The sequence below is a fragment of the Athene noctua genome, chromosome 5 (assembly GCF_965140245.1).
Source record: "Athene noctua chromosome 5, bAthNoc1.hap1.1, whole genome shotgun sequence".
Lineage (NCBI taxonomy): Eukaryota > Metazoa > Chordata > Aves > Strigiformes > Strigidae > Athene > Athene noctua.
Window position 1 is genome coordinate 39482995 of NC_134041.1, and position 72089 is coordinate 39555083.

At 40.9% G+C, this 72089-nt stretch overlaps 1 pseudogene; it reads left to right on the forward strand.

The window, feature by feature from the left end:
- Window positions 1-8910: 8910 nt before the first annotated feature.
- On the forward strand, window positions 8911-28946 carry LOC141961150 (uncharacterized; annotated as a pseudogene).
- Window positions 28947-72089: the final 43143 nt, after the last annotated feature.

The following is a 72089-nucleotide window of genomic DNA, read 5'->3' on the forward strand; positions in this document are numbered from 1 at the left end:
AAGAATTTATCTGGCATAGGCCCAGAAGTTCAAGGGTAGGCTTAGGGTTAGGTTTTAGGTTTAGGGTTAGGGTTAGTGAGGGTTAGGCTTATGGGTTAGGGTTAATCATTTGGGTTAGGGCTAGTCATTAGGTGTAGTGGTTAGTGTTAGGGGATAGGGTTATTGAGGGTTAGGGGTTAGGATTAGAGGATTAGGGTTAGGGTATTAGGATTAGGGTTAGGGTTACGGTTTACAGAATCACAGAATCACAGAATCATTTAGGTTTCAAGTTTCATCTGATGATTTCAAGACCTTGATCACCTAGTCCAACCATTAACCTAACACTGACATTTCCCAATTACACCATATCCCTCAGTGCTATGTCAACCCGACTCTTAAACACCTCCAGGCATGGGGACTCCACCACCTCCCTGGGCAGCCCATTTCAATGCCTAACAATCCCTTCTGTATACCGAGTCTAAATCTTCCCTGGCACAACTTGAGGCCATTACCTCTTGTCCTATTGCTTTTTACTTGGTTAAAGAGGCTCATCCCCAGCTCTCTGCAACCTCCTATCAGGTAGCTATAGAGGGCGATGAGGTCTACCCTCAGCCTCCTCTTCTCCAGACTAAACAACCCCAGTTCCCTCAGCCGCTCCTCGTGTGACATGTGCTCCAGACCCTGCACCAGCTTCTTTGCCCTTCTCCAGACTCGAGTCATTCAATGTCCTTTTTGTAGTGAGGGGCCCAAAACTGAACACAGTCATTGAGGTACAGCCTCACCAGTGCCAAGATCCCTTCCCTGTCCCTGCTGGCCACACTAATCCTGACACAAGCCAGGATGCCATTGGCCTTCTTGGCCACCTGGGCACACTGCTGGCTCCTGTTCAGCCGGCTGTCAATCAACAACCCCAGGTCCCTCTCTGACTGGCAGCTCTCCAGCCACTCCTCCCCAAGCCTGTAGCGCTGCTGGGGGTTGTTGTGGCCCAAGGGCAGCCCCCGGCATTTGGCCTTACTGAAACTCCTCCAGTTGGCCTCAGCCCATGGCTCCAGCCTGTCCCGGTCTTTCTGCAGAGCCTCCCTACCCTCGAGCAGATCAACACTCCCACCCAACTTGGTGTCATCTGCAAACTGACTGAGGGTGCACTCGATCCCCTCGCCTAGATCATCAATAAAGATGTTAAACAGGAGTGGCCCCAAAACCAAGCCCTGGGGGACACCACTCGTGACCGGCTGCCAACTGGATTTAACTCCGTTCACCACCACTCTCTGGGCCCAGCCATCCGACAGTTTTTTACCCAGTGAAGCATGTGCCCTCGAGCAGCCATTTTTACCAGGAGAATGCTGTGGGAAACGGTGTCAAAGGCCTTGCTAAAGTCAAGGCAAACAACATCCACAGCCCTTCCCTCATCCAATAAGCAGGTCGCTCTGTCACTGAAGGAGATCAGGTTTGTTAAGCAGGACCTGCCTTTCATAAACCCATGCTGACTGGGCCGGAGCATCTGGTTGTCCCGCATGTGTTGTGTGATGGTGCTCAGGATGAGCTGCTCCATCAGCTTCCTGGGCACCAAAGTCAAGCTGACAGGCCTGTAATTTCCCAGATCATTCTTCCGACCCTTCTTATAGATGGGCGTCACATTGGCCAATTTCCAATCTGTCAGGACCTCCCCGGTCAGCCAGGACTGCTCGTAAATGATGGAAAGTGGCCTGGCGAGCACCCCAGCCAGCTCCTTCAGCACCCTCGGGTGTATCCCATCTGGTCCCATAGACTTGTGTATGTCTGTGTGATGCAGCAGGTCACTGACTGTCTCCTGGATTGCAGGGGGGTCATTCTCCCCGTCTCTGTATTCTGGCTGTGGAGGCTGGATTTCATCAATACAACTAACCTTGTTATTAAAGACTGAGACAAAGGCGGCATTAAGCACCTCAGCCTTCTCCTCATCACTTGTTACCGTATTTCCTCCTGCATCTAGCAGGGGATGGAGGCTCTCCCTGGACTTTCTTTTGCTACTGACATACTTATAGAAACTTTTCTTGTTATCCTTGATTGCAGAGGCCAAATTAATTTCCAGTTGGGCTTTTGCCCTTCTGATTTCCACCCTGCATAGCCTCACAGCCTCTCTGTAATCACTGTGTGTGGTTAGCCCCTTCTTCCAAAGGCTGTAAACTCTCCTTTTCTCCCTGAGTTGCAGCCAAAGCTCCCTGTTCAGCCAGGGTGGTCTTCTCTGGCATCGGCTTCTCTTAGAGCACCTGGGGACTGCCTGCTCCTGTGCCATTAACACTTCCTTCCTGAAGACTGCCCAGCCTTCCTGGGCCCCTATACCCTTCAGGAGAGTCTCCCAGGGGATCCTTTCAAGCAGGTGCCTAAACAAGACAAAGCCAGGCCTTCTGGAGTCCAGGATGTCAGTCCTGCTTAGCTCTCTCCTGACCTCTCTAAGAATAAAGAACTCTATTATTTCATGATCGCTGTGCTCTAGTTGGCCTCCAACCATCACATCATCCACCAGCCCCTCTCTGTTCACAAAGAGGAGATCCAGAAGGGCACCTTCTCTGGTCAGTTCACTCACCAGTTGTGTCAGGAAGTTATCTGGGTTAGAGGTTAGGGTTATGGTTTAGGGTTAGGGTTAGTGAGGGTTAGGGTTAGGGTTAGGGTTAGTGAGGGTTAGGCTTAGGGGTTAGGGTTAGAGGTTGGGGTTAGGGTTAGGGGATTAGGGTTAAGGTTAGTGAGGGTTATGATTAGGGTTAGGGCTATTAGGGTTAGGGCCATTAGGGTTAGGGTTAGGGTATTAGGTTTAGTGTTAGGGTAAGGGTGTTAGGGTTAGGGTAAGCGTTAGGGGCTAGGGCTGTTAGGGTTAGGGGTTAGGGTTAGTCATTAGGGTTACTGTTAGGGTTAGTCACTAGGCTTAGAGCCATTAGGGTTATAGTTTAGGTGTTAGGGTTTAAGGTTGAGGGTTAGGGCTAGGGGTTAGGGTTGGGTTTTAGGGTTAGGGGTTAGGGCTAGAATTAGTCATTAGGGTTAGGGTTACAATATTGGCATTAGGGGTAGGGTCGTTAGGGTTAAGGCCATTAGTGTTAGGGATAGGGGTTAGGCTTATGGTTTAGGGTTTAGGTTGGGTTAGCTTTAGGGTTTACGGGTTAGGGTATTAGGTATAGGGTTAGAGTAGTAGGGTTAGGGCATTAGGGTTAGTGTTAGTGCATTGGGGTTATGGCCATTAGGGTTCGGGCCATTAGGGTTAGGGTTAGTGTTTAGGGTTAGGTGTTAGGGTTAGGGGTTATGGTTAGTGTTTAGGGTTAGGGTTGTGGTCAGGTCTAGGGTTAGTGTTAGTGCATTAGGGTTATGGCCATTAGGGTTAGTGCTTAGGGTTAGTGGTTAGGGTTAGGGGTTAGAGTTAGAGTTAGTAGTTAGGGTTAGAATTAGGTGTTAATGGTTAGGGTTAGGGGTTAGGGTTTGGGCTAGTGGTTAGTGTTAGGGTTATGGTTAGGGCTAGTGGCTAGCATTAGTTGTTAAGGTTAGGACATTTATTGGTTAGGGTTAGTGGTTAGGGTTAGTGTTAGGGGTTAGTGTTAGTTTTGGGGTTAGGATTAGTGGTTAGGGTTGGGGTTAGGGTTAGTTGTAAGGGTTAGGGGTTAGGGGTTAGTGGTTAGCTTTAGGTGTTAGGGTTAGGCCTGGTGCTTAGGGTTAGGGGTTAAGTCAGGGTTAGGGTTATGGTTAGGGTTATGTTTAGGTTTAGTGGTTAGGGGTTAGTGTTAGTGGTTAAGTTTAGGTTTTAGTGTTAGTGGTTAGGATTGTGTTAGAGGTTAGGTTAGCGTTAGTGGTTATGGTTAGGGTTAGGCGTTAGGATTATTGGTTAGGGTTAGCATTAGTGGTTAGGGTTGGGGTTGGGGTTAGTGGTTAGGGTTAAGGGTTAGAGTTAGTTATTAGGTTTAGGGTTTAGGGTTAGTGGTTAGGTGTAGGGGTGTGGTAGTTTGACCTTGGCTAAATGCCAGGTACCCACCAAGTTGCTCTATTACTTCCCCGCCTTCCCCCTTTTCTCTCAACAGGGTAAAGAAGGGAAAGAAAACCCAAAACAACCAACTTTTGTGGGCACAACAAAAACAGTTTTAATATAAACAAAGTGAAGCAAAAGTTCACATTTGGAAGCAAAAATGAAAACAGATTTATTCTCTACTTCCCATAAAGAGGCAATGTGTGGTCTTCTCAGGAAGCAGGGCTCCAATACGCGTAGTGGTTGCCTCGGAGGACCAAGGGTGACCCCACCCCCTTCCTCCTTTCTCCCAGCTTTATACTGAGCAGACGTCATGTGGTCTGGAATAACCCTTTGGTCTGTTTGGGTCAGCTGTCCTGGCTGGGTCCCCTCCCAAGATCTTGCCCACCCCATCCCACTGCGGGAAATGTCAGAAAGAGCCTTGGTGCTGTGTAAGCACTGCTCAGCAGTAGCCACAACACCAGGGTGCTATCAACACCCTGCCAGCTCCCAGCATAAAACACAGCACCGTGAGGGCTGCTATAGGGGAAAACCAATTCCAGTTCAGCCAGACCCAGTACAAGAGGTTAGAGGTTAGGGTTAGCATTAGAGTTAGGGGTTAGTGTTAGGGTTGGTGTTAGTGGTTAGGGTTGGTGTTAGTGGTTAGGGTTAGGGGTCAGGGCTCATGGTTAGAGTTAGGTGTTAGGGTTGTGGTTAGTGTTAGTGAATAGGGTTAGGGTTAGTATTAGTGGTCAGGGTTAGGTTTAAGGGTTAGGGGTTGGGGTTAGTGATTAGGGTTAGTGGTTAGGGTTAGGGCTGGTGGTTAGGGTTAGTGTTAGTGGTTAGAGTTAGTGGTTAGGGGTTAAGGTTGGGGTTAGAGTTAGTGGTTAGGGTTAGGGATAGGGATTAGGAGTAGGGTTAGTGGTTAGGGTTATATTTAAGGGTTAGGGTTTGGGGTTAGGGTTAGTGGTTAGGATTGTGGTTAGGGTTAGGGGTTAGTGTTGGGGTTAGTGTCAGGGTTAGTGGTTATGGTTAGGGGTTAGGATTATTAGTTAGGGTTAGGGTTAGTGGTTAGTGTTGTGGTTAGGGTTAGGGTTAAGGGTTAGAGTTAGTGTTTAGTGTTATGGATTAGGGTTTGTGTTTAAGGTTAGGTGTTAGGGATTAGGGTTAGTGACAGGGTTAGCGTTAGGGTTAGTGAGAGTTCAGGTTAGGGCTAGGGTTAGGGTTAGTCATTAGGGTTAGGGTTAGTGGTTAGGAGTTAGAGTTAGGTGTTAGGTTTAGGGATTAGGGTTAAGGGTTAGAGTTGGGGTTAGTGGTTATGGGTTAGGGTTTGGGGTTAGTGGTTACAGTTTAGGGTTAGGGGTTAGGGTTAGGATTTAGGGGTTTGGGTTAGTGGTTAGGGTTATGGTTATGGTTAGTAATTAGGGTGAGTGGTTAAGGTTAGTGGTTAGGTCATTAGGGTTAGGGGTGAGGGTTAATGTTAGGGTTCGTTAGGGTTTGGGTTAGGGCTACTGTTAGGGTTAGTCTTTAGGGTTAGGGTTAGTCATTAGGGTTAGGTGTTATTGTTAGGTTTAGTGGTTAGGGATGTTTAGGGTTAGGGTTAGTAAAGGTTAGGTTTACGGTTAGGGTATTAGGGTGAGGTTTATGATATTAGGGTTAGGGGTTAGGATTAGGGTTAGTGATTGCTAGGGTTAGTGAGGTTTAGTGTTAGTGAGGTTTAGGGTTGGGGTTAGGTTATTAGGTTTAGGGTATTAGGGTTAGGTTTAGGGTTAGGAGTAGGGGTTAGGTGTAGTTTTAGGTGTTAGGGCCATTAGGGTTAGAGGTGAGGGTTAGGGGTGAGGGTTAGGGTTATACAGCTTCTGAATCTGAACCACTCATCTGTATTGACAACTTCTAACAAGATTTAATTTATAAAATTGGAATCCCTCCTAAGTAGTCTCACAAGCATTTTTTTTCTAAAATCAACCCTCAAACAAGGAGGCTATGATATAAATTGGTAGAAGTATTCTAAAAGTTAGACCATCAAATATTTCCAAACCTTTGAGAAAAATGTTATTAAAACCTCACTGTTTAATTTTTTTTTAAGAAAACCTTTATTTATTTATCATTCTTGTTCAGGTTAGAGGGTCAGCTCTGACATCTTCTCTGAACTGCATTTTCTATTTCTACTTCAGCTTTCATTGTATCACAAGAGGCCAGATTCAGTCCAGATGTTATCATGCAAAAATTGACCAGCTCCTCCTTTGAATAAATTATACCTGCTTCCTATAGGACTGAATTTAGTTCCCTGAGGTCTCACCAGCTAAAAAAAGGATGATACCCTGTGTCCATCACAGCCAGACAGAACCGTCCTACTGCAGAGACACTGAGGAACATTGGATTTCCTGCAGTGGGAACAATCTCCCCTGGATCTCCATGTGGTTAGCAGCATGCCATTAGAGCCACTTAGGATAACAAGCCCTGTATAAACAGATTATCTAACAGAAAATTTTTGCCAAAATTGCTTTGTGTTCTACAATGCACAGTTCTAATGTTGTTTCAGTAATGCATAAAGTGAATAAAAGTCTAAAAGAAACAAATCTAAAAGATTTGAATAAACATTTATTATGAAAAATAGTATTTCAGTATGTAACTCATCAGCCTTTATAACTGGGAGAGTAAGCATTTTATAGGTCTGGTATTTGACAGTAAGGGAAGTACTAACCATAACGTAAATAAGGATTTTGTACAGCAGGAATTCCTATGAATTTTCCAGCAGAAAGAAGGAAATTACAGGTTTCCAAATGGTGCACTTGAACTGAACCAACCCTTGCAACTTGCATTGTTGTAAATGAACTCAATTGCTAAAAGAGATGCACTCCAGCTTTTATTAATACAATTACCTAAGTCAGTTGTACTGCACCTGCAAAATACCTCAGTGGAAAATACAGATCTATCCACATTTGCTAAAATGCAACCCACTTTCCACAAGGCAGTGGAGAGATGCTCTCTCCTGGCAGACTGTGGGTCTTGCCTTGACCCTACCACCACTCTCACACCAGATCCCATGCCCTTGACGGAGCAAGTGGCAGTGCCACTTCCCTGTTGGCCAAACTTCACCTGTCCCTCTGCTAACCCTATCTGCTCCAGTGCAGCTATTTGTGGGGTTGCAAAAGGCTGCAAAACTAACAAAATAAACTAGTTTGAAGATAAGCAGATCAAGAAGGCAATGAGCTGCAGACTGTCAGCAGGAAAAGTGGCTGGGAAGCAGGAGAGTGGGATTTTTCCTTTTTCACCTGAGAAAATGTAAGCAAATCAATGTCTTCGTGCACTCTAAGTTTACCCAAGCCCAGCTCAATAGATATGGGTTAAAGAGCACTCATATTATTGACACCCCAAAGAAGAAATCTATCTACAGCTCTACTAAAAAGCACATAAGCTGAGTGGACCTTCTGTTCAAAGAACAGCATGTCTAAAGTAAAGACTTAAAGTCCTGAAAGCCAGAAAATTAAAAAATAACAGTTAAAAACATTATCTCAGAATTAAGATTCTGAGTTAGATAGAAGTATATTTAGAATTGTGGCTGTCTTAAATAAATAATTTAAAATACTAGTACCTTAAATATATATAGTAATGTTGATTACAGACCGTAAAGTAATATTATTAAAAGTTTTTTGAAAAAATTCAGATACTCAAACAAGTGCAGACAGAGTTGGGGGGGAAATCAAATTTTGACCAGTATTTTTCAAATTTGCGTCCGCTTTGGAAAATTATTTTGATTCAAAATGGGAAAGATGTCAAATTTCTGCTGCAATAGTTTCAAAATTAAAAATGAAAGCGTTGTTTCAAGGCCAAATTTACTTCAGTTTAAACACTTTAAATAGTGTATTCAGGTTCTGATTAAATATTTGAAATAAATATCCTATTAGTTTTCATTACACTTTGCATTTTAAATGCTTTCATGTCAATGTAAAAACTGTTGTATTAAAAAGTTTTACTGGCTGTAAGGAACTTTTTGGACTTTTAGTATGTCTCAACATCGCTGTCTTCAGGACCGACGACCACTTCCTGACTCAGCATGAAGGAGTACATCTTGAAGGAGACACATAGTCCCCGACGAAAACGACATCCGCCCGAGACGAGAACACCAGTAGTCTCAGCAGTCACCCATCGAGCTGCGCCTATGCGTGAGCCGGGTGGAGGGGAAACTGCGGCGAGACAGATCAGCCCCTCGCCAGCACGACCACCATGGACACCCGGGCATGTGCGCACGGAGGACCACGGAGTGGCACCTACAACAACGAGCCCCGTGGAAATGGGTGGACAAACTGTGGGGACGGGGACTATAAAAAGGACAGACTGTGTACTCCTTTGATGAGGGGAACCAACTCGGAGCCAGGAATGTGGAGCATCATCGGACCGACAGAACATCGCCAGATCCCTGGTCGTGGTGGTAGTAATTAGTTGCACCTCTACCGTGTTCTTGCTTAGGGATTCTGACCTTTTCCTTTCTTTTCCTCTCTGTCTTATCGCTCTTATTAGTTGTTATAGAAAATAAAGTTTATACGGTTATGCAGCATCTGACCTCGTTTGTGTCTTAATCTCGCTCTCGGGATTGTTTAAGAACCCTCCCCATTATTGAATCGGGACATTTTTTAAATTGGCGTCACAGACAGGATCCCTTGAGATGAGAGTGCTGTGTTACCTTGTTGTCTTGGATGCAAACCTCTCAGGGTGAAAAAGTTCTCTGTGTTTTATATTAAGTTGTGATCTCCTGAGAGCGAACAGAGAGAGCGTGGACAGTGATGTTGCATTTGTGTTTGGGTTAAGTTGTGATCTCTTGAGAGTGAACAGGTGAAAGTTATTTATCAAGTTGTGGCCCTCTCAGGATGAAAAACCCTTTGCATTGCTTTTGTGTGAGATTCACATTTGGTCTCCTGGGAGAGAATAGGGGAAATCTGACATTAAGGTTTGACCCTCTCAGGACGATGTCCCCTTTGTATCAGAAAAAGGGAAAAGGAATGGTCTGTGATGATGTGCCCTCAGAGGCTGAAGGAATAGATCTATGATATGATCTTTTGGAGGGACACAGATCCCGTCCCTCCATTCAGGGGCAAGACTGGGCGAAAAACCACTGGTTCCAACCACAGAGTGTGGTGGATCGGATAAGGGTATTGCAGAAGGAAGATAAGGTTAGAAAGGGGAAAGGAAAAACTATAATTTGTGCAGTGCTAGGAGTGAGTCTGGCAGCTGCAATGGAAGAGAAAATGGAGAAGTCTAGTCAAACTGACACTTTGATAGACTCGCTGCAGACGGTCATACAGACCCTGCAGAACCAATTGAGAGATACTAAAGGGTTGTTAGAGGAGGAAAGGGATCAAAATAGAATATTGAAAGATGAATTGAGAGAATACATTTTGGCAGAGACAGATACCCATGCCGAGGCAGAAGTGAAACTTCTGGAGAAAGGGATACGTCAAACCTATCCCCAAGGAGATTTGCAGAAGGCAAAAGAAACTTTAGAAAGTCACCCCCACATGTATCCATTGGTTAAAACAGAGTATCTATATGAGGACAATAGTGATAACAGTCCTCAGGTTATCACCAAGGAAGTCCCATTTACATCAACTGAATTGGCAAAACTGAAAAAAGATTTTTCAAGGACTGCAAAAGAAACAGAGACAGAGTACGTGTGGAGAGTGTCTCTGTCAGGAGGGGATAGAATTTTATTGTCTGAGAAAGAAGCAGAAGGATATTGGGGTCCGGGTGTGTTTCTAACCACTGGCGACTGCCGAGCCCCATGGTCTTTGACTCAGAGAGTTGCATACTGGGCTGGAGGGCTGAACCCCTTAGAGAGGGGAGATCCCCTTGCCATAACAGGTACGGTGGATCAACTAGTGGAAAGTGTACAGAAGGCAGCCTGTCTGCAGAGGATGTATGATCGGGAGCTCAAGCCCAACCAAGGCTCCCCGATGATGATGCCTGTGGACCCGGAGAGGATGACTCCCCTGATACAAGGACTCCCTGACTCCCTGAAACCCATTGCTATTCAATTGCAAGGGAAGATTCAAAACACTCCTAATGGAGAAAGAATAATGGCCGCTCTGGAGGGGATAGTGACCCCTGACCATCAACAGCCAGGGAAGAAAGTATGGACATGGGGAGATGTAGCCCAGGAACTGATTAATTTTGGGAGAAAATATGGTCCTGTTGGTGGACCGTCCCAAAGAACTGAAACCAGGGTTGTGCAGGCTGCAGAGCAAATTAGTGGGGGACAGTCATCAATGAAGAAGGGACAAGGCTTCCGATCACCCCGATTTCAGAATCCTGGGAGAGAGAGGTCCCTAACTTGATTGGGATTGTGGCAACTAGGGCTTCAGAAAGGCATTCCTCGGAAATTGATGGATGGACTCACGACGCAAAAATTAGAGCAACTTGTGGAGAAATGGCCCGAACAAAAGGTCACTTCCAAACCAACCCCTAATGCTCCACCCTTAATAGACCTTGGGGAGGAGCCGACTGGAGAAGAGAAGCTGACGGGAAACTAGACCCTCCGCTCCCCAAAGGTGAGGGGGGATGAGGAGGATGGATGTTTGTAAGACAACTCACCTGCAACACAAAAGGAGACTTACTGATTACTGTTGCTGTAGGACCAAAGAAAAGACTGGTAACATTTTTAATTGATACTGGGGCACAAATTACATTGCTAATGTGGACTGAAGCAGAACAATGTGGAATTGCAATTCCATCCAAAAATCTAATTGTCCTAAATGCCCTGGGAAAAACACAGTCAGTACCTATGACTTCAGTAAAATTATGGTTACCAGGAGAGGAAAACCCAGACAACACTATGGTAGCCATAGGATCTTTCCAAACAAATCTCTTAGGCATAGATGTTTTGAAGGGCAGACAATGGAGGGACACCCAGGGGAACTCTTGGTCCTTTGGTGTCTCCCAGATCAGGCAATTGACCAAAAGATCAGACACAGAGGTGCATTTATTGCAAGCAGCACCTGCCCTGCCTCCCTCTAAAGTGATCAAAGCAGTTTTGTCAGGAACTCCACCCCCTGACGGAGTAGCCCAGAGAGCCTCCGTGCAAAAACGGTATGCACAAATCGAACATTATTGTGAAGTCTTTTCTGTAACTGAAGGAGCCACAAATGTGTTAAATATACAGGATGAGGTAGAACCAAGTAGGGAAACACCCGAGCTTTTGCCTGTAATACAAGTAGTTCCTCCATTTTCTGAACAATTGCAAAATGTCTGGTTTACTGATGCCTCATCAAAGCGAGAGGGAAAAATTTGGAAATACCGAGCTGAGGCACTTCGGAAAGACACCAAAGAACAGATCATTACCGAAGGAGAAGGTAGTGCACAAGTATGAGAATTAATTGCTGTGTGGAGTGTTTTCCAACACGAGGCTCAGTCTGCTTCTTCTGTCTATATCTATACTGACATGCTGTGTTTAAAGGTTGCGCTGAATGGATTCCGTTCTGGGAACAAAATGGATGGGAGGTCAACAGAATACCCGTATGGCAAAAGGAAAAGTGGCAGGAAATCCTTACCATTGCCAGACAAGGGAAATTTGCAGTAGCTTGGGTAGCATCTCATCAGCAAGATAATACCCCTGTGAGCCGATGGAATGCCGAGGTGGATGAACTAGCTCGGCTGGCTCCCCTACAAAGCACCCAGATAGCAGAAAATTGGGAACGCCGGTTAGAATGGCTACATGTAAAAAGGAAACATTCAGGAATTAAAGACCTGTATTGTGAGGCACAAGCCCAAGGGTGGCCAGTTACCAGGGAAGAGTGTAAAACTTGTGTATCTTCTTGTGAACAATGCCGCGTCCGTCTGGACAGACATCCACTGGGAAGTGACCCCCTGCACTTAAGAGAGGGAAAAGGCCTATGGGAGGCCTGGCAGATCGATTACATCGGTCCCTTTCGAAAATCAGAAGGAAAATACTATATACTGGTAGGCGTAGAGATAGTGTCTGGGCTAGTGCAAGCTAAAGCATGTGCTAAAGCAATGGGAGAAAACGCAGTAAAAGCTCTGAAAGAATGGTTTCAAATCTTCCCCAAACCACAGTTGATCCAATCAGATAATGGTTCACATTTCACAGCCAAAGTGGTCCAAGAGTGGGCAGCTCAGGAGGGAATTTTGTGGGTGTTTCATCCTCTGTATTACCCACAAGCGAATGGAATTGTGGAAAGAACAAATGGTCTACTAAAACGCTTCCTCAAACTGCGTAAGCCAGGATGGGCTGAGCGAGTGTGGGATGCAGTGACCAGCGTCAACAGTCGCTGGGGAGTGAATGGATGCCCAAAGATCACAGCATTCTGTCCTAAACCTCCAGCAATCATGCCAGCCCCACATGGTCCCGACCATGCCAGCAATCCATCTCATTTCCCAGGACAACCTGTCTTGGTTGAACTCCCCACAGTGGGCAAAGTGCCACTGGTGTTGGACACACCTCTTAATAAATACACCTGGAAAGCAAAAGATGCCTGTGGGAAAACTCACAAGATTCACACTAGATGGATTGTTCCTTCTTTCTAACCTGAGAAGCGAATTTGTTCTTTTGTTTCACTTTCAGGAGGAAGCAAGCGACGCAGACGCACCCACAGAAGTGAAGCAGATGCAGATTTTAGTGTAATTTTGTTAGGATGTATATGCTATTTTTTATTATAGTATTCTGTGCATTTACCCATGGGAGTGAAAGGAAACCAATTCCCCCATCTCCCCTCAGCCCATACGACCCCTTTGAGGAAAATCAGTTTGTTTTGTTAGCAAAAACTGTAAACCAAACATTTAATCTAAGTCACTGCTGGGTTTGTGGAGGACCTCTAGGATTGTCAAGCTGGCCATGGGTCTCTACACCCCTTACTCCAGCACAAATTGTAAATAACTATAGTGAAACTAGCAACACCACCTGGGATGATAGTGGAACATGGCCAATTCAATTTCCTAATATGGGTAAATTTTGTTTAAATCGCACCCAGAAGGGAGGGGTCAATGTGGGAGAAAGTAAGTGTCAATGGACACTCACACATAAATTGGTGAACAAAAATAGAGGTGTTTATATATGGATGTGGCTTAATGAAAATGGGTGTAACAAAGGATTTCAGGGGTTTTGGTCAAACAAAAATGAAACTGCATATGCTAAATTACAGAAATATTATTTTTATCATCAAGTTTGTGAGTAGAAAAATTACACTGGTGCCTGGTATTGTACTGCTCAAACAAATGGCTACCTTAATGAGTTCTTTATCCCCTTGGGGGACAAAAACACAACTTACTTTCAAATTCCAAAAACTGCAGCTGGACCATTTGCCAACGGTGCCAAAGCCCAAAAAGGCCATTATTGGATTTGTGGACATACTGCCTACAAACAACTAACAGCAAACTGGTCAGAGATTTGTTATATAGGGATTATTCGCCCTCTGTTTTTCCTTCTTCCAGAGGCGGATGGTCCTCAATTGGGAATAAGACTATATGACAAATTAGGGAACAAAGGGACTGTCCACAGCAAGCGATCTGTTGAGTTCAAAATTGGTGGAACTCGGAAGTGGGGAGAAAATGAGTGGCCTCCCGAAAGAATAATTAAGCATTATGGGCCTGCAACCTGGAATCCCAATGAACCAATATCAGGGGCAAGAGAACCGATTTATAACTTGAATCGCATAATTTGACTACAAGCAGTTTTAGAAGTTATTACCAATAAAACTGCTAATGCTATAGACATTTTAACCCAACAATCTCAACAGATGCGCACTGCAATCCTTCAACATCGCATGGTTTTGGACTATCTATTAGCAGAAGAGGGAGGGGTATGTGGAAACCTAAATGTTTCTAATTGTTGTTTGGAAATAGATGATGTAGGTGAAGTAGTCCTTCAACTAACTACAGACATTAGGAAACTGGCCCATGTCCCTGTTCAAACATGGAATGGCTGGAGTGGTGATTTATGGTCTTGGTTACCCAGAGCACCATGGGTAAAACAGCTTTTATCTGTTATGTGCATTTGCTGCCTTGATGTTTTTGCCCTGTATCATTCCTTGCTTTGTTCAGTTAATCCAACATGTTGTATCCAACATGCAATTTACCTCTACGGCCTCACCTGATGGTGTAAAACAGATTTATGCTGTTCGCCAATCAAAGTCTACCGTTGTATCAATCATTTAAACCTTATATATATCTACACATGTATCCTTGTTTATATTTAAGATAGGTGCTTTGAGGCCTAAACAACACATGCACTTTGGGCTGGGGGCGTGGAAATCCATTTTCTTGCTGCGTAGACGGACCCCCAACTCAGGCAAACTAGACCACCATTTTGGAGCTCCAGAATTTATTGCAACCATGGATATGGATTGCATTTCTGCATTAGCTTTAATCCTTGTTTTATTGGCTATTGACATGTTTGTTATTGTAATATTTCTTTTTTGCCATTGCGAATGTCATTTTTGTAAACTACCTTCGTCTTCCTCTGCCGCTTCTCCTGAGCAACAACTGCTGCATTCCTCTGCTGATTCCCCTGCGTCTCCTCCTCAATCATCATCTTCTCCTGCCGCTGTTCCTGAGCCTCAACCACCATGTTCTTCCACCGCTTTACCAGAAACTCAACTGCCCTCGTGTTCTTCTGTTGATTTTCTTGAATCTCGAGCTTAGTTTGTAAGATGCCTTTGTTTTATAAAGTAAATTAGTTTTAATATTGTTAGAAATAATAGTACTGTTTATTTGTTTTGATTTAAATTTAAAATAGAATTTTCCAGGCTCAAATGACGCATGTGCTTTGGGATAAGGAATGCCCTTTTTCCCTCTGCTCATGCTTATCCCAATCCCAGCAGACCGGAGCAGCAGACCATGTGCACTTGCAGGGCCCTGACCATTTTGTGGTATTTTTTGTTTACGATGGATTGCGTTTTAACATTACTTTTAATTCATGTTGCCCTTTCTGCCCTGTTGGCTATTATCTTGCTTATTATTGTCATACTTCTGTTTTGTCCCTGTAAGTGCTTTCCATGGAGACTGTCGCTGCGTCCCTCTGCAGATTCAGAGCCTTAAAGTTAGTTTATAAGATGTTCTAGTTTTATAAGGTTAATTAGTTTAAATATGATATATCTGTTAAAATTGTTAGATAAAAATGTTTAAATATTGTTAAAAATATGTTTGCTAGATAAAAATATTCAGTTGTTAAAAATATTAATAAGAATATATACTTGTTAGACTAAAAATGTTTATTGTTGTTTAAAATAGTGTTAAAAGATGTTTATCTACTGTTGTTAAGAATAGTCTTTAAAAAAAAATGTTTATCAAAAAAAAAAAAGGTCTGTCAAAAAGAAAAAAATTCATTTGTTGTTGTATTGTGCACTTTTCTAGCCTTTCTCTCTCCCCTTTCTGTACTGTTATCTTTCACACCACCACGAAAACAGCGATGTTGAGCCACGGAGTGGTGTAAGGAACTTTTGGACTTTTAGTATGTTTCAACATCGCTGTCCCCACGACGACCACTTCCTGACTCAGCATGAAGGAGTACATCTTGAAGGAGACACATAGTCCCCGACGAAAACGACATCCGCCCGAGACGAGAACACCAGTAGTCTCAGCAGTCACCCATCGAGCTGTGCCTATGCGTGAGCCGGGTGGAGGGGAAACCACGGCGAGACAGATCGGCCCCTCGCCAGCACGACCACCATGGACACCCGGGCATGTGCGCACGGAGGACCACGGAGTGGCACCTTCAAAAACGAGCCCCGTGGAAATGGGCAGACAAACTGTGGGAACGGGGACTATAAAAAGGACAGACTGCTTACTCCTTTGATGAGGGGAACCAACTCAGAGCCAGGAATGTGGAGCATCATCGGACCGACAGAACATCGCCGGATCCCTGGTCGTGGTGGTAGTAATTAGTTGCGCCTCTACCGTGTTCTTGCTTAGGGATTCCGACCTTTTCCTTTCTTTTCCTCTCTGTCCTATCGCTCTTATTAGTTGTTATAGAAAATAAAGTTTATAAGGTTATGCAGCATCTGACCTCGTTTGTGTCTTATTCTCGCTCTCGGGATTGTTTAAGAACCCTCCCCGATATTGGATCGGGACACTGGCAAGGACAGAAGTGCCCAAATGATTGTTTTCTACATGTAAGGAGGGGTTACTTGCGGTATACTTGGACAAAAATGATTCTTATCCTTCTCTCCCCCACTGCCATTCAATAAAAATTTTCAGCTTCCTGCATACTCAGATGATTTCTCATAAACACACCACCAAAAATACATAAAACACCTTAATTTTATGTGGTAATACAAAGACAATCTAGGTATTAAAATTTAACAAAACTGACTAAGAGAAACAGAGGAAGCATAAAGCACTCTCAGATGTATTTAGTACTTTTATTGCTCTACAGAATGAAAGTAAGGCCCAGGTCTATAAACTCTCATTCAGATGATGTTCTCAAATCAAGGGCAATTTTTTTCTTCAATTTCAAAAGGAACAAGCCTAGAGCTGAACAAAATTAGAAATTATGGACTTGATGTAGATAAAATTATCTGTCAGTTGTTACGTGGAAAATTATAACAGATTATTGCAGTGGTACCCAGTGGCATTAAAATCCTTGAATTTATTAAAACATTATGACAAGATAAGAATCACAGGCAAAACCCTGGAAATTAAATTTAGATGCAACTAACATTCAGTTGTTTGAGTTCCTATCATGTGTTTCCCACTCCTTTTGAAAATAAAAGGAAAAAAATATTTAAAGAATACATCCATTTCTTGGATCGCCTAAATGGCCAAAGCTCCACAGAAGCCAAAGAAACCATGCTGACATACTCAGCCAGCATATACACTTTTCATATGGAAATGCTCTATTTGCTTTCTGAATGTTTTCATTTTTAATAAAAAGCTATTTTTTATTAAATACAAGGTACAAGGCACTCTGTTCTGTGAGCTATCTTTTATGAACCAAATTTAGACCTGTTTTATTTTGTCAGTATGAAGACAAAATGTGGTATAAAAAAAACCTGATTTAAAAAGAAAAAATTAGAACAGAGTTCATACATGTCCTGCTAATAAAAATATGGGACAGCAAAAGCTCTTTTACTGCTCTCATTTCCATACATCGCTAATAAGGAGTCCTCAGACAAAATATTTGTGTGTATCTTCCTCTTTTCAGATAAGAAATGCAGATTCCTGTTAGACTGACAGGACATGGGCTTTTGCATGCATGTACCAAACATGGGTGCTGCAGGTTCTCATGAGCTGAACACAGTTGTTTGACAAAAAACTTCAGGAAACAAAACCAAGCATGTGCAAAGTAAACATAACAGACAGCTAACTCTTAATGAAAAATTTGCCAGAAACACCACAAAGAAAAGTGGTCCAAACAGTAATCTTTCCTAAGATTAGTGTAGGCCTTTATCATTTTACATAGTTTCCCTATTACCTGCCCTGTTTCTGTTAATTTCTGTCACCATCAATACAGAAGCCATGTAGCATTGCCACATCATTATCCACTGTAGCAGAAATACAGCAATAAAGAAACAAACAAAAAAAACACCCCTACTGGTGTTTTTCTGACACCTCTACAGAGGGAGGCAAAAAACCACAGAAGAGCCCCAAAGCAATTTTGTCAGTGAATATGACAGCTATCAGTTACAGCATTGGAAATGTTGTGGGAGATTTCCTGGCCTGTTTGTAGATGTGTTTGTTTTTACAAGGTTCTCATCCAAGAACAAAACACCAGTAAGCCTTGTGTCTCCCTGCAGAGTTGATTATATTAGATCATTTTATCTTACTGATGGAGGGGAGAGACAGGCTGGGCATGATGAATGGCTATTGTTATACCCTACCTGACCATCCTGGCGCCCACCCAGGCACGCAGCCTGATGGCAATCAGGTAGCCTGACTCACATGATATTTGACAAAGGATAAGTCAAGATCCTCCCCATCTGTTATCAGGAAAAGCCTTCTGTCTACTTGCAGCAATACTGCAGTGTTATATTTACCACTGAAAAAATGTGGGGAAATAAGAAGTGCAGTTTATAGGTGTCCCTGCTATGGTATTTACATGATTAAAAAAAGGAAGTACTTGCAGTGGAATAAATGGCAGCTATCTTCTGTACAGCACAGCCTAGAAAACATATATGCTTAAAACACCATATTCTTTATAATTGCCAACATAGCTGAATGTGAACACCTACAGTTAGCTACCCATATCTATGCTTAGCTGCCTAAATTATGAGCCTGCTATAAAACTTATGTAGAACTGACTCATGAGGAAAATTTTAGAAGATAGCACAGGACTTAACACAAATCCCAGTATTTGGCTCCATCTGATATATGTTGTTGCAGCTTCAAATGGGAGCATTTCTGTTGCAGCTTCAAATGGGAGCTTTTCTGTTGAGAGAGAAGAAATTCCAGGAACTGAAATATGGAACAGGGAATTACTAATACATTAAGTAAAAACATTCTCCTACCTCTAATAACATTAAAAAAAATACAGAATGACAAGGAGTATCTGTAAGACCAAACAATATTTGAGTTTTGGATCTTCTAACCTGAATATCCAGGGACCTCTAAGAAGTTTCAACTGCAGCAACACTACTTGTGGAACTCAAGTACTAAACTAGATGATGTATTTCCATTTATTTGCATAACTTGTGATTTAAACAAATTATGAAAAAAACCACCTTCCACATTCAGGGGTAGAGTCGCATCTAGCTCAAGTGTTATGGCAGTATATTAATCCTACTCAGTATGGGAATTGCATGCTTCCAGGCTTTTCTTGCCTTCACTAGAAAAAAGGTAAACTTTTTGCTTCTGTCCCTGTATAGGCTTTATCATTTGTCAATTCACCAATTATCTATTAATAATTTACTACCAAGGATTATAATTGTTTCTTTTTCTGTAGATAGTTATTCTTGATAGCTTAGGCAGTCACGTACTTTCCTACTCTTAAAACTGGCCTTGTTGCTAGGCAGCAAACAAGAGCAACAACACACACATTGTAAGATCTCACTAAATAAATTATCATCTAATTTCTTTTGACCTGAGCCCAATACTGGTATTTCTCATTAAGAGTTTTGTGGGTGCTTTGGACTTTGTTCATTTATAACTTGAGGGTCTCATTTTCTTTTTATTCCAGAAAGCCATATGCAACTATTTCCTGTCTCTGCAGGCTGAGAACAAAGCTGATCAGCTGCAGTTTTATTGCTAGTAAGCTCAGCCAGCAAGCAATGTCTGTTCATCAACTGTATTGTGCACAATCACAACCACAATAATGTCACCGGCCAACTTTCAGCAAAGCTAAAATACCCTTGAAAGCACACAGTAGCCAGAAGGCTGAAGGGTACAGGACCTGAGCACAAAGCTCGCTTCTTATATCATTGCTGGATGGATGAGATTCTGATTCTCAACACTTGCGGTGCCAACAGCTGAATTTAGTAAGAGTTGAGGATGAAGACTGGACCTTATTTCAGCATATAACTGAAACACAGATACTTCCAGAAGTTACCTATTGTAATTATACCGCACCACATGATGTAGATGCTTACGTATGATGTAGCAGCAACTTGGGTTTTGTATCGTAACAGAGCTCCAATATGACCAGTGAAGTAAATCATCTCTTGCACAGAACTATAATGTAGCACATCTACAGAGTTCTCCAACACATCTTTATTGCCCTTTACAAATTATTAGACAGTTAAGAGTCAAATAACTTCTGGCAAAGTCCATAGTGATAGACAGTACGGCAATGGATTTCCTTGTCATTTGCTACTGACTGTCATGCAGTTTTGCTCAGTGAGAAGTGGGAGATGTAAATGAAGACCTTGAACACATACAGTTCCTTGAACTGGGCTTTTCTTTCTTCCATTTCTGTAGTTAAAGCTGAAGCAAATCCCCATGCTACGCCAACAGAAACAGTGATACACTATTGAAAATACTTCCCCTTTTCCACGCAATGCAACATGAAGCATGGTGTCACAACTGAATACTAGACAACTGTAGGTTTAGATCCATTGGTACAGTCCTTTGTATTTGTGCTGAGTGGACCATAGGCACTCCAGATCTAAATAAGAATGTTCTACACCTACTTTGCACTTTGTAGGTGAGTGCAAAGGCATTAGTGCCTAAGGCAATGGAGAAGTGCAAACACATACAGTCAGTAAACATGCAAGACCTAAGAAACTTAAGTAGGTAGGATAGAGAACCACATGAAAATGGGTAAAACAGCTCTTCTCAGTCCAAATTACCTAGTATCAGAAAGTAATTTTTTATACAATTAAAATTCATACACAATACATAAATGTGCCCTTAATTACCATAATCCCATGAAAACACAATAAAGACTGATTATACAAACCTTTCTCTTTATATTTTCTACTATAACAAAAACCTAAGGCCCATTTTATATCTCTCATAAATCATATATTACTTTACAAACATCCTCACAATTTTGCTGCATTCAGTATGGCAATTTCTGCAGTTAGTGAAAGAAAATCACCGTTTTCCAAATTATGAACTGAGGTAACAGAATTTCATATCTATGATTATATATAAAATAGATGATTATAACAAAGCAGAGAACTGAACATTAGTCCCTTAACATGTAGATTTTCTTCATCAAAATCTATATAAGGCTAGAACATAGAATATGGCAACAAAAGGACAAAAATGCTTAAGACAAAGCACCCTCCAATCTTTCCCTGGCAAAACAACTTTACAGTCAAATGCAACTAGGTTTCACTCTGCCACCAGCATTTAACTGAAAAGACTGCTGCAAAATTCTGTGTGTCCATTCATTTCAGAGCGGATCAATTTGGATAAAGTAAGATTTATGAGAAGTGCAGATTCTTAGCAGTGAAAAATCTAAACAGAACATTTTCTAAGGTTCGGAAAAGTTGTAGCCAAAGTTGTCATCGTCATCTGCTCTGGCTCTAGGAACAGTAACAATATAATGAAAAAGTTTACTGTAAAATTATAATATTCAAATAAAATAGAAATCCCAAAGCAGTTAGCTAGAGCATCCCACAGCAATCAAATTAATATATCTGAGGTCACAGTTTCCTGTTAGGCTCAATCCGTGGGACCCGCAGACAACTGCTGGACCCCTTTTTCTGACCGCATGATGCTTCTGCTTCTCTTGCATCAGGTTTGACAATCAAGTAGCTAGAGGGTGAATTTGTTCAACAGAAAGCTGATCTGCCAGATACTATTGCACAAAATATATCCGTTAAAGAAGAGTTTTCTCTCAGTAGAAGGCTAGAAGCTAGACTTTACTGCTCTAGCAGTAAAAGGTGAAGGTGAAGGTGTTAGTGAAGGAAATTGCAGGACTACACTCAGTCTCGGCAAAATGTTTTTCAACACAGTGGTCCAGCTGAACTCTACTCTGGCAAAATTAAGTCACACCATGGATGTACAGTTACTACATGTGACATGAGGGACACAGAAGGAATGAGTAACAGGAAAAAAATACTGCTTAGCAGAAGGTCCCAGTTACAGAAGATACCAACAGAAAACTGCCTTCTGAGGTTACACCTGTCCAGCATTACAGCAATTCATACACCCAGCCTTGGCTAACAGCAAAAAGAAAATTTTTAATCAATGCTTATGAAGGTGGGCTTAGTGAAGAGTAAAACTGTAGCCCTCAGTTCTGCTAAAACCATTCCATTATTTCATGTTTTGATTAATAATAGGATTATGTTCTTATTAAAGTAGATGTTTATAGCTATTGCCAACATTTTTTGAAAGGCTGTAACTCTCCTTTGCTTATGCTCTGCATGAGATGTGAGATTTTATGGCCACCAAGGTAGTTAATCATGCCCAGCTAGTTGGACAGTAATACAGTTTTCATGTCCTTCATGCTCCTTTTTGATCAATTCAGATGGGAAGAAATACATAACTTGAGGTAAGGCAACATCAGCCTGGCTAATACCTGGTGCAGATCCCAGATTTCAGCTGCCCCAAGAAGACATGCTGTGAAAATTAGCAGCAAAACACTTTCAGATGGACAAAACTGCACCCACAGCTCTGATAAAATGTGGAAATGAGAACCAATGTATGCCTCTGATATAGAGAGCTTCTGCACTCATACAGACAGAGGTTTTGTTAGCACAGCTGAGCAAGTCATACAGTGCTCGTACTGGGCAACAGTGCAAAGCAGCTATTGTGGACAATAGCACAGCATACGGGGCAGGTATGGTATGCAGCTTATTTTAAACTGTGTGCCTCACAATAAGCATAAGCCTCTAAAGATAGCTTTGGACAAGTCTTGCATAACATTTATTTTTTTCTTTCCAGAAAATATTTGTTAGTGTCTTCTTCCTAGAACTGAGTTGCATTCACATAAAAGTAAAGTAGGGAAATGAGTGTTCACATTTATTTTTGTTCAAAATCACCTCTCTTACAATACAAGTCTTGATCTGGGGTTCAGAAAATGCTGAAGTCAAATACAAAGCTGCACAATCAGGTTTATATTTAAAGTTTACTACTGTTTCTTGGGGCACTTCCCATAAGATAGAAAGATTTCCAATTCTGCTCTCAACAGAGTCTCACACATCCTCTGCTTCTGGAGTGTTTCTGGCTTTGCATTGATAGTCTGGGTCCCCAGGGGAGAAGCACAGATAATTATTCCATCACACACAGCCAAACACTTAGGAAACATCCAATTACAATGCAGCTCAACCAAAGCAATGGGTGTGAGGCAGCACATATGACACACAGATAGACACAGCCATAGTCAATGATGATGTAGGCAAACATGCACTCCCTTATCTTGACTAATAAACCTATGTCCAAATATATCACTCATCATGGATATATATTTATACTCAGCTATTGAGGCAGCATATGATAATCTTACTACTTATTTAAAGTACTAATTTATACATATTCTATCCATTTAGAGCAGATCAAAACTTGCATGTCACAACAAATGCATATTGACAACAAGCCTTGAAAATATTAATATATCTCATTTACCACACCTTACCCCAGAAAACAAAACTAATTTAAAAAAATTAGTTCAAAATCTCCAAACAAGTTGGTTGTTTATGTTACTCACTGTAAATGAAAAATATTATTAATTTATGGTCCTGACTCACCCCATGAAATTGTAAGCCTGTGATATCCAGTGGGCCCAAAATCTTCTGTTTCAGCAAATTGATGTACTGGTTAAATTCTTCAGTGGACATCTACATGCTAATGAAAACAATGCTACTATAGCTAACTAATGCAATTTCAAAAGAAAATTGCCCAGCAGTGACAGGAAATAAGTGCACATGCAATTGTCCAGTTTGCTTAGAAATTAAGTCTGCATGTCCAGTGTCTATTCCACAGACAGTAAGTAATGTTTTTACCCCTTCATTTGACACGACTCTTACTAATGCTTAAAAGCATGCTTCCTACTTCATCTATAGATTTTAATTTGCAAGATATTTGATAACACAAGGCACAGGAAAAGTAGAATATATTATTAATACCTTTTTTTCTGGATATGTTAAAAAATAAAAAAAAGTATTGAATTATTACGAACCTAAAATCTACACAGTGCAACCTTTGAGGAATTTACAGGAAAAGGTATGCTTTTGAAATAATCATATGTATAAATACTTGTCAGAACCATGAGAGTATAATATTGTGCCTCATTGTTTTCCATGTATTAGTTTAAGAACCCAAGTTTCTATAGGGAAAAGACAAATCTGAAAAAAATCTCTACATTACGATATTTTGATTCAATTTAACTTAAATGTGACGGAAAAACAGAAAAAAAACAAATACAGTGATAGTCAGACTACTCCCATATAATAAAATAGTTTGATTCGGTCTCTCTGCACTTCATAGCATCTGATGGCAGGCTCTTTACCAGAGCTGTAAAACATACTAACAGTGGTATTAAGCTTACCTATACCATCTCGCCACACAGACTAAACTTTACCTACACAAAATGCTCTTGCCACTGTTGCATTTTGTACCTACGCAGTGTCAAGTTTCAAACAAAGTGCAGCAAAGACCCAAGAAATAAAGACACTCTTTTGCAGGCTAGGAAGAACCAGATGATCCCTCTCTGTTAGGGGAAGACATCACCAAGGAAGGTTATGAAGTAGAGACACAGGTCAGCCCATAAAAGAAACAGTGGTCCTCCAAGAATGCTGGGGCATACCAGAAATGATGGAAAGAGTTAGAGGACAATTCATCAAAAAGCATTCTAAAGATAATTGGGCAGTTACAGGATGTCATTGTTTAACCCCAGCTGGCAACTAAGCACCACCCAGCTTCTTGCTCATTCCCCCTCAGTGGGATGGGGGAGAGAGAATCAGAAGGGTAAAAGTGAGAAAACTCATGGTTTGAGATAAAGACAGTATAATAGAAAAAGCAAAATCTGCTCACACAAGCAAAGCAAACCAAGGAATTAATTCACCACTTCCCACCAGCAGGCAGGGGTTCAGCCATCTCCAGGAAAGCCAGGCTCCATCACATGTAGCAGTGACTTGGGAAGACAAACGTCATCACTCTGGACATCCCCCCGCTTCCTTCTTCCCCCAGCTTTATCCGCTGAGCATGATGCTGTATGGTCTGGGAGATCCCTGTGCTCAGCTGGGGTCAGCTGTCCTGGCTGTGTCCCCTCCCAGCTTCCCATGCATCCCCAGCCTCCTTGCTGGTGAAGTGGGGTGAGAGGCAGGAAAGGTCTCAACTCTGTGTAAGTTCTGCTCAGCAATAATGAAAATATCTTTGTCTTACCAGCACTGTTTTCAGCACAAATTCAAAACACAGCCCCATACTAGCTACTATGAAGATTAACTCTACTCCAGCCAAAAAGATCACACAGAATAACTGATAATATACAGTTGCCAGTGTCAGAACACCAAGGTGAAAATAAATGCTTAAATCACAGTCAAACAGCAGTGGTGATATGTGAACCACTGAAGTAAGAGGAGGACACAAAGTTTAAATCAGGAAAGCCTTGAACTCAGAACGACTAACAAGAAGCTCCTAAGAAAAGAGCAGACAAAAAGTGCCATTGACACATGCCTGACTGCCAGAATTGAAAGGAGGACACACCAGCTCTTCCGCAGTTCCAGGTACCTTACAGGATTCTACAGTAACTTAACACCCAGGAGAGAGGCATAACAGCAGACTGATAGTTCAGCAAAAATCTTTTTTTCTGTATCTAGAGATAATCCAGAAGCAAAGTGAGCAATATTATAAAGAAAATAAGACCGGAATATCAAGTCTTGGAAAATGGAAAATTAAGGTCTCCTAATGTTAAGTTCTCATGATGCTTCAACAGATTTCTGTCATGGTTTAGTCAAACTAACTGTAAATATTAGTCTATGCATTTCATAGCATTTGTTCAGGAACAAAAGGATATTCAATAAAACCTGAAAATATAACAAGAAATATTTCTCAAAAAGCTCCAAATAAACACAGAGACCCCACTGATGAAAAACACCAGCTGACAAAAAAATTAAAGGAATTGAAAATAAATTTGCTCTTCAAGACCTCTCAGAATTATTGTATTTATTTGACTAGCATCTATTTACCGGTATCCTTCATACTAGTGCCCTAACAAATACGAATTTGCAGTTTACTCCATGCCTCAGAGATTACGAATAAGTAGTTCTAGAGCATTATTGTTATTTCTTGATGGAAATCAGGTTTTCAGCTACTTCAAGTTAGCTCCAGTTAACAGTATAAACTTACTAAGTTTCAACAAACAGCTGTCTAGACTTTCTACTGACTCAAAAAAACCCCAAGGATCTTTACATTTCCAGCAGTTACCTCATTTTCTCCTTTACTTGTTTTAAGCAGGCTCTAATTTTTATTTATTTATTTATAATACTTAGTTCTGCACTATCTAGAGTGGAAAACTGTCACATGGTGTTCAGATTATTTAGACTAACATGCCCAAAACTAAGCACTGAATGCAAGTTTGCAGAATACGGATACTTCAAACAGATTAAAACGCATTCAAATTAATCATTCTTTTCCTTGAAATTATTTCTGTAGCCAAAATATTTTATGTTCCATTCCTATGTATTTCCTAATCCTTTATGACCTATTTTATTCCAGTGGAGCACAGATGTTTTGCTGAGATCTACTGCAAATAGGTCTCACAAAATAAGACTAAATACTGTAAATTAATAATTCAACATAACAAGAAAATTTAGATAACACATTATAAAACATATTGCAGATAATATTCAACGATAGTTTTAACCTGTTATATAGTGATAATACAGCTACTGTATACTTTAATGGGAAATACACTTTAACCTAAAAATAAGTATCCTTAATTTGTCCACCTGTTCTCTTTGTCTCATTCTCTGCAAATAACAGTTCCTGATAAAAATGAAGATGTGCTTTTGCTACATGTCTTCCAGAAGCGTCTCTAGATCAATCAGCATTTGAGTTATCATTTCAGGAAATTATATATAACTCAAGGCACAATTTGAACTATCTCTTGAAGAGCCTACATTCAGACCTTTTATCCCTCTGTCAACTCAAATTTGTCTGCTTGTGAAGTTACTGGAAAAAATGACTCAACGTTAATTTTAATTACACAGAGTGAAAGTCCATTCATAAATATTGCCTCAGACAGACTTCACTTTGCTTCTTGAAGCTGACCTTGATTGACTGGTATATGCACTATATTCCAAAGAAAAAGTATCAAGACCTTGCAACATTGCTTTAACTCAATACACAGCCTTTCAGAAGAAAAAAAAAGGACATTTTTTCACATTAAAAAAAAAATTCAAAATAAGATCTCATTATATAAAGGCAATTTCCAGCAATCATGCCACCTCCCTAATATTATTTTGTGTAAACACCTAAGGAGTACTGGAGATGCACTAAAAGACAAGATTTTATTCCTTTTGAGATGCACCTAATTGAATATTAGAAGACCAGTATCAGGTTTTTTTCTTTGTAAATGACTGCAGAAATGCACTGGATCAAATTCAAGCATTTATAAGCTATTTAAACTCAAATATAAACATAGCTTTATGGAATTCAAGTTATTCTGAGAATCGGTTTAAAGGTATATAGTACACTGTTTCCCGAAATATAAAAGAAAATGAAAAGCACATAAAACACATTAAAAGAGCTATATAGAAAGAAGATTCCCACAAAATGAACAAAAAGTCATCCCATGTGCAGTTAATGATGGCAGGTGAGGTTAGCTTTCCTGTACTGTTGGCATTTTTTCCCTGATTGTCATAGTACCTCAGGGTCCTTTGAGCATTTAACAACACCCTGATGTTGTTAAGAGAGATGAGGAACAAACGCAAGGAGAGAATGAAGTCCAAGTTTGAAAGCATCTAGGAGCATAAGGATCATTGATTACTGAAGTCATGGGGACTCAGGCTTTTAGTTCTTTTGAGAGCCAATCCTAAATGATTTTCCAAAGTGACAAAGAATGTTTGAGAGAACAAACTCCCACTTCTACTTTCTGTGCCAGCCTGCACAATCACCCTTTGGTTTCTTGTTTCATTTTGTCTTCATCTTCTGAAGGGCCACAGCTGCCAGAAAACAATGAAGCTACGTGCACCTCTTCCAAACAGAAAATCATGAGAACAGTTTTGATGGAACTGTTAACTACAAAATTCATTCTACTCTGTCCTAGTGTACAGGGCAGGATAAATACTGTTCAAATGATCTGTAAAATGCAGCCCAAAAAAGGCCACCAACTTTGAACAGATATCCACTTTTTAAAAAACAAATACGACCTCAGATACCTCAGAGTCTTCATGGTTTGACTTTTCAAGTTTATTCACACCACTGTTAGTTATCTGAACTGGATTATGCATTGTAGCCCCATCCAGCGAAGCCAGATTATAAAGTCTTTTAATGTCAATCATGAAACAATCCCCTCTGGAGTCACATAACTGTACTGTACTTCATTTCTGCCCAAAATGTTCAGATACCTTGTAGCTGTTAAGCTTGTTTCAAAATAGATATGATATATTGGTTAGTTTAATTACTAACTGAATATAAATCATTCTCATAGTCTATATGAAATTAAAAACACTAGAGTACAAGGACAATATATGGCTGAGCTAATTGCAAATAGATCTAAAAAGCCCTTTGTTCTAGTTTAACAATAAAATTATTTCCCAAGCCTCTAACTTCTGTCAGGTGGTATTTTCTGCTGAGATATTTCTTCTCTGTAAAGCCAATAGTCATTAGGGTCTATCTCACACCTCCCCAGCCAGGGAGAAGGGCAGGCCCAGGCCTGAGCACCTCCCTGGGGACACATTAAGGCCAGGCCAGCAGCCTACCAGTGGGCCTAGCTTGATAGTGTCCCTACTTCTCTATCTTGTCATCCCTCGGTCAGTGTTGCCATCCTAATTTAATTCACTGTGAGCACTGCTACTTAGATTTAAAAGTTGTAGCAGGGGCACAGATTCCTGTCAAGAGCAGCATCCTCTGGCCCTGGCTATGGAGGGAAGCACTCAAAAAAACGATCACTGTGAAGGGCCATAAAGTTTTCTGATGCTTCCACCTTTCTTCATTGCTTTATTTGGCTGGTTTGTGAGATAAGCATACACAAGGTGCCTTATTGTAAGGAGCTGGTTAGATTTTCCTGCCTGATATCTACCATTTTCTATCCACACAATCTCCTCTGCCACCTTTTCTTCATCTGAAAATCAGCACTACTACTCTGCAAATAAAGTTACTTCTTACTGTAAGGGAAAGAATATTGTTTGCGCATATTCAGCCTGATGGGAATGGCAGGAGCGATTCACCAAAGCAATTAACGAGAACAATTCACAACCATTGAAATTCCTGGCCTGGGGTGAGAAGACAGATAGCCCTTTTGTCAACTGTGATGACCAATACTTAGAAATGGCTTTAGATGGATGCAGATACTGAGAGACTTGGGGAACCTGAATTTCGAACTTTTTCTCTCTTAGTAGGTTTGCGTGATGAGCTCATGCATATTAACTTCTCCGCCCTGGAGAAAGCCAAGGTTCGTTTCCATGAACATGCGACGTATGAACACATACATGAAGGGGCGTGTCGGTAGGCGGTTCGGGAAGCCTGTACACCCTGTAGTACGCAGCCAATGAGGAATCAGGGGAGGGAACCCGCGGTCGGGAGAAAGGGATGTAAACCATTGCACGACGGCTGTTAGGCGCGTCCACCTGGTGGGGCGCCCGGTCTTGCAAGAACGTAATAAAGAGTGCTTCACACCACATCCTGTCTTGGCCATTGATAATTGGTAACTGAGAGTTTCTCACATTACAGCCTCAACTGAATGGTGTTTCTAATATCATCGTAATGGCCTTGTATAAAACACCTTTCACTCAAGGCAGTTTTTGATCCAGTTGTCACAAGATGCCGTCAGTTTGCAAGCGTTCCTCATGCTCCTAAAATGCCTACTTTTTCAAGGCATACCCATCCCCTTAAAGTAGCTTTGTTCATCTACCTTACAATATTCATGGGCAGAAAGAATATAAAGAAATAAAGAATTTATTTAAATACCAATTGGTACATGATCTTATCTTGCATCTATTTTAGATCTATTGTGTATTCTGCTTTTTGTGGAAAGCAGAGCTACCAACATCCTTAACAGATATTTGTATCCTATTTTCATGGTCTTTGACTCTAATTGACTTTCTACCAGCCAGCAGCCATACCACAAGAACTGACTTTTTACCATGAAATATCTTGATTGACTTCAGATAATTCAACCTGAGAATATGAATGCCTCTTTGAACAATTCAGCAACTACAATGCAAATATTTTAATTAGCAAATCTATGGAGGATTTTCCTTCAGTTTGTTTAAGGGAATATGTTGGAAGGTGAATTCCTTCAGCAATGTATTTTAAAAACATCGATTGCTGAGCCACAGTATTTTCTTCTGAAGTAATATCCATTGATGCAACTGATATTTTTGCTTGGCCATACTCCTGAAAAAGTCATTTGAATAACGTAATTTTACTCCCCTCTTTCCCTAGATTGGTGCATGCCTCTCCTGAAAAAATCCAGATCCCCTCCCACACAACACTGGCCTCCTGAAAACGTCACAAATTCAGCCACTTATTCAACTCTGATTTCCAACCAGTAAAAACAGAAACTGTATTAGCACTTTTCAAAGCCTTGCTGAATCTTACCAGTGTTCAGCCTTATTCAGGAATTTATCCATCTCCCAGCATCTAAGAGAAGAGACATTTCACAGATGTTAGTCGATTGATTAACTCTGCAGCTGCAATGTAATAGCCCCATACATGTGATCAGGGAATTGTAACTTGCAGCTCTTCAGCTGTTTGACACTATTGATTAGAAAAACAGATTGCAATTCTCAGAATTGTAACATCATATTTTAATTACTGCCTCATACAGCATCTGACCTTCAGCCCATTATGATAAAATTATCCATACAGTGTCCAAATCTTTCTCCTACCCCCAGTTCCCTAAAGCTGATTTATCAGTGATGCCTAGTCAACCTAGATTCTACAGCCTTACCCTCCTCTCAAATAATTTTCATCATCTTCTATCTTATTTTGCTATGGGAAGATTCAACTGGATGTGTTTATAAGCAGCAAGGTAGTTGAACACCTTTTATTTCACAGTCCTCGTAGAAAAATGAAGACCTATAATACAAAGACTTTCAAATCAGTAACCCTTACATCTCTAGATTATCCCTCCTTTGTGTTACCTACAAGCACTTACATGGAATCTGGCAATGCTATTTATCCCATAGTATCTGATCCTTGTTACTACAGAAAGTAGAAATTATTAATCTTCAAGTAGATTTTAACAGTTACTATCAATTCCACCCACTCAAAGACTCTGCAAGAAGCAGAGTTTGGTTGTTTAAACGTTTTATTGATTTCCACCCCACTCTGAACCATATCTAAACAATCCTTTTCCAGGGCTGTTTAACAATCTGTGTGGGGAGAAGTGATAAGAGAAATTTTAACATGGGAAGCAATGGACCTACTAATTTTGTAAAGAAGCTCTCCATACCTTAAAGTGAGATTTGTGCAGAACCAAATAACCCAGAATAATCCCAGCCATAGGATGTCACTAGATTGCGTTATAAAGGTAGCATTATAGACACCCTTATACAATATCCGTTTCTATAGGAAATACACATGCAAAAATAGTTACTATTCAGGCTCTAAACACCTTTATTTCTTGCATTTATATTTCTTTACTGTGACAAATCTTTCTGTTTAAGGAAGTAAAGAGATTAAGTACACGATAGCTCTTTTTCTGCACTGTAATGGCACATGAAAAGCTGAGCTAACAGAAAATGTTTTTCTAGAAACAGATACGTAAACAAATTAACCAATTCATATCACTCAGAAGGGAAAAGGCTGAAGAAGTAAACGGCAGGGTCAGTGTGGGGCAACAGTTTCCAGTGACATACCCAGTTTCATCATGTGTGTAATGCTATGAAAAATGAAAGCGTGCATCATAACTGTGCAATTCACATCACAGAGGACTTTTAAAATAACAAGATCTTAATTGAGAACATTGTCTATTGCTGTATTGAACCAATAGTCAAGCAAGAACCTATCCCAAATCTAATATCTAAAACAAAGTGTGGACTATCACCATTTAATTCCTTAAACTTTGAAAAAAAGATGCTGGCATATGGACAATCTATCTGGGATGTTTCAAGGCACAACATTTGTACAAGAGTTAATGATTGCGTATGCTGTGTATGAATAAGACATTTAACCCTGAAGTCAGTTTAAACACAGGAATTGAAAGAGAGTCTAATCTACATACATTTATTCAAAAATTCTCTCATCCAAATTTGAGTGAAATGAATCCATTCTCCTATTGGAAATGTATTGTTTAGACTGATACTGCTCTGAAAATAATTTCATGTGGCACATTTCTCCAGATGTGCTCTGTCACCCACCCACCCATTTGTCCTTTAGATAATCTAACATGCCAATTGCCCCAGGATCTGGTGGCTATTCTTCTGCTAGTTAACTGAGCAGCCAGTTAGGTGTGCTGTAAATGAAACCATAGCCTGTGATGTTAACCAGTAATGTTTTATTTTACACTTGTACTCCCCCATTCTAATCTCAATACTTGTATCCTCCAGCCTACATAATCCATTCTTCAGGACAACTCTAGTTGCTCCTACTTTTTCTAACACCATTGAGTTTGGTCCAAAACTAGGGGGTTTTTATGATGTATGCAATCAAAAGACAATTGTATTATTAGAATAAATAGTATATTCCTCCTTCAATGTAATATCTAAATATCACACATCTAACAACAGCATTCCCACAGCAGCCATAATCAGAAAAAGATGAGAATCTGAGAACTAAAGAGAAGTCAAGGAAACCAAGAAATACCTGGTTTGATTCTTCTTAACAAGACAGATGAGCACAGAGCTTTTGGATCTAAGTACCAGAATTTGCAAAGTCTCCTGTCTATCGCCCTCAGTAGTAAAAAAAAACAACTTAACAAAAGCACATTACAACTTTTTTACTCATTTCCTGGTGCATTTCTGCATCAGAAAGTATTTTATAAGTATTTTATTTTTCCTTTATAATAAAACCCCAAATTGCCTCCCTGGGCACTCCTACTATGCATAACCTGATTTGTCCTTTTATGAACTCACTAACGTCTTTTTATTACAGTACAGGTGTTTGTAGTCAAGGACTTGAAAGAATGCCCTCAAAACCAGAATTGTCCACACCACACCACACCTGCCACAAAAAAAAAAAAAAAAAAAAAAAAAAAAAAGAAAGGGGGGGGGAGTGTTTTGGGTTTTTGTTTTCTTTTGTTTCTTTAAGAGTATCATGAATCTTACTAGCTCAGGATTCTGTTACAAACTCTTGGATTAAAGTGTATGTCCCAGGAGTGTATAGAAATAAGAAAGTGGGCAATGCTCAATGACCATGGATGAGAACAGAGTTTAAGAAACATGCAAAGGCTGTTATCTAAACTATTAATTCAATGGCTTTACAGCATTTTCTGCTCTGCTGGGTACAAATGAAAGGAAAAATTACCTATTCCAAGCCTATAAAACTTGCAGTCCCTAAAAAGGGCTGTCAGAATCTATTTTGGGAGATATTGTTCCTCTAAGTAAGAGGGACAGTTACATTTCTACTGAAAATTCCAGATGGAATTGAAACCAAGGATTAATTCTGTTCTTTCTGGAATCAAACCCTGCTCTACAATGACAAATTTCAACCACTCTCTTTGCAAATTTTGCTCACTAGAAAATGAAACTCATGGACAGAAACTCCACTTTTGTCACTGAGCTTGATTTCAGGCCAGATGCCGCTTTAGTGAAGGTGACGCATTCCAAGTCTTTGGAGTTAGGGTCTGTCTTCAGAGAAGGCAGATGAGAAATCATGTCAGTGGCAGTTTTATTTCAAGGGATGGAGCTTGGAAATAGCTGAATAAATACGTAGAGGAACACAAAGTATTCTGATCTCAAACACTGTACTTAGCTAATCACTAAATCTTTCATTATTAGCATAATGAAAACCACAATTATCACCCATCAGCCAAAAGTTTGGGCTACAAACTCTAACTGAAAAAATACATAGCAGCTAGATTCAGGGACAACAGCAGAACAGGAAAGAAGCAGATAGAATAGGATATACTAAATATTGCATACTGATGGTACAAACCTAAATAGATTCTGGAAAAAATTGTTTTAGTAGCATAAATTGCGTGTATAACTATATAAAAATATCTCATTGATACTGTACTAAAGACAAAGTCTATATAAAATAAAAAAATATTTAAAGAATCTTTATACTGCTAGGTTTGTTCTTTATTGCTTTACCTATGGCACCTGTAGAGAAGAATGCATTTGATTTTATATAAACATTATTTGCAGGTATAGCTATAAAGTGTCTACTGTTGGAAGTTGTAAAAGATTAAGTTAACCAGGTGTAAATATTTCAGTACTGGATAATTAAAATCCAGGTGATCATGACAACATAACATTTAACAAAGTACAGAGTTCACAATATAATAGTGGCTTAAAGAGCAAATGCAACTCAGAAAAGGCCAGTGTCAAATGGCTTCATCAGAGATCACGTTTATAAGGAACAAAATATGGTTTCAACTAGAGGAGCTATAATGAGTCAATAAGCTCTGGGGGAAAAAAAAAAAAAAAAAAAAAAAGGTAAAAATCTCCCAGTGAAAACACACCTGTGTTATCAGGTGGCATATTTTGTACAAAATTTTTTCAGAGTCTCCAGTTTAATACACTAGAATAAGCACCTTAACATAGGTACTTCAACAAAAATCTTCTATATTTCCCCATGTGTGAGATATAAATTTTAAATTGTGATTAGGAGATCCATCCTATAAAATGGTAATAAACTGAGCAACAGATAAACATCATCACTGGGTAATTTTACTTAAAGAAAAGGTATCTTTAAAAAGGCATGTTATCATTAGTGATTAGTTAAAATGCACAGCTTTTTAAATTACAAGCAATAATGAATTGTTAAGTTTCAGTCTATTCTAGCAAAAGAAAATAATGACATTTATTTGCTTTCCTGTATTGAGCACAACTTGCCAATTTATTTACTCGTGTGTCTAACAATTAATTTAATTCATTTTGTAATCAAAAAGAAATTCCTATCTCCTTTTAACATAGACATGATCTCTGTGCCCTAGCAAGTGTAAGATCACAGCCAGAAGTACCTTTGTTTTGTTTTTTAAATAAGACAACAGCAAAAAAGCCTTTTTATTGATATGTTGATTCCCTGTAACATGCTGTATATACTGACACTTTTTCCAGGAGGGAAGGCAAAGGTGATAGCTGTCGCTCCTGCATTACATGCAGGGAGTTTCACCATTACTTCTGTGGGATTTAAGTAACTCCTTTAAAGTTTACAGTAGCACAGAAGCAACAGTCTGCCAGATGTCACAGACTTCCATTTATTTGCACCTGCTAAGCTAAGGTAATAAAACACTTCATACTCCCCAAACTGAAGTTCACAGCTCACATCATGCAAACAGAGAGCTCCCCTAGGTGACTGAGCATACCAGGTACAACAGGAACCATTTCTGCATCAAGCTCCACAGCAGCTCTCAAAAATTCTTAGGAACCACTGTCTTGGAAATCACTGTCCAAAGTTACCCTGAAGCCTTATCAATGGTCAGAAAAAATATATACACATATACACATATAGTCGGGTTAAACATTCTCAGGATCAAGAAAGAAAATGGCAAACCACAAAAAACACAACCAGCAACTCAGGTCCTAAAATGCTTATGTTTTATGTATGTGTTACCCTGTTACTGACAACTTGATTCCTGCAATCAGGATATGAAAAAAGATACAACAGTAGCAGGAAATTCAGAGAAATATGCCTTTGAAACGCTTTTTACATATAGCACATGTTAAGACTTGGAGAATTTAATGGCATAGCTGAATTAACAATAAAATATATTTTTGGTTGCTCTTACTTCAACTTTCACTCTTAGTCTGATCAGGTAGCATGTGGGCATGTTTTTTAAAGAAGCATACTTCTTCATTTCAAGAAGAAATTGCCAGTACTTGCCTTTACTCCATCAACTAAAGCTCTTCTTTTTTTCAGGCTCAATCCCTGCAGTGAAATGGCACACAGATGACAGCATTCAATTATGTTCAGAATTAATGTAGCATGAAAGCACAGTCTTACTGAGAAGGCCGAGTGAAATTGAACAGGAGGATTGCAGGTATTTTCACCCTATTTTACTGCAAATGATCACTCATTTTTCCTGCCATGGAACAGGTCAGTAGGGCAATAGTCAATACAGAATACCCCTGGAAAACAAGTGGTTGCCTCAAACTCTTCAACATATTAATTCAGTTCTAATTCTTAATATTCACTGATAACAGAGCTGATCTACATGCCTGTGTTGTTGTCAAATAAGTTTTTTCTGAGAGGAGCTTTCATTTTTCAACCAACTCTGTGGGTTATTGAATAATACTCCAATTTATTATTTGTGAATATTTACCATAAATTTAGTTATTGGAACTAATCTCTTTCATTGCATGATAAGCTCTACTAGTAACTTACTGCACATGTATACATACTTATGAGCATATTTATGACACATGCATACTTATGATTTTTTTTTTGTGGACCAGCTATCCAAGATGGCTTCAGACACTGACCTTATCAAAGAACTAGTAAATTGGGTTGCCTGAAGATTACTATTCCTATCACATGAAAACTGAATATGGAGGAGTGAAACTATACTATGATCAAATCAGAAGAGTTAAATTTTGAGAAAATGGAAACAGAAATATAAGAAATAAATTAAAAATTGTTCTGGATCATTTAGATTCAATATGTTTAAACATATCTAGGAATACTTCATGTTTTGAAATAATTCAATATAAACCACTGAATATATGAATATATTTTATTAATATAAAACTAGACACATTTAAAACTAATTGAATATGGGAAAAAATATTTCAACTATTAGAAGTGTTTCAAAAATCTGAAGTTCAAAACAATCCTTTTCTTGTGAGAAGTTTCAGGTCAAACTATTCCCTTTCCGCAAAAAAAGGCGTCATTCTTTTAGTTTCAGTCAGCAGATGTGTCTCTAACAATCGTCCGGCAAATCTGAAACCACACCAGACTTGATAGTTATTATTCCACTACACACAGTTAAGGAGTAAATAGAATAACTAGAATTTCAATACAAATTATGGCCAGTCTTCTTTGTTTTAAATGCACATAAGAAAATTACAGAATTTCTTGATTAGCATGCTGGCATCTCCAAAACCCACAAAAAACCACTCCTCTCACCCCACAGCATGCTCTGCTCACCACTCGTGATTCAAAAGCACAGACCTTTCTCTGGTTTCTCAACTTCATAAGGAAAAGGCTATCTTCCAGGGGCCCTCTTAAAGCACAGTGTCCTTCACCTTGTTTTCCTTAGCACCCTCTCTTTTTCTTAAACTACAGGGCTGCTTGGCATCTTCCAGGAAGAATTTATACTAGTTTTGAATTTCAAGTGGTAGTGGGAACCTCTCTTGTTGAAATCATTGCACCATCACTTGCTTTTGTCCACAGAATTAAAAGGAAAATCAGGGGTGCCAAAAGGTAGTATAATGTTTAAGAGCTCTATTGAAATTTTTCAGAGAGGATCTTGTTTATCTTCACTAAAATTTCAGAGAGGCAAAATAATTCAGAGTTTGGTGTGGTGAATCAAAGACTGACAGGTTAAAATACCTGAAAAGGAACTTGAATTTTTTTGTTAATTGCACTCTGCACTAGAAATCCCGTGCTGCAGCCTTGCACTGAATCAGCAAGCAGAGACCCAGCATTTACTATCAATCAACATTAAAAGCATTTAATAAAAAGTTTTCATAATGGAAAGGTTGATGGAGCCAAGACAAATCACTTCCACTAACCAATGCCTCTCCACAAACTACAACTCCATTATCCGAAGCAGCAGTCTCCTGTTCTTTTACAGCTGTTTCCTCCTAGAAAAAACAGCTTCTGCAGCACATAAGAAAACCACAAAAACCCACAAGACTTCCTTGCATCTTAACTGAAGTATAAGCAGTGAATTTGGGAGAAAAGGGATTTTTTGTTTTAACAGGGGAGTCCCAGAGAAGTACTGAGAGAAGTACAAGGAAAAGGATGGGATTAAACACTTGAGTCAGTCAAAGCAGCTGTAATTGAAAATACATTTTAAATTAATCTAGGTAAAACCACTGAACACAGGACCTATGTTCCTATAAAAAAGATTTGCTTGGCAGAAGAATTTAGGTCTGGATTATGTGCCTAGCAAAGGGAGTAATAACAGGACTCTCATCATTATATATCTGCTTGTTTTCTGAGTTAGAAGTATCTTAAGTTTGCTAACAAAAATGAAAGTGAATCATTCAACTGAATCTACCCCTTAGTAAAAGCCCTTTAAACTCAGTTGAGGACATGCAGGAGAATAGGAAGCCTTCAAAGCAATCTAAAGCACAAGTTTCACAGTCTGGAAATAACAAGTACCTACTAACTTCTACATTCAAAGCAGATTGCTAATGTCAGGTCGCGAGCCTACACTATTCCACACTCAACTAGCCATATCTGGAAATTACGCATGCCACATGCTATGAATAACCTGTCCCCATGGTATGAATATACAGATTCATGGTACAGATCTCTTCTTCTTAAATTCACATTTTCTTATGTACATTCTCCATTTATTCACAGATACATAAAATAAGAAAAGGATTGGTAAGTATAAAGCAAGTGAAGACTGCTGGAAGGCGAGAACATAATGCAGGGTAGAGAAAAGGGAGGAAGTGTATTAAGCACTTGGAGAAAGCCAAAACACAAGCAAGAGCTCACATCCCCAAACAAGATTAACTATGCATCAGCTAGCCTGTCTACATTACAAATTAAACATTTGTCTAAGCTATCTAGACCACAGATGTTTTTGAATTATTGTCATCATATATTTTCCACCTTTTTTGGCAAGAGAAAAGAAACCTTTGAAGGACTATCAGACTTTAGTCAAAATACTCATACTGTTTGTTCTTGGGTAGCAACTACACTAAAAAGGATATTAAGAAACATGTCTGGCATTAAGATGAATAATCAAGTGGTTAAATAGACACATATTAAATGGTAGTCTACATTTAATAATTATAATATAGTTTTATTAATACAGATATTTGAAACTAATACAGGTTTATAGATAATATATTCAGAAAAGTGCATAACCTAACTTACATGTAGATTTCTAGGGACACTACCATCCCTGAAGTAACACCAATGAAGTGAGTGAGCTATGAATAGATGAATTTGGAGTACTCTTTATCAGATATTTTTATTCATTCATTACAGAAGGAAACTTAAGTAGTTCAGTCATGTTTAAAATTGTTTTAGAAGAAAATAAACAGGGAGAATGGTTTTTCAAAATACAAATCATAGAATTATAGCGGTTTCCATTTGAATAGATCTTGAAGACCATCCAGCTACACCCCCCTGCCATGGGCAGGGACACCTTCCACTAGACCAGGTTGCTCAAAGCCTCGTCCAACCTGGCCTTGAACACTTGCCAGGGAGAGGGCAGCCACAGCTGCTCTGGGAAACCTGTGCCAGTGTCTCACCACCATCACAGCAAAGAATTTCTTACTTATATCTAATCTAAACATGCCCTCTTTCAGTTGAAAACCATTACCCCTCATCCTATCCCTACACTCCCTGATAAAGAGTCCCTCCCCATCTTTCCTGTAGCCCCCTTTAAGTACTGGAAGGCCACTATAAGAAGATCTCCCCAGAGCCTTCTCTTCTCCAGGCTGAACAACCCCAACTCTCCCAGCCTGTCCTTCATAAGGAAGGTGCTCCAGCCCCTGATCATATTCATGGCCTTTTCTAGACTTAGTCAAGCAGGTCCATGTCCTGCTTATGTTGGGGGCCCCAGAGCTGGAAACAGCACTGCAGGTGGGGTATCAGGAGAGCGGAGTAGAGGTGAAGAATCACCTCCCTTGACCTGCTGGCCACACCTCTCTTGATGCAGCCCAGGAGACAGCTGGCTTTCTGGGCTGTGAGCGCACATTGCTGGCTCACTGTCAGTTTTCCATCCACTAACCCCAAGTCCTTCTCCACAGGGCTGCTCTCAATCCACTCATTGCCCAGCCTGTATATGTGCTTGGGATTGCCCTGACTCATGTGCAGGACCTTGCACTTGGCCTTGTTGAACTTGATGAGGTTTGCAGGGGCCCAACTGTCCATCCTGTTCAGGTTCCTCTGGATGGCCCATCCCTTCCCTCCAGCATGTCAACCACACCACACAGCTTGGTGTCATTGGTGACCTTTCTGAGGGTGCACTCGATCCCACAGTCCATATCTCCAGCAGAGATGTTAAACAGCGCTGGTCCCAACACCAACCCCTGAGGAACGCCACTCATCACTGCTCTCCATTGGAAGTTGGGCCGCTGATCGCAACTCTTTGAGTGTGACCATCCAGACAATTTCTTATCCACCGAGTGGTCCATCCATCATCCGTCTCTCCAATTCAGAAACAAGGATGTCTCATGGGACAGTGTCAAATGCTTTGCACGAGTCCAGGTAGGCTTGTGCAAGATGCTTAGGCTATATTGTCTTTTCCATTAAATGTGCCATTAGGGAGTGAAAAGCAAGACAGATAAGCCTTGTACTAGTCCAGAAGAATCAAAGTAAAATAGACTATCAAAGTGAAGGAAAATGACAATTTTAATCACTAGTCCAGTAAATCCAAATGTAGATCAAAATAGTTATTAAAATTATGTTTTTTAAAAAGTGTTATTAGTAATGCAGAAGGAAACTTAAGGACTTATAAAGTTTACTGGTATATTTCTTCACTGTATACAAATATTGGATATTTGTATAAAAGTTCCCAAAACCTACAATGGATCATTGGAAATTATTGCTTTTGGTAGTGCATCAAATACCTGATAAAAGTTTACATGCTGAAAGAAGGTGGGGGGGGTGGGAGGGACAGGACTTGTGGGCAGGGAAGACAGGCAGATCATGCCAGACACCTGCAATTGCCTGGGTACTTGTTTACAACTCTTCAGCAGTCAATTTTGCTTATATCACAGCCATTCTACGGGGATCATGGGCATGCTGATAGGGCATGTCACCTGACCTTCACCCCTTTGTTTTACTTTTCTGTAAAATTATTCTGACTAAAATATCGTTATTTTAGACTACGAGTCTAACTTAAGCACTGATCTAAACCTTGTTCTGATTCAGCATCTTTAGAACCAAAAGAATGATGTCTATAACTCAAAGATACTAAGAATGATATAAAACCCAAACACTGGGTATCACTTGCATTGCTCTTTTCCGTCCTTTGAGGTCAAGACCAAGCAGATCTGACATAACTCTTCTGGGTGAGGGTTTCCCCTCTAATAGCCTCCACTGTGCGTTTTCTACAGCAGTTTAACGAGTGCAGTAAATGAACCCTGTCTCGGGACAGTTACCCACATTTTATCTAACAAGGGAATTTTCAAAGCTAACAGCCAGCAGGCAGCTGCTGGCACAAAGTAGGTCTGTCTGAAGTGGCTTCTAGCTCTCTAGTGACAGATATGAAATGCTGTAATTCATCTTTGTATATTTCTAGTCATTATTTTTTATTGGAATAGTCATAGCTGTATTCCAAGAAAAACAGGTCTCACCCTAGATAAGGTAAAAGAAATAATAATTTCTAGAAATCCATGGGCATTAATCTTGATGATAATCAAGGTTTCATACTGCGATGGTATTTATCCTTTTCAAAAAGCAAAGCAAAACAACATTTGTGAATATTGAATATGCTGACACATGAGCTGTGACTTTCCAAAGGAGACAAAAAATCAAGGGGAGTGGCAGGTACAAAATAACTCAAAATAAGTGGTCTCTTTACTGAAAACGGTGGTCACTTTAAAATAATTTTGCTTTAAATACATGTGCATGAGAAAGGTGGGGGTGTCTTTATCATGATGCTCACTGGACTAGTTCCAGGTCCTGTGTTAAGTCTAGCCAGTTACAGCACCTCTTAGAAACAAAACAAAAACAAAGGTTTCTACAATTTCCTCAGATTTGCTTTGTTACAGAGCACATCTATTCCAGGTCAGGCATAGGCCACCATGTTCCCAAGTACTGTGTGTCCCCAGCTTTAAAACGTGGTTCGTTCTTAGATTTCTAATCAAAAAAAGTCTTTGGCAGCCAGGAATCCCTGAAGATTGTTAAAAAAATAAAAAGCGTACTTTTCTACACTAAGTGAGAAGGTTTCGCAATTTATCCATCTTTATCACCATATGGTCAACTTTTCCAGTGCATTTTAATTAAGACTACATCCTAATTAGATCTGTATCTTTAGCTGTGACTATTGTGCAGTGGGTCTGTTCACCAAGACAGCTCTCCCTAGTTTATTTCCAGAGGAAGCTCAAAGTGCTGAAGCTAAGGGATGTGTATTCCATCATCCGAAGACTTCCAGCATTTTTCTGTTCAATAGCCTGAAGAGAAACCAGATGCAAATCAGGGTAAGATGATATTTGGCTTTCTGAGGACTTAACACATTGTAGGGTGTGATTAGAAGTAGTGCTGTAGAAAACAAGTTGTGCTAGAGGTTTCCTCTTCCAAAGGCACCATCTCCCTTTCCTGCACATGTGAGGATTTGAGTTTTCACTGAAAACTCTAAAACGAAGTCCAGACCTGCCTCTAAGGAAGCATACCCTTCCTGCTGGCTCATTGCTGAGTTTTGAAATCATCCGTTAGGCTGGTGGCTGGAAAGAGATGGAAAAATGGATCCAAGAGACAAAAAGCAAGGAAGAACAGACCTGCAGGAGAGTTACAACACTTAAGTTTATTCTTCACTTCTGCCTAGCTTTGTCTATAACATTAGTGTGAGTGAAGTTTACAAGTCCAAACAGAAAGACTAGCTGCATACCTGCTGAAGCAATGGAATTCAGACAATAATTGCTGAGGAATGTGCTCAACGATCCATACCAAGGATTTCTAGGATAAATGCAGTGCTCCTGTGGCAATCTAACCGTTTTAACCTAGTTCTAGAGCATCACCAGTACATGACAGAGCAGACCAGAAAAGCCACGGTGTGGAAAAGTCTCAGCTTTCCACAGATGGCTTCCAATTCTGTAGTAAGCCCACAGCTGCCTCACCATATACCATACACTTCTTAACATCAGCACAAGGAAGTCACCAGTAAAGGAAATTAAACCATTAGGTGTGGAGAGAAGTAGCAGAGAAGAGGCCAGTGCTGCCTTTACAGAGCACCCCAAACTGCCACCCAGCAGACTTTACAAGTGACATCAGCTTGCCAAGCAAAACAGTTTCCCTGCCTGTGCCTGGTTCTCTTATGAGAGAGATGTGGATCATAAGTAAAAATATGTATGTTTTTCGCAGAACACTGTATAGAAGTACAGTATTTGTAACCCTACTAAGCTTATTAGCATTATTAATTACTAATACCATTACTGTTAGATTTTAGTGGCAAACACATTTATTCAAAACTGTGTTATAAATGACAGGATGTAGTACAATGTCTTGCAGAACAGACACACAAGTTTATTTCCTGGGGCTTTTCATTTTATGCGAGTCTTCTAAACAATCTCAAAATATCAATATTTTCAGGATTTGGGGTTTTGGCGGGGGGGGGGGGGGGAGTGGTGGTGCTTGATTGAGGTTTGGGGGGAGAGTCCAGGCTTCGTTTGGGGTTTTGTTTTGGGTTTTTTTCAAATTTACAATGTTTCCTTTATTTCCCACCCCACAGATTTTTGTATAAAGTTCTGAAGTGCTATAAAGAATATTTACATGCCTTTAAATAACTACACATTTCAGACTACAATATTTAATCTTCCATGATATCAAGGAGATACACTCTGTTCTTTGAAGGTAGCAGTACATCTTACATGTTATTACTAGAAAAGGTCATGAAAAGATAAGTACATGCCTTATACTTACATATTTTACTATAGGAGATTGTCCTTTAGAAGAAATATTAAAAAAACTCCCTTAGAAGGAAGCAGAATCATAAGGAATAAAAGTGATAATTAATAGAAGGCAGATGGAATGCCTTGAATTTTCAAGGTTTGATCCTGCGCAGCCTAAGAGGAGATAACATGCATAATAGACTCTTAATAACACCAAGCTCACATGTAAGCAGAGCTGACTAACTAAGGAATAGCAAGGGGTGGGGGGGGGCAGGGTGAGCTGCAAGATTACTTACTGAGAAGTGGATGAGAATACAATCAGTAGATTAAGCAAAATTGCTTCCTCCTGATACCCCACCCACACATTTTTTGTAATAATGGCATAATTCCCTGCTCCTTCTAAGCACTGACTGCATCTCAGAGCCAGTGAAGATTTTACTCAATAACTAATTTAAAGGGACCAGGTTACAAATATCATTTAAAGTTGTGGTGCAAATCACCAGTTGGCCCAAAATCTATTTTAATGATGTATTGTTGCTACTGTTGATCTATGAATTAATTTTTGGTTTGGGGTAGATGGGCATAACAGAAAGTCAACCTTTCCCTATTGTAACAAAGACCTTGAAAAGATTTGCCATAGATAACATTTTAAATCTGTTCCCTTCATCATTTAAGCATGAACATTTTGGCTGAAGAATTTTATCACAGCTTCCTTCTTGCACGGCTGTGAACACCAGGAAATCTGCGTATTATCTAATCATTCACATCCTTTTTGCGCACGTGTATACCACAAAAATGAGGTACAAAACAAACCAAGTCTGAGATCCAAGAGGATTTTTGTATTGAAAGTTGGACTTACTGGGATGTACTGTGTTTTTCCATTTGGAGCTCAGCTATATTGCAACATAGACAAACAATGAGATATAAGCGTGTCAGCAAATAAGCAGCAGCCTGACTTTAATATTTTACACCTATTGTTTCACTTCCCATATCAGTGATTTTTGTTATTGAAATAATTTTGGCCCAAGACATCCTGTACCATGACTAAAAATCAATCTCATATTTTTTTCAGGACTCTTTTGGAAAACATTATATAACTTTTGTCCTTTCTCTTGGAACCCATAGTCATGAACTGTTATACTATTATAGGCTTGAGGTTTTATTGTTCAAGTTCAAACCCAAACCAAGACTGTTTTTAAGATTAGGTAGATCTGTCTCTAGTGAGAATGGAAATGGAGACAGTTCTCATTTTGTGTTGTTCCTTTACTCTGGAAGGAGTGTAAATGCCTCAAAATACAACTTGCATTTTACCCTTTTTCTAATAATTAATTACACACTTCAAATCATAAATTAATGACTATGGCATTACTAAATAGGTGTATTGTAACTGCTAACTTCACCTCATGGTTATCTAAACCAAGCACCCAGCAAATACTTATGAAGAAAGGTTAAAGTAAGCAAAGACTCCTGGTGAAAGAGCAGTCCCTTCATTCACTTTAGCAATTCAGAAGAAGTTGGGGGACTTTAAGGAGAATATTGATTTTTAACTTCCATTATTTCTTAATCTTGATAGCAACTCAATTCTCCTTAGATGCAGAGTTTCTTAGGCACTGAACAGGCACAAAGCATTGCCCTTTATGTGCTCCTCACTACAGCACATCAAACACTGAAAGCTATAGAGAAATCAATAACAACGTAGGCAGCCCCCACCTGCATGCCTGGGCTAAAAGTTTCCTTCTGATCCAAGTAGCAGGTTGAGACTTTAACCTACATAGAAATATGTAACTCCCCAAGGCTTTGAAAAGCCATCTTTCTACCAGAGACTAACAATACAGAGGTCCCAATGGCTATGTCCAAGGCTTAGTTTCCTTAGACTAGCCTAGATAGTCTGTTTTATTATGTATAGATAGGGACAGATAAAACTGGGCAATTTAATAAAATATATTTAATCAGGCTTAGCAGCAAAGTAAACTTCCTTTGTCTTTTTCTGGATTACGAGTCTCACAGTCTGGATTTTATAGGCAATTTCAGGCTGCTAGGAAAGATTTGGCAGCTTCAGTGGAGGTGAACTTTCCCTGAATCTGCATTAGTCCTCTCCAGTCACTCAGCATTTTTTCCATTTGCTTCAGTTACATAACTACTCCTGAAATAACATATAGATTTACTATAGAAATTCAGTTCCTCACACTATGTTTGAAAGCCAATACAATCATTGACCTTGACATATCTCAGCAATATAATTCTACCTAATTCTCTGAGAGATGAAAAATAAGTATTCTGTCAAGATATGGTCACTAGAACAACTCAGATACATAAGCATACTTCTTTGCTAAAAATTATGTTGCATGCCAAATTTTGCTTAGGGTGTACATAGAAAACTTGTGCCTAATATAAGTCCATATATGTTCTTGCACTTTATATAGGTGCCTTAATCTACACAAGAGTGAGTTTTAGTGTACAAAATGAGTTTGTTTTGTTCTCAGACCAAGTTTATGCTGTTAAACCAGCACATCTGGTCAACATTTAATTTAGAGCAGATGACAATGCAGACCAGGCTTATTATTTGCCCAATGGTTGTAGGCAAATTATGTACAAAAGAGCACAGCCCCAGGACAGCAAGAAAAAAACTACTAATATCAGCTCTTTAAAAACAGATACTTTCATTTCTTGCTTGCCTGGCTGAACAACTAACTAAAATAAAAAAATCAATACATGCAAGGAAAAATGGCCAAACTGTGACATATCTTCAGTGTTTGATAAATATGTCTCCAGCCATGCTAAGCTTATATTACATCTAATTTTAAAGTGTGTGGTACTCAAAATATTCTCTGTGAAAATATCATCTGAATAACTTCAGTTAGGGTACATAGAAGCCATAGAATAATTTTGAGCTAGTTTGGGTTTTTTGCTCTCAAAAATAAACTCTAGTTCTATAAGCACCTGAAAAAAATTTGAGAAATTCACATTGAATGTTCCTGGTATTCTGTATAGACTAGTAAGCAAAGCCAACAGCAAGCCCAAGAATACCATGAATGAGGCACTTCAGGGTATAGTGCAACCAATACATTAACCAATAGTTTAGCAAAAATTTCTCTAATGGATAGGAAAATATGGCAAAATGACTTTTAAAATATTCTACTGATATTCCTTGAAAACATGTTTCTAACCAAAAAAGTTTTGGTTTTTAAAGGTTTGTCCATGAATGTTTTCCCCCTTCCTCACTCTTTATTCCCCTTGTTGCCTACCCATTCAGTTTTTCCCTAGATTACTTGCTTTAATCTCTATTCATGCACTTTCTTTCCCAGACACACTCTCTCTCTCTCTCCATTTGTTCTGAGACACAAGAAGTATCCTGCATATTGCTCAAGTATTATTAGCTTATAGCTAATAAATTTCTGACTATAAAAGACTCCAAGGGAAACAGTTCTGTAAAGTGGGAGATAGTATGCAGACTAAGGTTAAAATATTTAAAATCAGCCCACCAAAGAGATATATAAAATAACAAAATCCAGATATTTTAACTTAAGGAATCTTCAGCCTTCCATTGTCTTCCATTACACATTTTACAACCAAAATTTGTCAGGTTTAAGATGCTCCCTCCACCCCCACCACAAGACAACTTTACTTAAGAATCCAATTTGTCTGCCATTCATCAATGCCCTCCACATGAACCTCATGGCATCACAGAGACATTTCTATCCCCTGTGTTCACAGTGCTGGAGTCTCTTGAGCCAACAAACTGTCAAATTAATGCCAACTCATGACAGCTTTATGATATGTAATCTTGTTCACCAGCAAATGGTCTGAGACCCCCTGCTTGCTACTGCTGTCAAACAAGAAACGCTTTTTTGTGTCTGTCTGATAAATTTCTATTTTGAAAGTAGGTCCCAGCTGGGAAAGTAGTGGGTTTGCCTCACAAAAATCTTGCATAAGCACACTAACTGCTTTCTCCATGTGTTACTTAAAATGAAGCTTTTAGGTTTTTGCTTGCAAATGGCAAGTTAGGGAACAGTAAATTCAAAATGTACATTATCCCAATGATTCAAAATACTTACTCACCTAACAAGTAGCAAATTCTTATTCCTTCAACATTCAATCACTATTGACACAGTGCTAAAAATATTTCACCTGATCTACATGGCCTGGAAAGTCCACATATCAAAAGTTGAAGTGCAGTTTATTCAATCGTATTCAGAAAGAGGGAAAATTGAATTCACAGAGAAACACTTAAGATTCCAGGATATAAACTCTGGATAACAGAACAATGTGGAGAAGTTAAGAAAGTCACACACACACACACCCTTGCATAGAGAGTTCTTTGAGAGAGGAAAAAAGTCTTTCCTTTACAATAACTTTGTTCTAGTCATTGCAATATAAAACAACAAGAGTATAAGTGTGTATAAGTATACACACTTACATAGTTGTGACTATATAGTTGAATTCTTGTATGTATCCTGAAATAATCAGGTTTTATATCCCTCTTTGTATAAGTGATTAGATAGTAGCTGCCTGCATTTATTCTTAATTGGTGGCAGAATTAACCACAAGAAATAGCTGAAGGGAAAAATTAGTGTGAGAGAAACGCTTAAAAGCAAGAATGCTATTTTCAATTTGCTTCATTTATAATTCAACAGATACAGAGGGTGCAATTTTGCAGAGTTCCCATACAGACTACCCTAGTGAAGTCAGTGAAAACAAAAGGATTTACAGGAACAAGCCCTCTAAACAGGGTCAAAAAAAGCCAAGCAACCAAAGAGTGGAGGGGACAAAAATGGGACGTTAGGAAAACATCAGTGATGACTTTCATTTTAAAAGATTAGTTATACAGTCTCCTCTTCGAAAAGGTCCAAGTGTAACATAACTGTGCTAGAAAACAGTTTCTGATTTTCTTCTACTAAATGTTCCTCTGCTATACAGAACAGCAAAAAACATTAGTGCTTTTGCTTAAGAAAATCTATTCATAGGTGCAATACACATATCTAGACTCAAGCCAACAGGTTTTAAAAGAGCACTCATGCATACCTCCATATAAAGTCTATCAAGTAATAGCCCCAAATTACTCACATAAAAAAACAACCTGGACAATTAACAGACAGACTTTCCTGACCACCCCATTAATCTAGCTGTGTTAGGACTTGCAGAGACTACAAGACCATGTAAAATAAGGTATGCAAATGCACTGGATCCCTGGCTGAACGGCCACTTGACACTGAATTTGTGACTGGGTAGATCAGAGAGACTGCTGCAGGATTGTGTGGGATGATCCTGATCCTGGGAACACAGAGCTTCTGGAAGGGAAAGCATCCCCAGACAGAGTCAATTGTGCTGCTCCAGGTGAGTAAATGGCATCTCTGGGCATGGATGGCTTCTGTAATGGTTTAAGCCCTGCCGGGACCGGAGAGCACGTTGCTGTTGCCCCTCCCCCACCTGCAGCCGGTCGGGCTAGAAATTAGGCACAAACCATGGGTTAAAATAAGAAGAAATTTAATACAACAGTGTGATAAAACAATCTGAACAACAACAGTAGCAATGATAACAACAATAAACAACAATAATAGTGAACAAGACAAACGATATACAGAGAAATACCGCTAACTGGTCACGGAAACAGGTTCCCGGCGCCACCAAGCCCGCCAAAGAGCAAAGTAAAAAGGTTCCGCCCCTGGACCTGACGTCAGCATGGTATGAATAACCCGGCTGGAGATCCCTTCCCCCTCTCTCTCTGCTGGGGAAACCTAACCCTATCCCAGCTGAACCAGGACATAATCCACCCCTTTATTCTATACCATCTGCGTCATGTCCAGCTGCCATTTAGCAGTTAACAATAACAGAATAACAATTTACAAAGGCACAGCATAATTCACGGCATGTTCTCACCCAGAATCAAGTCCCCCTGTGGTACGCATCGGACCTCTCCATCGTCCTGCATCACCCACCAGGTGCACCCAGGTCCTTGGGCAAAAGCAATCCCATGGATGGGTTTGTCTTGACCTCTGCCTGGCGCAGGACTAACCCAGACCATTTTTCCCAATATATTCCTCATGCACACCACAAGGACTTTATCCCCATCTACAGCACATGGAGGTTTTGACTGAGCCGGGCCAGCTCGACTGGCAGATCCTCTTGTGTTGACTAGCCAGGTGGCCTTTGCTAGATGCATGTCCCAGTCTTTGAAGGTCCCACCTCCCAATGCTTTCAATGTGGTTTTTAACAGTCCTTTGTAGCGCTCGATCTTCCCAGAGGCTGGTGCGTGGTAGGGCATATGGTAGACCCACTCGATGCCGTGTTCTTCTGCCCAGGCATTTATGAGGTTGTTTTGGAAGTGGGTCCCATTGTCTGACTCAATTCTCTCTGGTGTGCCGTGTCACCACAGGACTTGGGTTTCAAGGCCCAGGATGGTGTTCTGGGTGGTGGTGTGGGGCGCTGGGTAAGTTTCCAGCCAGCCAGTGGTTACTCCCACCATTGCGAGCATGTGGCCCTTCCTCTGGCGGGTCTGTGGCAGTGTGATGTAGTCGATCTGCCAGGCCTCTCCATATCTATATTTCAGCCATCGCTCTCCATTCCGCTGGGGCTTCACCCGCTTGGCATGTTTGATTGCACTACATGTCTCACATCCATGGATGATCTCTGCAACGGTGTCAATGGTGAGGTCCACCCCTCGATCTCGAGCCCACCTGTATGTTGCATCTCTACCTTGGTGGCCCGAGGTCTCATGGGCCCACCGGGCTATGAACAGTTCACCTTTGCGCTACCAGTCCAAGTCCACCTGAGCCACTCTGATCTTAGCAGCTTGGTCTGCCTGCTGGCTGTGTCGATGTTCATCAGTGGCCCAACTCTTGGGTACATGGGCATCCACATGGCGCACCTTCACAACGAGGTTTTCCACATGGGCTGCAATGTCCTGCCATACTTCAGCAGCCCAGACAGTTTTACCCTTACGATGCCAGTTGTTCTGCTTCCATTGCTGCAACCATTTCCACAGGGTATTCGCCACTGCCCACTAGTCAGTGTAGAGGTAGAGCCTTGGCCACTTTTCCCACTCAGCAATATCCAAAGCAAGCTGGACAGCTTTCACCTCTGCAAACTGGCTCGATTCACCCTGTCCCTCAGTAGCTTCAGTGACCCGTCGTGTGAGACTCCATACAGCAGCCTTCCATCGTCAATGTTTTCCCACAATACGACAAGACCCATCAGTGAACAGGGCATATCGCTTCTCCTCATCCGGCAGCTCGTTATATGGTGGGGCCTCCTTAGCACATGTCACCTCCTGTTCTGGTGACATCCCAGAGTCTTTGCTCTCTGGCCAGTTCGTAATCACCTCTAGTATCCCCAGGCGGCTGGGGTTCCCTATTCGAGCCCGTTGTGTTATCAACACAATCCATTTACTCCACGTGGCATTTGTTGCATGATGTGTGGAGGAGGCCTTTCCTTTGAACATCCACCCCAGCACCGGCAGTCGGGGTGCCAGGAGGAGCTGTGTTTCAGTGCCGACCACTTCTGAGGCAGCCCGAACTCCTTTGTACGCTGCCAGTATCTCCTTCTCAGTTGGTGTGTAATTGGCTTCAGAACCTTTGTATCCCCGGCTCCAAAACCCTAGAGGTCGGCCTCGGGTTTCTCGAGGTGCTCTCTGCCAGAGGCTCCAGGTACGGCCATTCTCCCCGGATGCAGTGTAGAGCATGTTCTTAACCTCCTGCCCTTCCCAGACTGGCCCGAGGGCTACTGCTCCCATTTAATCTGTTCAAAGGATTGTTGTTGCTCAGGGCCCCATTCAAAATCGTTCTTCTTACGGGTTACGTGGTAGAGAGGGCTCACAATCAGGCTATAGTTCGGGATGTGCATCCTCCAGAACCCCACAGCGCCCAAGAAAGACTGAGTCTCCTTTTTAGAGGTTGGTGGGGCCATGGCTGTTATCTTGTTTATTACCTCCATTGGGATGTGGCGACGCCCATCTTGCCATTTTATCCCTAGGAATTGAATTTCCCTTGCAGGCCCCTTAACTTTCTTTTGCTTAATGGCAAAGCCTGCCTTCAGGAGGATTTCAATTATCTTCTTCCCTTTCTCAAAGACCTCCTTGGCTGTGTCCCCCCATACAATGATGTCATCAATGTACTGCAGGTGTTCTGGAGCCCCACCTTTCTCCAGTGCAGTATGGACCAGTCCATGGCAAATGGTGGAGCTGTGGTTCCACCCCTGGGACAATCGATTCCAGGTGTACTGGATGCCTCTCCAAGTGAACGCAAACTGTGGCCTGCACTCTGGCCCTATCGGAATGGAGAAGAACGCGTTAGCAATGTCAGTCGTGGCGTACCACTTGGCTGCCTTCGACTCCAGTTCATGCTGGAGCTCTAGCATGTCCGGCACTGCAGCACTCATCGCTGGCGTAACTTCATTCAGGCCACGGTAGTCCACAGTTAGCCTCCATTCGCCATTAGGCTTTCTCACTGGCCATAGAGGGCTGTTGAAGGGTGAGTGAGTTTTGCTGATCACCTTCTGGCTTTCTAGTTGACAGATCAGTTGATGGATGGGGACCAGGGAATCTCGGTTGGTGCGGTACTGCCGCCGGTGCACCGTCCTGGTAGCAATCGGCACTCGCTGCTCCTCAACCTTAAGCCGCCCCACCACTGAGGGATCCTCTGAGAGGCCGGTTAAGGTGGACAACTGTTCAGCCTCCTCCAGGGCAGCTACACCAAAAGCCCACCAGTACCCTTTTGGGTCTTTGAGTTACCCTCTCCTGAGATAGTCTATGCCCAGGATGCACGGGGCATCTGGGCCAGTCACAATGGGGTGCTTATACCAGTCCCTCCCAGTCAGGCTCACTTCAGCTTCCAGTAGGGTCAGCTGTTGGGATCCCCCTGTCACTCCGGAGATGCAGATGGATTCAACCCCACTGTAGCTCCATGGCATCAGGGTGCACTGTGTGCCAGTGTCCACCAAAGCCTTATATTCTTGTGAGTCTGATGTGCCAGGCCATCGGATCCACACTGTCCAGTAAATCCGATTATCCCTTTCCTCCACCTGGCTGGAGGCAGGGCCCCTCTAATCCTGCTCAGCATCACTCACTTCTTGTAAGAATGATTTACTGGTCCCCTCAAGAGGGCCAGACATAATGTTGGCCATTCTATTCTGCCTGGGGGATTTCTGACTGGACACTGGAGCTGCACTTTTCTTGGAGGACTCCCCTTTTTTGATGGTCTTCCCTTTCAGCTGCTCTACTCATGCAGCTAGGGCGGCAGTGGGCTGTCCATCCCACCTCCTCATGTTTTCTCCATGGTCGCAGAGGAAAAACCACAGGGTGCCTTGTGGTGTGTGCCTTCTGCTGCCTTTCTCTTGGGTGGGGAAACGTTTACTTCTAATGGCTGAGACATCAGCCCGTGCAGGTGGAATGTAGGACATGTCCTCTTCCATTTTTTGGACCCTCTGAGACAGTTCCTCCACAGCTGAGACCAGGGAATGTTGAGATGAAGGGAGATTTCCCTCATATTGCCAGAGCTTGCCAACCACTCCATCCACTGTTAGAGTGTGGGTGTCTGTCCACCAGGACACTATTGCCAATGCTTTCGAGTGTGCTCCTGGTGCGGTCTTCAGGAACTTTCGCCACATCAGGTGTGTGCAAGGGGACTCATCTGGGTCCATGGGTGACTGCTCATCATTCAGATCACCATAGATCATATCAAACACAGCCAGTTCCCTGAGGTTCTGGATGCCTTTCTCAATGTTGGTCCATTTGCTTGGCTGACATAGGATATCATCCTTGTAGGGGTGCCTCTCCCTTACACTGAACAGGAGTCGCTTCCAAAGGCTGAGGGTTTGAGTCTGCTTCCCTATTTCCCTGTCAATGCCAGCATCCTTGGCCAAAGATCCCAGCTGCTTGGCCTCTCTCCCCTCCATTTCAAAAGCACTGGCTCCATTGTCCCAGCATCGGAGCAGCCAGGTGCAAATCTGCTTGCCTCCCAGGCAGCCGAAATCTCTCCACATATCTCGCAGCTCAGTCGGGGATAGAGATCTGATGATCACCTCTGGCTCTTCCTCTTGTTCCCCTGATGGGCCTGGCTCATCCTCATCCCTCACTTTGCGAGCTGACTTTCTGGTATATTTTGTTTTCTGTATCGGGGCGACTGACACTGACACTGGCTGTCTCTCTGGCTCAGTTGCTGTGCTGGTGGAGGCAACTGAGACTGGCTCTACCTGTCCCCCCGGTTCAGATATTGCTTCAGCTTCTGTGGCTTTTTCTTCCCTTTGAGGGCAGTAGGTGGTATTAAAGAGGACACGGTAGGCATGGGCAAGTCCCCAACACATTGCAGCGATTTGTGTCTCCTGGGTTTTGCCAGCTTGGCAACACACCGTTTCTAAGCACTCCATCAGCTTCTCAGGGTTCTGCATTTGCTCAGGAGTGAAATTCCAAAGCATTGGAGGTGCCCACCGACTCAGGCCTTTGCCCATCTTTTCCCACACCCCTTGCCACTCACTATTATCTGACCTCGGGGCAGGTTTCCGGGCACTGCTACTGTTAGAGAAATGCCGCATGGCAAAAACCAAAATCAGGCAGACATTCAGAAGGCACTGTGCCACAATCACTCTGGCCCGCAGGCTCCAAGAATAATTGAAACTCCCCAAAGCCGAGAGGATCCCTTCCCCTGGCTCACCCATAGAGGGGGTGAGACCCCTAACAAAAGCCCAAACGGCAAACAGGTACCGGCCCACCCCCACACACAGCGATACAAAGGCAGCATAAGCATTCAATAGCCCGTATAACAACATAAGACCCTTTATACATTTTCCACCGATAACAAACGCCACCACTGGGATTATACACTGGATATAAGGAATAATCCAGCCCCACCACACAAACAAGTGGGCCAGCATTGCAAACATTTTCTTATCAAACAAATACAAACAGAAAAATTACACCCAACAGATTGCTCTAACACACTCTGGTCAGGGTCTGTCCCTTTTTGATTCTTATTTCACCCAATTCGTGCCCCACATTGGTGCGCCAATTAAGGCTGTGTTGGTTTAACCCCTGCCGGGACTGGAGAGCACGTTGCCGTTGCCCCTCCCCCACCCTCAGCCGGTCAGGCTGGAAGTCAGGCACAAACCCAGGCTAAAATAAGAAGAAATTTAATACAACAGAGTGATAAAACAATCTGAACAACAACAGTAACAATGATAACAACAATAAACAACAATAATAGTGAACAAGACAAACGATATACAGAGAAATACCGCTAAATGGTCACGGAAACAGGTTCCCGCCACGGAGCCCGCCAAAGAGCAAAGTAAAAAGGTTCCGCCCCTGGACCTGACGCCAGCACGGTATGAATAACCCGGCTGGAGATCCCTTCCCCTTCTCTCTCTGCTGGGGAAACCTAACCCTATCCTCGCTGAACCAGGACAGCTTCATACAAAGATAAAACTCTATTCCAAATCAGCACCCTAAGGATGATTCCTAAAACTCACCCACAGGTTTGGGAGGAGGTTTAGGACACATGTGTACTGGATGAGAGAAAAAGTGTTTGCTTTCTTAGAACCAGTTCTTGAAAACCCATTCTTGAACTTCTGGGCAAGGCTCATAAAAAATCTAACTCAGGATCTCAGGCACTAGGGTAACTTGAGCCCCACACCATGATATGACAAATAGTATTCCTGTCACTCAGGCCTTCACCCTCCACACCCTGGATAGGAAAGCCCAGTCTCCTGGGGACTGTCATCCTCTCAAGAGCACTCAGGAAACTGGAGGAAGTAAGTACTTTTCACACCACTGAGTGACTCTCCCACTGAGTTCTCTTGGGGAGAAGGATGGTGGCCTCTGTTGGTGCATGCCACACTGGGAAGTCCAGCAGCAGCAGCTAGGTAGATGCTGTCTGTCTGAGATTACCTCAGTGTTATTCCATTTTTTGTCAGAAATTACCATAGATTGTGTCATGGATGAGGATTCTGTAGCTTTAAAGTCAAAAATCATTGCATATATTTCACTACTATTTCATAATTGAAGCTAAGATACTGGGGGATGGGGAGTACTTTCTCACATAGCTGATATTAGAGACCAATAAATAATGGAAGAGAAGAATCTGCAGCTCATCCCACTTCAGCTTTAGTTTGCTTGAAAATGCTGCTGGTTCCTCTACTCTGGCCAAATAATGCTATGTTACATAGTCTGAAATTTGTTAGATATCAACAGAGCATTTGACAGTACAAGTAAGCAAGTTTCCATACAGCATCTAGTCATACAAACTAATCATTTCAAATATACAATGCCCACAGTGCTTCCACCTTGCTTTTTCTGGAAATGAAAATATCAATATGCATGACAATCAAATTTTGCAAAACCATTTGTCCACTGGAGTTCAATTACCAGAACAATTGCCAGATACTAGTTGGGATAAAGTACTGAAAATACAGAACCTCACAAGTTGCTCACAATCCTTTAAATTTCATTCATCAGGCTAGCACTTTCTTTATTCAAGTGGGAATTTTTAGATTATGAAGAAAATAACATTTTGTTTCCTATGTAGTTATTCATACTAAACCAGCTTTAAATTATTTGAATTAATTTTTGTAAGTAAAATCTCAAATTCATTTTGGCCTATATAGCCAGGAACTTCAATGCAACTAAGAATTTGCCACGTTGCAAGGATCAGAAGCAATATGCCTAAATCCAGGCAATCTAGTCAGTAATCTATCATTAGCTCTACATATACAACTGCCTGACCATGAGCTGCTAAGACTTACTGTACTTGGTCTTTCCTGTTGCACACTAAGCTGTCTCTCCCATTTACCTGCCACCTAATCAGAAACAGAGAAGTTAACTTGCAAGTGGAAAGGTCACAAGTTAAAACTGTTAACTTTTAACTCCTCACTTCACAGAACAGCCAGAGACTTGAGCAAAATATGTGGTCTACAAATGCATTTCAATAATGCAAGGCATAAAGTCAAGCTTTTATATGAGTCACCTTTTTTAGCAGAGAAGTTTTATGTTGTAAGGCAGATAAAACCTGGTCAGTCCTTCCTCTGTATCAGCACACAGGAAAGGTACCTTTCTTCCTTAGTGACAGTTTACAGCCTAATCAGAGTTGAGGAAGAGAGGGAGACAGGAACACAAGCTTCTTGACACAGTAAGAAATAAAAGCCAGTCTCTGGTGTTCTTGCTGAGATGCATCCTTTCACTCTCACTGTGTCCAAAACAGATACAAAGTCAAGACGTATTGCAGTATATTCAATATATAGTACAGTTTGTATTTATAAATAATAGATATACTCAAGTATACTTAAACATACACTTAATTGTTGCAGTGTGTGGTCCTTCCATAAAAGCTGCTGCTATAAAGTTGCATAAGCATCATCTGTGTACAGGCTGTACTAGCATCTCTGCAGCATATAGCTGAGCTTGAACCTTTCTGTGCATGATCTAAATTGGTAAATCGAGGTTGCACTTGAGGGAACACAGCACCAGATGCCAGTATAAAACGTATTCAACCTTTGATGTTCACTACAGTTATAAACAGTGACATTCACAACTACCACTGTCAACTGTCAAATACTAACAAAAAAGAAATGGATTGTTATTGCAGATTTTGAAGAAAAGTACTCTTCAAATCTCAGTCTGCTACAGGAAAGTAGTAATAACCAAAAAATAATTTTTAAAGAGAGAGAAAAAAGAACAAGCAGGAGATTATCGTGCATTTGTTCTTTGGTGGCACCTGAAAGACTCCTGCGAACAATGTGTATTTATCACGATTGCAGACTCAATTAAACTTCACTGTATATGCCTTGGGTCCTGAGAGCAGGTCGATTGCTTTCATGGAGAAATCAGTTCTGCAGGGATATTAGACCAATAAAACCCTCAAAACGTGCCACAGTTTCTTGCTAATTTTCCATTGCTTACCACTCAATAGACGAGCGTTAGCCAGCCTCCCTTTCCTTGATAAGCATGTAGTTAACTCCCCCTATAAGAAGTAATCTTCTATGCCATACCAGACGTGCCTTCCTCTAGGGGATCAGAAAGAGCCAGCGTTCCAGGCATCACTTCTCCACTTAGAATTGAATTCGCGTTCAGACTTCAGATAAAGCAAGAAATGAAAACATTACTTCTAAATAAAGCATGAATCTCATTTCTACTGTCTTTCATGGAAAAGCATTAAAATTAATCCTCACCACCAAGCTAATGCTTCACATTCATTTCAAAAAGAAATGTTCAGTATTAATAACAGATGCTCCATCCAACTAATCCTTCACATATCCTGTCATTTGTTTTGGCTTTCAAGCTAGATGTTCTTAATGGATTCTTTTTCCAAGTAATGCACATCATCCTAGATGCTGTATCACTGCAACAGACAGAGATGCCTCTCTTATGTGCTTTTCCTACCCTACTACCACACAGTTTTAAAAATTATATACACACACAAAAAATAATCTTATTTGAACAACAATATATCATACCTGTAGGTGAACTAGTAGTTAAAGTAATCATGGTTTCATAGTTAAGACATTAGAACAGGACACACAAGACCTGCATTTAGTTCCAGACTCAGCCAAGATTCTCTTACAATCTTAGGTAAAATTCACAGTCCTTCAGCTACAGCTTTCTTATTTATAAAATGAAAATAATGAGATTGTCCGTACGGTTATTTTATTTTTCATCAGTTTTGAGACTTAGAGTGTTCTGTATTTGGGGATGCCCAATGTTTAACACCTCAGAATACAGATTGATAGGGGTCTCTAAACATTTCAAGGAAGAATAATAAGAAAAGCAGAAAAGAATCCTCATAAGTCAGCCTGTTTCTTAATTCCTATGTATTTATAGAAAAACTATGGCTTTCATTCTTTCACTGCCAGAAATTAAATGGGATACAAACTCTTCGACACAATTAGACAGGACGAATCAAAGAGTGACTGACAGTTCCCTTCATGAAAAGGCTCTTTAACCAAGTAATAAGTGATAGGACAAGAGGTAATGGCCTCAAGTTGTGCTAGGGAAGGTTTAGACTAAATGCTAGGAAGCATTTATTTACAGAAAAGGTTGTTAGGAGTTGGAATGGGCTGCCCAGGGAGGTGGTGGAGTCCCCATCCCTGGAGGTGTTCAAGAGTACAGTCGACATAGTGCTGAGGGCTAGGGAGTAGTTGGGAACTGTCAGTGGTTGGACTGGAAGATCTTCAAGGTCTTTTCCAGCCTAGACGATTCTGTGATTCGAGCCATGTTTGGAGGCAGGATCATCTCACTTGCTCCTTTTCACTGGCAAGATCTGCAATACATTGCTATGTAAACCTGGCACACGCTCTTTCTCTCTCTGCAAGTAATTCTATGGATATTGTTTGATTTTATATATCTATATCTACCTAGTGTTCTGCTGATTAAGGATACCAATTAAACTCAGACACCAGAGTGAAAAGAGCAGGCGTATTTTACTAGTGATAACAGTGTAATACAGAAAACATGCAGTAAGAAAAAGCAGAATAGTGCACTTAAAGCAGCAAACAGCAAAAAACAGGGTAATGCATTAAATCATTACTACACAAGAGAGAGAATGGAGATTAAGACAGATACATCACCACTTGCATATATTACCATCATCCAGATCCGCAGTGGCTGGGCAGCCCCGGTTACAGTGAGGGTTTGGAGAGCCTGTCCCGGCAAGGGGGAAATCCTACGCGGTGCGTCCACCCATAGGTGAGGCTTCCAAAGTCACTGTGAGGGGGCTCAGCCCTATATATCCAGAGATCGACAGGCCAGAATAGCTGGCACCTTTGTTTTGAGCAGAAAATTTCTGGTTTCATTCTCCTGTTGGATTCCACCCAAAGCCTGGCCAGGGCTCGGGGGAGGAAACCAAGGGAGTTTCTGACAAGGCCAGATACCCGGGTTCTCAGCCTTGAACAAGGCTAAACAAGGGAAGGTGGACACATTCTCTCCTCACTGCTGATTATATTTTGTCTAAGCTGCATCTTTCACTAGCGAGCTTACATACTTTGTTAATGATTACAGACTAAGTAAGCAGCTTCGGCTTGGGGCCTGCTGTTCAGACTTCAGTACTTCAACACTTTAGCACTTTTTACCTCAGCATAAGGGGGTTGTTATAACTTAGTACAATACCTACTAGCACAATGGTTTTCAGTTATAAAATATACAGGATTCATCTGTAGGTCAACTCTGGCTTGGGCCAGTTGTACAAGCCTTAGCACTTCATTCGGTCCTTTCACCTATAGCTGAATCATGGCTCTCAAATCATTTCTATGGTTATTGACATTAGTCTTCGTCCATCAGTTGATGATGTCTCATCAGGCATGTCCCGATCCAATATCAGGGAGGGTTCTTAAGGTCACTCCTAGGATCATTTAAGACACAAATGAGGTTAAATGCCCTACAACCTTACCCGTATCAAGCAATAATAGCGATAGGACAGAGAGAAGAAGAAAAAGTCAGAATACCTCAGCAAGCAAATGGAAGAGATGCAGCAAGATCAGTTACTATCACCACGAATCCAGCAACATCCCGTTGTCTCAGTCTCAGTGCAGGTGATAAGGTTGCTACAAGCTCCAAGCTCCACCGAGAGAGAGATGATGTTGAAATCCCAGCTCCAAGCCCCAAGAAAAGACTACGTAGTCCTTTTATTGTCCCAGTCTCCACAATTCCTCCAAAGAGTCCACCCATTTCCACGAGTTCATTGTCATATGTGCCACCCTGTGTTGGTTTAAGCCCTGCCGGGACCGGAGAGCATGTTGCTGTTGCCCCTCCCCCACCCTCAGCCGGTCAGGCTGGAAGTTAGGCACAAACCCTGGGTTAAAATAAGGAGAAATTTAATACAACAGTGTGATGAAACAATCTGAACAACAACAGTAGCAATGATAACAACAATAAACAGCAATAACAGTGAACAAGACAAACGATATACAGAGAAATACCAAAAAATGGTCACAGAGCAGCTCCCTGCCACCAAAAAGCCAAAGAGAAAATAAAATCAAAGTTTCCCGCCCCTGGACCTGACGTCAGCATGGTATGAATAACCTGGCTGGAGATCCCTTCCCCTTCTCTCTCTGCTGGGGAAACTTAACCCTATTCTAGCTGAACCAGGACACACCCTGTGTTCTTCCATGTGCGCATGCCCAGGTGTTCAAGGTTGTCTTCACTTGGCTCACATACAAGCACAGCTTGACAGGCACTGCCAAGGATGTCGTTGTTCTGGCTTCAGGCAGACATGGTAGTTACTTTGGGAACAGTTCATCTCCTTCAGAGCGTAATTCTTTATGGCGACATGATGTTGAGGCCAGGTACTGGTAGTGATGGAACAGCAATGTTGGGACAAGCACAGTCTAACACAGTCTTTTACACCAACTCGTGGCTCAACACTGCTGTCCTCGTGGTGGCATGAAGGATAGATATCTAAAGACAAAAAGGATAGAAATAGCACACAACATGATAACTAATAACACTTTTGGCTAAGATATAACTAATAACATTTTTAATGGATATATATAAATTTTCCGTTAATAAACATGTAACTAATAATGTCTTTAACAAATATGAATATCTTCAGTTAACAAGCATATATCTAACAACATCCCTAACAAATGTCATGCTCAAAATTATCTAACTCTACAAACCCAAAACATTTTATAAGGCTATATAGTAAATTGGAATCACCACTAACATGTGATCCATTATTTTTCCATGGTTCTGGCAATGTACCACTGAGTGTTTGCAGCTCTGGCAGTCCACGCAGTCTGCTGCCCTGGTTTGCCAAAGTTGCAGTCAGCATACGCAGCAGGGAAATTGGTTTCCATGCCCCCTTATCCTAAAGCACTTATGTCATCGGGGCCTAGAAACTTCTATCCCAGATTCAAACAAAGGTAAATTAGTAATAACACTACAAATAACAAGTAAAACAATATTAACACTAACAATGCTTAACAACATTATAACGAAACATATAATAAAGGTAACAGTAACAATAATCATGTCAGTTAATAATATTTTAACTAAACATATTTAACCAAAATGAGTCTGAGGCTGGGCCTAAGGATGTGCTCCCGGTCCTTGGGAATTGGTGGAAGGACGTGGTTGTCTACATGGATAAGTACAATTGCAAAGACGGTTTACATGGACACTGACAAGATGAACACATACATCCCACAAGAGAAAATATAGCAAGAACCAACAGAGCAACCTCCACAAAATTAAGTGTCAAAAGGGGATAAATTCTGGTTGTTGTTGTCAATTGTGGAGCAGAAGATGGTGGTCCCGCTCTCTGGAGCTGGGGTCTGCCTACACAGCAGGAAAATGTATTTCCACTCCCCAGCACAGAGGGCATCTATAGTTTAGGCCTTGGTATTTCCATCTCACATTCATGGGCTCAATAATGACCTTTTAATGTCCAGGCCCCATTAGCAAAAGGACCTTCTCCTGATTTGGTGTCTGTTGTTTGATCATAATACTGGCAACAGAATGACCTAAAACCACAAATTCTCTTTCCTCCCATTCTTGGTTAATACTTTGGAAGCCAGAGCTTCCCCTGGAGCCAAGGGAGAAGAGAAAGGTCATCCAAAGCAATTTTGCAATGATAGAAAATACATCCTAAAAATATTAATAAGACAACATCAACACTATGCAAAAATTTAAATTCACATAAGGATCCCCCGTCGTGACTCAGGATATCTGTTGCCAGGGGGTTTACTTGCAAGAAAAAGGAGAGAAAAGCTTCTCGGTTCATTTTGAGAACCAGGTGGGTTATAATTAGAAGGATGGGATAATCTACCTTGTATTAATTTTGTGCTCCTTTCCATGAGCATCTTTGGCTTTCCAGGTGTACTTGTTTATTGGGGTATCCAATACCAATGGTGCTGCTCCCACTGTGGGGAGTTCAACTAAGACAGGTTGTTCTAGAAAAGGAGATGGATTTCTGGGGTGATCAAGGCCATGTGGGGCTGGCATAATTGTTGGAGCCTTTGGACAGAATGCTGTGATCTTTGGGCATCCATTTACTGACACATTTAACTCCACTCATCCTTTCTGCAGAGGCCATAAATCTAAAGCCTTTTGATGGTTTCTTTAGCTAATTCAAAAGCAGCTTGCTGTTCATTTCCCCATTCAAATTCCTATTTTTTCCTCGTCACCTTATACCAAAGGGTTAACATTTATCCCAAACAGGGAATATGTTGCCTCCAGAAGTCAAATAGCCCAATGGATCTAAAATCTAAAAAAAATTTTTGTTTGTCAGGGTTTAGGCAGTATTTCTCAATGCCCACATTGCCACTGAATTCCTAGAGACTTCACTGTCTGAGATGGTCCTTGGATTTTTTTTTTTTTTTTTTTCAGGGTTAAATTCCCAACCCTTCTGTTTCATGTGATTTACCACAAATTCAAGGACTTGTTGTACCTCCTCCTCATCATTTCCTTGGATCAAAACATCATCTATATAGTGGCTTAATTGTGTGTGAGGGGGCAGCTGTATTTCATCTAAATGTTCAGCTACAATTCTAGGACAGATAGAGGGGCTATGCAACCATCCCTGTGGTCTTCTGCAATCGGGATGGTAAAAAATGCATTAGCCAAATCTATTACAGTGTACCCAGTTTCTGGATGTTTCTGAACTTTTTCTATTAAAGTGATAGTGTCTGGCACAGCTGCTGCAAGCGGTGGAGTATGTTTGTTTAGTTCTCTAAAATCCAATGTCATTCTTCAGGATCCATCACGTTTCTTGATAGGCCATATCGGATTGTCCCATGCTGTCGTGGCCGGATTTAAAGCTCCTACATCTAATAAATCTCTAATTGTCTGTGATATCTCTTCATGTCCTCCTGGAATTCTATACTGCTTCGTTGTGACTAACTTAGTTGCAGCTGGGATCTGCACAGGAGGCACTTTTACTTTACTGATGGTAACAGGTCTGGCATTAATACAGGGTTTAACTTCAAATTGATATTGACCATCAGAAAGATTTAAAGTTAGTCTTTTAAGAATCTCCATACCTTTTATATGTCCAGGAATGGGAACAATCATGACTGAATATAATCATATTGGGAGGTTTCTTATTTTCATTTCTATTTGTGCTTGTACAGCTTTAATTTGTTTTCCTCCCAATCCAGTAATACCTACAGGTTGTCCTCTATACTTCTTGGGATTCCAATATATTAAGGAGGCCTCTGCTCCAGTGTCAATCAGGGCTCTTACAGTTTTCAGGGACTGATTCTTCTAAAAAACAAACAAACAAACAAAAAACTTAAGCTCCACATGGGGTCATTGGTCCTTCTGCACCCACTGCCCTGGAGCTTGGCCATTAATTCATTTGTACTGATCATAATATTGATTCACTTCCCTTGCCTCATGCAAAGGGTGCAAGTCAGAAAATGGTGCCTGATCGTCTTTCAACCCCAGAAACGTTGATCCACTTACGGGGCAGGGGGGAAGGGGGCAGGGAGGGGGGGGGGGGGGCATCCTCTGCCTCCGTGGGCAGATGCAGGGTCCAGTTGAGGTTCAAGAAGGGGTGCCATAGACTGAGTTGTCCCTGAATTCCTAGTTTTAGAACTCTGCACTCTCGTAAAAGGTTTATTCAGCCCTCTCTGTGCATATATTCAGCACAGCTCATTAGTTGGAACGCTGTGGATTTTATTTTTTTTTTCCATGAGACATGCTGTCTTTTAGCAAAGCCATAAACTTTTCCTTATGAGAAATCCTATTTTCATTGTCTTTAGGGCTGTCTCTAATATCTCGATTCCCTGCACTCTGGGGGTCCCACTCCCCAAGGTCACCCAGCTACTTTATTTTTCTATCATCGCATCACAAAGGGAATTTCCTATCTCAGTAATCACAAGAGTCATGATAACATTTTTACAGTAGTACCACATCTCACACACTCACACACATTCTTATATTAAACAGATCGATCTTTTATTACCACACAAGGAGCTCCCTTACACCATTCACACAATCAACACAGAATTACACTTATAACCACAAGTACCACTAGGACAATTATGACAAATGACAAATCCAAATTTAACACCATACACACAATATACAAGCTCCAAGTCTCAGAGTCAGTATTGGTGCCAATGGTCAAAGTACACAATGAATCCAGACCTCCTCTTTTACTATACTTATATTGTGCTACTCGCGCTGTGGCTTTCTCTGCCACTGTCTGACAAGTATCCAGCTTATCAGCAAGCAACTTATTCCAGCATTACAACATCACTATTTGACTCCGTAAATCACATATCTGTCGCTCCATCTGGGAGCGCTCTAACAACAGCCTCTCTTTACTCTGGTGTTGTTTTCCACATGCAGTTAACAAAATCCACCCTTGTTTGCTTGAATCTGTAGTTTCTTTTCCTTTTCCAATAGGTATCCTTTTCCTATAATTTAAAACATCTAATGGTTCAGCTTCTTTCAGCCATCTCTCCCATTGTTTGCATGGTCCTCTGACCTGAGCCCACTCCTGAGCCAGTGAACCAGGGAGGATTTTTTCCAATTGGGAGTATCTGGTGGACTTGACAAATTACCTTTGAACTTAAATAATGGCATTTTTGTCGGATCCCACTTCTGACACCAATTTATGTTCTGCTGATTAAGGATACCAATTAAACTCAGACACCAGAGTGAAAAGAGCAGGCGTATTTTACTAGTGATAACAGTGTAATACAGAAAACATGCAGTAAGAAAAAGCAGAATAGTGCACTTAAAGCAGCAAACAGCAAAAAACAGGGTAATGCATTAAATCATTACTACACAAGAGAGAGAATGGAGATTAAGACAGATACATCACCACTTACATATATTACCATCATCCAGACCCGCAGTGGCTGGGCAGCCCCAGTTACAACGAGGGTTTGGAGAGCCTGTCCCGGCAAGGGGGAAATCCTACGCGGTGCGTCCACCCATAGGTGAGGCTGCCAAAGTCGCTGTGAGGGGGCCCAGCCCTATATACCAGAGATCGACAGGCCAGAATAGCTGGCACCTTTGTTTTGAGCAGAAAATTTCTGGTTTCATTCTCCTGTTGGATTCCACCCAAAGCCTGGCCAGGGCTTGGTGGGGGAAACCAAGGGAGTTTCTGACAAGGCCAAATACCTGGGTTCTCAGCTTGAACAAGGCTGAACAAGGCTAAACAATGTAAGGTGGATACATTCTCTCCTCACTGCTGATTATATTTTGTCTAAGCTGCACCTTTCACTAGCGAGCTTACATACTTTGTTAATGATTACAGACTAAGTAAGCAGCTTTGTCTTGGGGCCTGTTGTTCAGGCTTCAGTACTTCAACACTTTAGCACTTTTTACCTCAGCATAAGGGGGTTGTTATAACTTAGTACAATACCTACTAGCACAATGGTTTCATTTATAAAATATACAGGATTCATCTATAGGTCAACTCTGGCTTGGGCCAGTTGTACAAGCCTTAACACTTCACCTAGATATAGATTTTTTTTTAAATATACCCATCTAGGTATCTATATGGGTTATAAAAAAAAAACACATAAAATGTGGCAATAATATATATCTTGGTGGCCTACATGAAGATGACCTTTTAAAGGAATATCCTTATGTAAAATCAAAATGCTGTTCTGCTTGATAAGACAAATTTTAGAGGAAAAAGTGAAACAGTATTGAATTCATACAGAAATAAAAACATATACCAAAAAATGTTCTGATATATATATGGGCACATATATACTTATGCTCTCACACACAGTATATATACCCATATATGGAGAAAAATGCACGTTTAAAAGCCCAGAGGACTTTCCATTCACTGGTAATATAACTGTTAAATTTGATCACTGCTATTTTAAAGTTAGTAAAAGTACAAATAGGATGCACAAGAAAAGGAAATCTGTCCATCATCAGAAGTTACAGTCAATGCAACAATATTATCAGTGTCCTACATGCATATCCTTTCCCTTATCCCTTCCCTTTCCCTATCCTTTGACTAATAATGTTCCAGGAAGGCAGTATACATTTTTCATGTTATATTGCAATCATCAATAAACTGAGAGTTTTGTAGTGTATATACATTTATCCATACACGTGCTCAACAGAAATTACTCTGGCACCATTCTTGTACGAGTTCAATTCAGCATATGCACAAAGCATATCCTTCACCTAGGCAGTTTAAATAACTATCAGAGGGAAATATTCATTTTTGCTTTATCCTGATTTGGGCTGGATTTCTACAGGTTCTGTGCAGATCCCATCACATACTGTGAACTCTGTTACCCCCTTAAAACTTTGGTGTGAGATATGAATTCATAATTTAAAAAACCCACACCTGTCACTAGCCAGGGCACATGGAGGGGCACAAGGAATGTGAACAAAAAATAAATACATGAGTATCACTGGCAATTTTATTCCATTTTTTATGCATTTCACAGTCTCTGAGTTAAAGGCTCCTGGAAAAGACAGGCTTGAAGCTTTTAATAGTTACCTTTAGTTAGTCCTTTACATCACATAATGGGGAATGCCTGAAGGAGGGGGAGCAGCAAAACACAAAAATACACATTGCTCTAACTCAATCCAATTTCTAGGGCACCCAGAGTCCCTCAGTTCTGAGAAACTCCCCTATTCTGTCTCTCTCTGAGGTAGGCGAGAAAGTTTAAGAGACACAGTGAGCCAATAGAGACATGTACAACTGCCAAGATTCCTGTTCCTGCAAGTGCTGGCATTGCTCCTGGAACAGAGGGGAAGAACAGTCTGTTAAAGTACTATTGTCTCCAATAGCTCAAACATCTGCAGGAATGAGGGGATTTACTCTTTTTTACCCTTTCCTTTCTCCAACTTCTTGGCCACTTTCAACTACAAACACTTGTGATTGATGTTTGCGTATATGCCATACCACAATATTGACTTAAATCTGACGGCAGAAAGCCCCAGTTATTTATTTAGTTTTATCTCATAACACTAGGTTTCTGTAGTATCTTTTCAAAGCATTTTACCAAGAACTCATAGAAAAAGAAAACACTATATGTAATTGAAAACACTAACACAGAGTCTTTTCTATAGTTGTATAGCTAATATGTTACACTAGAGAGAGGTCTTAAACCACTACTTAAGACATACATAGGGCTTCATCCAGAAACACACAGGATTCATCTTTGGCGATTAACAATGTATGGTAAAACAACTTCTCACTAGCCCCAACTCTTCCCAAAATTATTTTCTGAAGCATTGCAAGCATGGAAGGAAATTAATATTATGGAACTCTAATTTAAATAGTTCTGAACCGGTTCATTATCTGAAGTGAGATATAAGTATAATCCAGTTGGCTACCAAATGGCATGCTAGCTCATCTTCTGAGCATCCTGGTTGTAGAGAAATATGTTTGCTCTCTTCTGAAGGTACATACATCTCCATTTCTTAGCCATTAGCATTAAAACTGGCATTTAAGAGTTGGAACAATTTGGCATGTGAAAAGGCACGTTAGTCCTCATATGGGACTAATTTAAATAGATCAAGACTGGATATCTACCTAAAAAATGCTCAACCACACACATTATAGGTTCAATGAAGAAATCACAGGGTGAAGTTCTGTGTCACTTACACTTGGACTATAATGGCCCCTGCTGTCCTCTATACAACAAAACAATCATTAAAACCTCACACACCACATCTGACTCATTTTCCCATTCTGTAGCTCTATTTCAGAGTTCAGTTGGCTTAGAAGGGGGAGCAAGTATCTTCCTTGTTATGACAAACCAAGTTTTCATCTGAGAGAACTTTTAAAACACATTATCTGCAGCATTCAGACATGAGAAGAGTAGCACACGTGCCCTGACTGTATTAGATGCGCTTTCCAAGCTTAGATATAAGACTTCAATTCCCTTCTCATTTCTCAGGTCAGATAGGGCTAACAGTACTTCAAAAGGTAGCGCATACTCTCAGCTGGGTAGGTTCTTTCACTGTTTGGGAATTATGGTCCCAAAGGAAGTTCCTTTCTTCTGTTAAAAGGGGAATTTTTGGCTGCTGAGGGAGGCAGAGCTGTGGGAGAAGATTTTTAATGAGCTCAAGTAGAAATTGCATGAATTAGCATCTGCACCCCTAGACTGGGAGTCAGAAGAGATGTGCTCTATTCCTGGCTTTGTGACCTGAGGCAGATTGGTTTTACTTAATTACTGTACTGCAAGTAATTGGTAGCCAAAAGATCTTGTAATGCAATACTCACATAGTACTGTTAGCCATTATATGTTGCTTTCAGTTTAGTAGCAAATGAGACAGAAGATGTCTCAACCCTTCTGAAAAGATAAAGTAGAAAAAGAAAACAAAACCCAGAACCTGGTTTGCTGGGTACCACATGCGTGCACAGCGGGGAGCAAAAAGTGAACAGGCAGGCAGCAAGAAAGAAATCCAAGCAGGACTGCCCTAGCCATACTGACCAAGCATGACGTAGCACCCAGATCATCCTATTTCCAGTCATTTTCCCCTTTCACTGGGCTATGACAAAGCCTTCTTTACTTGGTGCTGTTTCAGTGGCCTCATGGCTGATGTCTGAGATTGTCATTGTTCTTTGCAAAGCAAACTAACAACAACTACCATCTCCTTCTAGTCAGTCTTTTCAAAAGACCTGAGATGCCTCTTACACCCTTTTCAAGATCAAATCAAAGCAACACAAAATATCCAATGGTCAGTACTGCAGAAGAAACGGGAATAGTGATTTTTTAAAAAATAAACAAAAGAACCTAGAAATCATTATTTCATTAGTCACAAAAACATCTAGGACTTTGCTGTTAACAATGACAAGCATATTTAAGTAAACTAGTGAATTATAACAAATTGTACACAGAAGGGGTCATATCTTGCCTTCTGAAAGCAACATGGTTGGCTTAAAGTTTGGAGGAAGGAGAGGATTATTAATCCTCTATAAAACTCTCTTATTACAAGACTATCAATTACTTTGCTATACATTATAAAACAGAGACTAGATCCCCAAAGCCTAATAAAATTTAGAAAGACATTCTGCATAGTTTTCTCTTCTGGTTTTGCTGAGTCTTTCCGCAGCTAGCATTAACCCAGACAACCCGTCTCTTCTCATTAGCCTCAAGCTGCCTCTAAGCTCTCAGTGCATCATGGGTAAGAGATTTCTGTTCTCATCCTGCACTTTAACCAGTAAAGTTTCTACTTCTAATGTCAACATTTTCCCTAGGTCAGGTCAATATTTGATATCTTGGCTTTCTTCATAAGTGAAATTAATCCTGTAGCAAGAAAAAGCCCTCTGAGTTTTATCAGGTTTGAAACATAAGCTCAAAAAGAAAATCTCAGGTGTCTTTTGAAAATGGAAGGAAAATATCCCAGCTATGAGCTTTAGACTATAATTTTTAGTATCTACTTATATTTACAAAGCAAATTATTGAAGATAATATTTTTCAGAAAGCTGTCCACATTTGCCACAAATAAAAAAAAAAAAAAAGCAGGGAAAACTAGTGACCATGTTCCTATTGTGCTGCATCATGAAGCCAGGTTGTACAGAGTAATAACTACGGGATCTTTGCAATAAACTATGTCATGAATAATTCAATTGACTAGAAAACCCACACAGCATTTTCTGTTACAACTTCGCTATGTAGAAAAAGGTGAAATGTCCTGTTGTAGGCTGAGAGAGGCAAACAGCATGTCCTCAGTGGACAGGAATGGCCTCAGAGAGCGATGAGCTATGACTGGACAAGTCAAAGCTGGGTGTCTCAGCACTGTGACAGCACACACACAGGGTGCAGGTTAGCTCTGCACACACTGAGACTGAAGGCAAAAACCTCCTGGTTGGAAGCCCTCTTCTGCAGAAGCACATCATCAGCTTCAACACCTACAAAGCATTAGCTTAAATCCAGCAGCATGAGGAGAGTACCTTTGTAAACAGATTTTCATCTCCAGTCCAGTAAAATCAGATTGCTCATCTAAATTAAAAGCGGTTTTTTTATATACACCATCCAGGAACAATTAAGTACATAATGCACTCAAACTATGAATTTGTAAAGATCTCATGTTTAGTTGCCAGTATAAAGCATATATTTTTTCCATTAGTTTTATAATATTCATCACCAACATATAACCATACTCCATTCAACACTATTGAAAAACAGTGAGAACAAAGAATATGTTTAGAAGATATACTTGCTATTTCATTGTAGAAATAAAACTGTAATGGAATTTCTAGAGACTGAAATATTTCAGTTATTTTTTTGTGGGAATTAATTTAAAGCATTTTATAGTTTTCCTGTGTTTCCTGACTATATTTGCATGAACTTTGTTGAAAGAAATCAGTCTTGGCTTTTGTAACAAACTGGAAAAGTTAAACCCCCTGTCTCAATAAGAAAATAAACAAATTAAGAAAATGCTAGAACTGATGGATCACAGGTGCTTCCTACTATCTTCAGTGTAAGCACCAACATGTTTTAGACAACAGAAATTCTCCAGTCCTATTTTACTTCAGTAGTATTTGTAAAAATTTAGTGAATTTCTACCGCTTCTCCAGTAGCATGATAAATATGAATCATACCACATAATCAGGAAAACACATAGCATCCTGGTACAGTGATGGAAGCCAGCTAGAGCAAAGATTGCTAGGTGGAAGCCAGGCACAGCTGGGGGAGCTCCGCGCCCTAGGACTTGTCTGCAGCATAAGCCAGGCTCAGCTGCCTTTCCTGCCTTTGGCCATTCTTCACACCTACCATAAGTTCTTTCTTTTGTACAGCAAATGTCCTTCACAGAGCACAGAATAAAAAGATTACTTCAGTTAGCCCCTTTTGCACTTCAATCCAGCTGACCAGGGACATGCTTCAGTGGGTAGATGCTCTGATTTCACGTCACAAGTAAGCAAAACAAAGAGCATCAACAAGCTCGATGTGTAAAGTTACATGTTACAGAACAAAAACTTCTGTGTCATGCTCCCACTTAAGAAAACCTAGCATTAGACAAAATATTAGCCAAATTACTTGTACATATAACCTCTGCAAAAAGCGTTTCTAGATCTACTTCTCAGTGCTCAGCAGGTCACAAGACACCTCCATCTCACAGAAGGAAATCCGCCTAACTTCTCTTGTTGTCTGGAGGAGGGCTGATTCACAGAACCAGGAAACAGAAGCTACAGAAAGACCCATGACAGTCTTTCTGTTGCAGGCAAGAGCTCCACACATGCTGCAGACTGCAAAGCAGAAGTTAACCTCTCTTGGCATTATCCCACATGCAGCAGTGGCTGAGGAGCCTCTGGGCATCCCAGGCTGCCAGTGGTCCCTGCTGCATGATGGGTAGCAACTGACTGATGTCTCCCCAGGCACCAGAGAGGGGAATTTCATATAACAGCAGCATCTGGGGAAAGAAATAGCCTGTTTAAGAGTATAGAAACCTGATTTCCTCCCTGATGTCTTCTCCTTTCCTCCCATCAAGAAGGGATCGCTTTATTACATTATTTGGCAAAGAGCATCTTGTTAAACACAAGGGCAATTAGCTTAATTTTTTCTGGGTAGGAGTTTAAACCTGCATTTGTTAGTGACCCCTAAAATTCAAGCTGGGTCCTTGTTGCTATCAACTGCACCCCAGCAGGAGGTTAGAGGTTCAGTGCAATAACAAGCAAAACGGTGCTTACTGTGTGCATCCAGTGACCAGCCAGTCTACTGCTCCCACTTGCAGGGTAGCAGAGGAACAGACATTTGGGACTCAGCTACCAATTCAAGACAAAGTCAAAAAATTGAAATATATCAACAAGATTTCCCCCTTTCTTAACAAAGAAGGAAGAAAGGGACTTAACTGAAGCAGCACAGTTGCCTTGCCATAGCACTCTTCTCTCTGCCCTCAGATCACACTTTAAGAGAGCAGCCTAGGATTATAGTAAAACTGTAGCAAT